Genomic DNA, 72,089 nt, shown 5'->3' with positions numbered 1-72,089 from the left:
TAGGGGAGTTAGAATGTCCTCTTCGAGTTTCTATCGCCAACGAACATGATATTTCTGCTTCTTTGGTTTATCAGGGTTGCGTTCTGGAGATCTTCGGGGTATCCTTCCCGATCGATTTGATTCCTATTCCCATGGGGGATGTCTGCGTGATAGTGGGTATGGATTGGCTGAGCCGTTTTGGTGCCATGATCGACTGCGAGGGTCAACGCATGGTAGTTCGAACCCCAAGTGGGAGAGAACCGATTATTTGTGGAGAGGGCACCATGATGGGTTCAGGGTTTTGTTCGGCAGCCAGGGCTCGACAGTATATTCAACACGAGTGTACAGGTTATTTGACTTATGTGGTGGAAACGCGGGTTGGGGATCAGGTGTCGGTTGCTGATGTTCAGGTTGTCAGGGAGTTCGCTGATGTATTCCCAGAGGAGTTACCCGGTATGCCTCCTGAGAGGCCAGTCGAGTTCAGGATTGACCTCGTGCCAGGTGCGGCCCTGATTGCTAGGGCGCCGTACCGTTTGGCGCCTCCTGAGATGCAGGAGTTGTCATCTCAGATGCAGGAGCTGCTAGATAAGCAGTTCATCCGTCCGAGCAGTTCTCCATGGGGAGCACCGATTTTATTTGTTAAGAAGAAGGATGGTTGACACCGGATGTGCACTGATTACCGGGAGTTGAACAAGTTAACTGTGAAGAACTGTTATCCCCTTCCGCAGATTGATGATCTCTTTGATCAGTTGTAGGGAGCATCTTGGTTCTCCAAAATAGATCTGAGGTCTGGGTATCATCAGGTCAGGGCGATGGAGGAGGACGTGGAGAAGACCGCATTCTGAACTCGTCATGGGCATTACGAGTTCGTGGTGATGCCATTCGGGCTCACCAATGCGCTTGCAGTATTCATGGATTTGCTGAATCGAGTATGCAGGCCGATGCTCGATCGCTCGATCATCGTGTTTATTGATGATATCTTGGTGTATTCCAAGACCAGAGAGTAACATGAGGAGAATCTTCGTGAGCTTCTGGAGGTTTTGAGGCGAAAATGACTTTATGCTAAGTTCTTGAAATGCGAGTTCTGGTTACGGGAGGTTCAGTTCCTTGGACACCTCGTTAACCAGGATGGGATTTTGGTCGATTCGGCCAAGATTGAGGCGGTGATGCAGTGGGAGGTTCTGAAATCTCCCTCGGATATCAGGAGTTTCTTGGGTTTGGCAGGGTACTACCGGAGATTCATTCAGGATTTATCCAAGATTGCAGTACCCCTCACTCGTCTGACGAGGAAGGGGGTGGATTTCCGGTGGGGCCCCGAGCAACAGTCAGCGTTTGAGACCCTTCGGTAGAGACTTTGCGAGGCCTCAGTTTTGACCCTCCCTGAGGGAATCGAGGATTTTTTGGTTTTCTGTGATGCGTCCATCACCGGGTTGGGGTCAGTTCTCATGCAGGGAGATGAGTGATAGCTTATGCTTCGCGGCAGCTGAATCCGCATGAGACGAGATATCCCATGCATGATCTTGATTTGGGGGCGGTGTACTATCTACAAGGATTTTTTGGTTTTCTGTGATGCGTCCATCACCGGGTTGGGGGCAGGATTTTTTGCCCTCAAGATTTGGAGACATTACCTTTATGGGGTCCGCTGTACTATCTACACGGATCACAAGAGTTTGAGGCACATTATGGATCATCCGAACCTGAACATGAGGCAGCGCAGGTGTCTGGACGTAGTCAATGATTATGACTGCGAGATCGTTTACCATTAGGGTAAAGCGAATGTGGTGGCGGATTCCTTGAGCCGCAAGTCAGCTGGGCCTTCAGATGGGGTGTCATGTATGAGGATATCGGTGGATTATCCTCTTGTGGGATTGATTAGGGAGGCTCAGACCGAGAGTGTTCGAGAGGAAAATTATAAGATTGATAGGATCACGGGCGAGATCACCAGGTTTGTTCCGGACAGTTGTGGTTTGTTGACCCGTTGCAGTCGGGTATGGGTTCCTATGTCTGGTGGGGGTCAGACAGGTTGTGTTGGAGGAGGCTCATAAGTCTCGTTTTTCTATCCATCTGGGGGCCACCAAGATGTATCGAGATCCGCGGTTGAGCTATTAGCGGCCTTGCATGAAGAGAGAGATCGCTTGGTACGTTTAGAGGTGCTTGACCTGCAGGATGGTCAAGGCCGAGCATCAGAGGCCGCATGGCAAGCTACAGCCTCTAGAGGTTCCCATGTGGAAATGGGAGCATAGATCGATGGATTTCATCACCAAGTTGCCGAAGACGACAAAAGGTTTTGATGCTATTTGGGTCATCGTGGATCGATTGACCAAGAGTGCCCATTTTTTGGGGATCAGGAGAGCTCGTCGGCCGAGAAGTTGGCCGATGTGTATATTCCCGAGATCGTTGCTCGCCATGGGGTTCCGGTCTCTATTGATTCAGACTGTGACGTTCGGTTCACTTCCCGTTTTTGGCAGAAGTTCCATGAGGAACTGGGGACGAGTCTACACTTCAGCACAACTTATCATCTGCAGACTGAAGACCAGAGTGAGCGGACCATTCAGAATCTCGAGGATATGTTGCGAGCATGCGTTATTGATTTTAGTGGGAGTTGGGACTCGTACCTACCTCTTGCATAGTTCTCCTACAACAACCGTTTTCATTCCAACATTGGTGATCCTCCTTTTAAGCTTTTGTATGGGCGAAGATGTCGCACCCCAGTCTATTAGGGCGAGGTTGGTCACAGGGTCATGGGTCAGATCGAGGTGGTTCTGCAGACTATATAGATGATTCAGCAGATCAGGCAGAGATTGCAGACTCAGAGTCGGCAGAAAAGCTATGCCAACCGGCGCCGATCTGAGTTGGAGTTTCAGGTCAGTGGCATGGTGTTGCTGAAGGTCTCACCTTGGAAATGTGTGATTCGTTTTAGGAAGAGGGGGGGATTGGGCCCTCGATATATCGGACCATTCCAGATTGTTCCCATTTCTTATAGATTGGATCTTCCGGAGGAGCTCAGTCAGATTCATATCACTTTCCACGTTTCGCAGTTGCGAAAGAGCGTATCGGACAAGGATGAAGTCGTATCATTGGATGATATTCAGGTTGATGAGCATCTGAATTATGTCGAGAGGCCGGTAGCTATTATGGAGAGGAAGGTGAAGATTTTGCGTAACAAGGAAATACCTTTGGTAAAGGTACGATGGCAGCACCGGAGGGGCTCTGAGTGGACTTGGGAGCCAGAGGTTGGGATGCAGGAGCATTATCCAGATTTTTTCTCCACAACAGGCTTCGAGGACGAAGCCTAGTCCAAGTGGGGGAGAGTTTTAACATCCCGATTTCCAGGTATAATATTTATTCTTTTAAAGCAAGCTTTTCTTTGGAACTCGGCGAGTTGATAGCCTCAACTCGACGTGTTGAAGGGCTTTTGGGCCGCACATTTTTATGGACCAACTCGACGAGTTGGTGAGGAGAACTCGACGTGTTCATGGCTGAGTGAGAAACCCTAAATTTTAGGGTTTTGCACCCTATGTAATCTCCTTAAGTCCTTAAGGGTGATGTTTTATCAACCTCCAAACCCCCATATCAGCCCTTGTAAACCCTAATCACCCTTCCCTCTCGTTTTGTGAGCTAGTATGATACTTTTGGAGCAAAATAAGAGGAAGTTGGAAGAAGGAAGCAAGGATCTAGAAAGCAAAGCTCTCATCTTCAGTTTAGCACTCTTCTGGACCTTTGTACGTGTCCAAGATCCGATTTTTATTCCTCTATGTAGCTAGATCTTGAGTTTTTTCCCTTTTTCTCCTTATTCTTGGATGTTTCTATGGATAGATTTCATAAAGGTTCCCACTTTATGAATCTCCATGTCAAGGTGACCTTATAGTGGGTTGGATCTAGTCTTTAGCCAAGTATTGATGCCATGCATGGAGTTTAGGTCATATTTTTCCCTTTTGTCCCATTTTGGGTTCAAGACATGCATTGTACATGCATGTATATAAAGCACCAAACTTTGGGACATTTTTGAAGCTAGAATCTCTTCTAGAAGTTGGGTTTCAGATCTTAAGGATTTTTGTGCTTAATGGTTAAGCCCTTGAGTTTTCAAGCCTTGTGGACGGGTTTTTGAGCACTTGGAGTAGCCCCAAAGGATAAAGTTGGAAACTTTATCCTTTTAGACAACATTTTAGTTTAGATCTGAGCCTTAGAATCCCTGGAATTGAAGAATCAACTGAATGTGTTAAGCTGGGGAAAACTCGGCGAGTTGTCCAGTCAACTCGGTGAGTTGGCTTGGGTTTTCCCGACCTTCTGAGTACTATAGAAACTCAACGAGTTCATTGGTGCACTCGATAAGTTGGGTCAACATGGACTGTTGACCTTGACCGTTGACTCTGACTTTGACCAAGCTTGACTTTTGAGGGCAATTTGGGTATTTTGATGGAATTGGTCACATGGTGGTTGTAGGCATTCGAATCGAGAGCTAAGAGTCGGAGTCAGACCTTATCAGTTCTGCACTACTTGTGAGGTAAGTTTTCCTCGCTATACTTTCGGGTTGAAGGCACCCAGGCCGGCCCATTGGTTTGATAACCTGATATTGTTGATATGTTGAGTATGGTATAGATATGCATGCTAGTTTTGATATGCTAGTCTGGTAGATCTGTAGGACTACCTGTGATACCATCTGTTTATTTGTATATGATATTATCTGTTATATTTCGACATATTGTATGGGTTGGGTTGAGGTCGTACTGCTCCGTACTGTAGCCAACAAACCTTGGAGTATGCCAGATATGAGCTGAGGGATAGGGAGGGCATGCCAGACTCGTACTGAGGACTCATGAGCATTCCAGATACGAGCTTGTTGAGAATAAATCCAAGATGACGAATGCGGAATGTCAAGAACAATCAAGAATCAATCACCAACACATGCAAGTAATCTGATAAAGGTTTTGTGTATATTGATTATGATATGAATGTACAAAGAAAACCCTAATCAGGAAAAAGCCTGTTATCAAAAGCTAACCTAATTATATATAGGGAACATAAAATATTTACCAAAAATATAAAACCAATCCCTTAGAAGAGCTCGATGAAGAACTTATACTGTAATGGCAAAGTAGGGAATCACAAAACGATTAACCCTAAAAACGATTCCCTAAATAACCAAACATGCCAAATCAATTTCAATATCTCAAATACTCAACAATCTCCCCCTAGATGTTGAAACTGATGAAGATCACGATTTTCAATCTTCTTGGCATTTCTCCCCCTAAATTGTGAGACTCATCAGCACATGGGGTTTTCTGTAACATCCGAGTCACCAGGTATTCCCTTTGATTTATTTAAGTGTTTTTTATATATTGCAATTGTGATAAAGGCCGTACGCTGGGCGTACATAGTGTACGCACGGTGTACACGATTAAGGCGTGAAGCGGGGGGTAGTCTTGTGTACGCTGGGTGTACCCAAGCATACGCTGGGCGTAACCTGTCCAGTTGCAAACCCTAAATTTTAGGGTTTGCACCATATATATATATATATATATATATATATATATATATATATATATATATATATATATATATATATATATATATATAGACATTAACTCTATCCCAAACCTCATTCCCTCAACCTCCACTGTCCCTAAAGAGTAGAAATCTTACCCTAAACCCTTGCATGCTTTGTGAGCTAATTTGGTGCACTTTTGGGTGATTTTTGGTGGTTTTGAAGAAGAGGAAGTTAGAAAAAGGAGCAAGAACGTGAGAGGGGATTGTAGATCCAGGAGTTTAGCATCTTTTCTGACTCATTTGAGGTATCAAGCTTCAAACTTGACCATTGCATGCTTAGTTGTAGTTTTGGGGTGTTTTATGTTACATTTTGACTCCATAGTTGAGATTTCTCGTGTTTTGGTAGTTCCAGCCCATAAGAGCTGTCCTTTTGAGCTCTTGGAAGCATTTAGAGACATAAAAAGCAGACCTTGATGGTTAAGCCACAACCATGCAAGTGTTAGATGGTCACAAAGTGTGTTTAAGGACTTAAATCATGTCTAAACCCCCATCCATGCATGCAAAGACATAAATTTTGTAAATTTATGGTTTAGGACGTCTTAAAGGACCTGGATCTATGTTTTGGACATTAGGACTTAATGGATTAAGTCACAAAGGAGTTCTGAGGAAACTGGCCAGTACGCTAGGCGTACCCCGGGTAGTGATGCAAATTTAACCCGTGGATTCGGGTACCCACGGGGACCCGACCCTAACGGGGCGGGGATTCCCCGGCTTGACGGGTAACTGATCGGGGATGGAGGTTAAATTTTATACCCGAAACGGGGACGGGGCGGGGACGGATATAGCATTATCCGCCCCATTTAATACCCGATTATATATATTCATGAAAAATAAATATAAAGGATTTTACTATGCTTCTAGATGATACATACGAATTTCCCTAAAATGTTTTGATAAGAAGCTGAGGGATAAATATGCGTAGATGATGTTAGGACTATATTTATAGAAGACATACTCTTCACGTTAGATTTTTTTGTAGCGATGTGGGACAAAACATTTAGAATATTGATTGCCTCATTTTCCTAAGAGGAATACAATATCAACATAAATATAAAACTGGATTATATGGTTTTATATTGGTGTTAATTAGTGGCTACATATAAATTATATGTCCATCATATTTCTTAAAAAAACGAGTAAGTAGTTTTAGTTAATAATTATATTTTACAAAGTTTGTCTAGAGTTGAATTGTTAGGTCATTTTGTTACTTATTGTTTATGTAATTAATTTATGTTAATGAGTTAAAAGCAATATGATCTGTTGAAATAGGGTTTATAGTTATGGCTATGTATATATTGAAAGGACTCGATTTAAATTATATGCTAACTACTATCCAGTGCCCACTAAAAAAAATATTGACAACGTACGTGTAATTTGGTTCTCAGGAATCAGTTAATTAAGAAATTAATTAATTACCTAATACTTACATCAATACGGTTGAATTAGTGTTATGTCTTTGGTTATAAGTTTTTTGATTCCCATCCCACATCGCCGGTAAAACAAAAATCATTTACACTTTTGCTATAATATAATGTAAAGGTGCCCACTTCTTTTTACGAAATGAGACAAAGTTAAATTACTTCTACTTTGTTTTTAACCTTTTGTTATTTTAACATTAAATATTAGATTTTGAAATAGATATTAGAATTAATGTATATTATTTTGTTTTTGGTATAAAGTTTTGAATTAAATGAGTATCCATCGGGTTTCCGATACCCGTCAGAGATTTTATCCCCCGAATCCATCGGGTTTTAGGCGGTCAGGGCCGGGGATGGGTGTGGTGTTCGGAGTTTGGGTACGGGGACGGGGATTGTAACCTTCGCTAATATCCGCCCCCATTTGTATCCCTAACCCCTGGTACGCTGCGCGTACTGGGTCAATCTCCTCGAAGTGGACAAGACCAGCGTACGCTGGGCGCACGTGCCAGGTACGCCGCACGTACGCATGCAGAGTGGTCAAATGGGTATTTGGGCGTTAGGATGTTAGGCCTGAAACTAGTTGGGCCTCATGACCCACTATGGAGTAAGGCTTCTGGGCCTAGACCTAGGATATATGGTATTGGGCCTTAATGGGCCTTGAAACTTAAATGGCTGGACTTGGGCCTTAATTTAATTAGGGGTTGGTCCTTGGGAGAAAGAGGCCCACTAGGCCAAGGGTTAGGAAACCTTGCCTTAGGACATGAATTAGATGTTTGGGCCATAAGGGAGTCCCATTTGGACCCAATGATTGACTAGGGAATTTAATATGCTTTAGGGAGAGCAGTTACGAGCCATCCAAGGAGTACGATTTCGGCATACATAGTGAGGTGAGTCTCCCTTCGTAGAAACCGTGGGTCGAAGGCACCAATGCCGACCCACTAGTATTGATATGACTTAGTAATTATCTTTGTGATAATTATTAAGGTGGTATGTATTGTTTGATGCTTATGTGTGATATACATGATTTATGTGGTAGTGGTAGGGGTGAAATAGACCTCGTAATCGGTTGGAATAAAACCGATGGGTAGGTCGGGCACCCAAGTATGCCTGACAAGGGTAGGTCGGACACCTCGGTATATCTGACATGGGTAGGTTGAGCACCCAGGTATGCTCATCAGGGTAGGTCGGGCACCCAGATATGCATGACAGTATGTTTATGATTTATATGTGGTATGGTGGGGGAAATTCACTAAGCTTTGTGCTTACGGTTTTCAGTTTTGGTTTCAGGTACTTCCAACTCGAAAGGGAAAGGGCCGACTTGATCGCATCGCATCACACCATGATTTTCCGCATTAGTGATTTTGGGATTATGACTCTCATGATGATTTATATGTATCGTTGGATTGCACAACTAAACTATTTTATGATTTCATGGTTTTGGGAAAAACAATATGGTTTATTTTGTGATTCATAAACTTAAAAATGATTTTTTTTTGGTTCTGAATTTTGGGGTGTTACATCTTCAAAGCGAGAGAAACAAATATTATCTTCCAAATACGAACTCCCCCTTGAATAATCATCACTCCCTCTTGAATCTTCAACAAATACCATGGAGAGAATCCGGAAAGTTAAAAAGAATCACCAACAATCTTCGCTATCTCATAGAGTAAGTCGTATAACCTACTCTGTCATAATGAGCGAGTTTGCGAAAATAGATCTTCAAAAACCCGTCAGATTTGATGAAATAAATCCCTTTTGAATATTCACGATTCTAAAAAAATATAAAACCGGAAAAATAACAAAAATTAATTTTGTATTTTTCGATTTTTAAATATTGGACAAAAAAAAAATAGAATAAGAGGCAATTTATTTAGAAGGGATTAAAAAGAATAAGACAAAAGAAAAGGATAAGAAGTGAAAATATTTTGGTAAAAAAGGGTTAAAATGGTAAAATCCATGAATTTATGAACAATTTGGAAAAATGGGTTGGAACTGCCAAGCTAATAGAACTCCAAGGACTGAAATTATAAACTGAAGCGTCTTCTTCATTTAATCGGATGTAATCTCGTTGTTTGACTTTAAAAGTCAAAATCGAAATACGTCTTCATTCAGGTTCCGATTTCCAATTAAATTACGAACGAGATTATAAGCTACAAACTCCTCCGATTTCGAATTTGATAATGAGATACAATACCGAAACCAACAGGAGATTTCTGAACATGTTAAGTCCGATTGCGATTTCTGATTTGCAACCTCCGAACACATAAACTCCGAAAGTGTTGTAGTGCGAAGCCGATTCCTTCCGAGCCTAGAACTCCGAATGACAGAACTCCGAACGACAGCATAACAGAACTCCAAACAACAGAACTCCGACTCCGATTCGTTCCTAGAACTCCGAACGCCTCCGAACCCTCGGAGCGATTCGGAGATGAACGGTAAATTCCGAACTTAAATACGAGTCCGATTGTGAATTGCGCGTTCCGATTGATTTCCGTTAGAAGATCCGAAGAGCAAGTGTCGATTACGAGTTTCAGTTTCTGCAAAACCATTTGTTCGTTCCTTACCCGATGCAAAATGATGATTTCCTTACAGTTACACTTTTGGCCACTAAAGAATCAGCGAAGAATCGAATTCAGCCCAATATATCGATCTAACTTCATTTTTTATTGTAATTCCGAATTTGACTCTTGATGTTTTAATGAATTCGCACTTTTTACCCAAATTCCGAAAGTGACAACATTTTGGGAATAATTCCGAATCTGACCCTCTGTTTGCAGTGCACTGACAGTTTCAGCCCACTTTTTGCTGTAATGTCAGATTGCAACCCTCCTTTTGCAGAAAATGTAAATTTTCACCCACTTTTTCAACTTTTGTCATTTCCAACCATTAAAAATCAACAAAAATTGATTTCTTCAACAAAGTTTCTCCTTTTTAACTCAATTTTCGTCACCTTTCACCAGATTTTGTCCCTTTTTTTATTTTTTATTTGTTATTTTTTTATTTTTTTATTATTTATTTATTTATTTATTTTAAGACAAAACTTTTATGAGACTTTTGGTACCCATTTAAGATTCAACATTGAGGTTGGTTTCTTGCATACCCATTTATTTGAAGAAAATCGATCATCTTCAGAAAATAATACCCGCTTTTTAGTTCGAAAACAAAAATTTCCATAAATTTCATTGACCTAGCTAAAAACCTTTTTCTCTTTCCTCAAACTTCTAACATATTCATCTGAAGAAAAATGAGAGTGAAATTTTCTTTGAACATGCTTAGCATCAACTTTTTGAACCTTTTCACATGCATCAGGTACTTGTACCTTGGGCATCCAAACCTTCTTCATTTTACTCTTGTTCTTCTTATTCTTCTTCTTTCTTTTCTGATATCTAGGCTTCAGAAACGAATTTCGGATCTGAACAACCTCTTCATCTTTCTGAATCTGAACATCAGAAACCTTTGGTACACAAACTTTTGGAGTTTGATAAATCGGAAAATCTTGAAGTATTATCTTTCTGTAAGGAATCATTCCTTCAAAAACATCATCAGAACATAAAAAGTCATCTGTTTGAGTTCCAATTGAACAAAATGTCTTTACTTTCATGATTTCAGAAGTTTTGCTTTGAGATTCATCTTCATAACAACCAGATGCAGATGGAGATACTTCTGAAAAACTTGAAACTTTTGACCCCCCCTCAACAAGAATATCTGGAGTCACCTTTTCTTCAGAAACATGAGGAACATTATGAACTTCACCAAGAAAACCAAGAACATCTTCCTTTTTTTCAACTATTTTCATCTCCAAAATCTGTTGGTTATTTTCTCGATCTAAATTTCCATAGATAATATGAAATTGTTGTAATATTCTCTCATCCTTTTGTAATTCACGTTCATTAACACGTGAGTATTCAAATATTTTCTTATCAACAAAAAAATTATATAACTCAGTAACATCCCTCAACGTATAATCACCAAGAACATGAAACAAAGTCACTTTTGTCGACACCGTAGTATGGTTTAGTAACCTTTAATCCAAGTTCTAAAATGGAGTTACAAAATAATAAATCCATTAGATCTTCAACAGGTGACATAACTTGAAGAGAGAGAAAGTAGATCTGATAAGAATTCTAGAGAGAGAAAACGGATCTGAGATGGTTTTTAGAGAGATAAAGTAGATTTGAACACAAAAACTTTGACAAAACATGAAATTCTTCTTCTTTTTCTTCCAAAACACGAATTAAGAACAAATCATATGATAGAATGGGTAGAAGATAACAGATCTGAATAAGATTTTGCAATAATACGAGGTATTTGACTTTTTCTTTTCAGAAAACTTACAAAACTTGAAAACAAGGTGAGATTCATGATAAAATATCGCCATAAAAAAGATCGATTCTTTCAATAATCGTTGAGATCTACAAGAACCCTTTCTGATACCACTTGTTGAGAATAAATCCAAGATGTCGAATGCGGAATATCAATAACAATCAAGAATCAATCACCAACACATGCAAGTAATCTGATAAAGGTTTTGTGTATATTGATTATGATATGAACGTACAAAGAAAACCCTAATTAGGAAAAAGCCTGGTATAAAAAGACAACCTAATGATTATATATAGGGAACATAAAATATTTACCAAAACTATAAAACCAATGCCTAAGAAGAGCTCGATGAAGAACTTCTATTGTAAAGGCAAAGTAGGGAATCACAAAACGATTAACCCTAAAAAGGCTTCCCTAAGTAACCAAACATGCCAAATCAATTTCAATATCTCAAATACTCAACAAAGCTGAGGGCCGGGAAGGTGTGACAACCCGAAATTTCTATATTGTAAATCCATTCAATTCAATCCTCAGTCAGACTTGTTCCTGCTATCTTTTAGCTTTGTTAAGGGTCTGTTTGACTGTTCTAAGCCTAGTACATTCAAGGATTGGGTGTTGGGAAGTATCTGCTAGAGTTCATTGTGTAGCATTCAAGCCGGAAAACTCCATCACATGGAGTTTACGGCCGTAAACTAGAGTTTACGACCGTAAACTCTTGTCTAGCCGTGAAGTATACTCCTTAAGTATGATTTTCCTTCATTTTTCTTCACTTCTCACATCTTCAAGTCAAGAATACTCATTTCTCTCTCAAGTATCATCAATAACACTTCCATTTCTCTTCACATTTGTAAGTGATTCTTTCATTATTAGTTGATATCCTTCTTGATCTAGTAAAACCCTATGATTTCATCCATGAATTCATCTCTTTTTGGGTTAGATCTTCAAATCATCAAGAACACCAAGAACACCAAGAACACACACTAGTTCTTTGGGCCGTGAACACCCCTTCAAGCTTCCAAATCGTAAGTATCCTTTCCATATACTAGTGATCCATTAGAAGCTCTTGTATTACAACCAAGAATCAACCATTTTAGCATGAACATCAAGAGTTTACGACTGTAAACTCTCCCTTGGCCGTAACCCTTCTCATGATCATCTTAGGCCGTAAACTGTTGGGTTTTGAGCATTCTAACACTTCCTAAGTGTACATGCAACCCTATTAAACCTTGGATCTATGTTTCTCTAAGATACATGCAAAATATTATTTTCCAAGGTTTATAACCTATCTAGCATGGCATGGGGTACTTTTAACCATAAAAGAACTAGATGAATTACATACCTTTTGTTGATTGTTGATTCCTTGGAGTTTGAGAGCCAAGCACCAATAATGTGAATGCCTCAAATGGAAATCACAAATCACCACAAACTTGGAAAATGTATGAGAGAGTATTCTAACTCTTGATTTTGGCCACCACACTTACACACACACTAGTGTCTTTTTCATGCAACATAAGCTTGTTTATATAGTGTACATGGTTAGGGTGAAACCCTAATAACCCATGTCTTTTCCTCTTCCAAGGATCCATGGGTAAAAGCTCCATTGATCATCCATGGACTTCCATATAAGCTTAGCCCATTCCCAAATGAGTGTTAGCCCACACTATATAAATATAATAGCCCATGATTTAATTAGTCTTCCTTTTAATCACTAAATTAATTCATAATTAATTCAAGATTAAAACTAATTAGGTAACATGACTTTATATTAATATATTATAACTTATAATATATTAATAAATCGTAAGTATACAACTCTCATAAAATTATCCATAACTAGTTCGGGTGAAGTGCAACCCAAATGGACCATGCCGGGTCGGGTCAAGTATATACCAAATAAGTTATGGACTTAGACACCTTATCCAACATAAACATCTTTGGCCGTAAACATCCTTGGCCGTGAACACATCTAGGTGGTAAACACCTTGGCCGTTAACACATCTAGGCCGTAAACACACCCTTGTGTGGCCGTAAACACCTTTAGTGCAATCATGTGTGATTGTAACACTTCATTACAAGTGTTTCCTAGTCCCTAAGGTTGTTCCCTAGCAATATTAGTTGTTATATACACTAATTATACCCATATATGTGTCATTATATTCTTAATAGGATCCGTTTGTGCTCGAGACTTCACTTGACACTTAGCATCCTATATCGATCTTTCATTCGAATCACTCACTACAGGTGAGTTCATACCCCTAACTTATCTTTTATATGATTTTAAATGCTTTTATGGGGGGGGATACAAGTTGAAAACAATATAGCTATAACATCAATCACATGTGATTTATAACTGTCAAACAAGAGGATTTCTTATACTTCGAAACTGTGTTATCAAACAAACTATTTAAAAACATTTTGTAAACTGACATCAAGTCATCTATAACCATTCAAATGGTTAAAAATCTTTTATATGCTAAACTCTTTATCAAACTATTTTAAACTTATATATTGTCAAAATCATGTCTATATGGATATAGTTATATAAATAAGGTTGAAAGGGCTTAAGACTGATAACTCGCTTTGTTTCCTGTTCCTTGTTTGGTTCTGGACTTAGGGTATCGGTTGTTTGTCCGAGTGTCTTTTAAATCTTAGTTATATATTATGTATATGTGTATAGATATAAAAGTTCTTCCATCAACTCAATACCTTTGGGTAGCAAAGGTGTACAAACATGATCAGTCATTCAAACAACAGTACTAGTAAACTATAATAGGTATAGTTTAGAGGATTACTACTTACTATTTCTAGAACAATGAAACTTACAAGAGTCAGCTCATACATGAGTCAGTTCAAACATACTATAACTAGAACAGAAAGAACATACTAAACACTAGACAGAAGGAACATACTATACACTAGCACAGAAGGAACATACTATACATTAGAACAGAAGGAACATACTAAACACTAGACAGAAGGAACATACTACACTAATACAAGAACAAGATAACATTAATGTGAGCCACTACTTCATGGCACAACAATATACTGTTGTGTCACATTTTGTAACCAGAGTCTCCTGGAGGGAGAGCGTGAGTTTGTGTATAGATCTATACGGGATTGACCATCCTACACCTTGCTGCTAGCTATAGTGGGACCTACAGGTCTACAGGTGATGAATGTCATACCATTTCGACGTCTTTGATCGTCATGATTACTAGTCAATCAAGTATGGTTATAATCTCATCACATTTTACCTTAATTAAACAAACTGGTTTAAGGTAGTTAGTACAGCTGTAGTTACTTATATACAATACTACTGTACATCTTTATTTTCCCATTACATTCATATTGTGATCTTCTCACATAAACTGTAATGTAAACTATTTTCTGGCAATGATAGTCATACTTGGGAAAAACACTCACTTTTACAAGAGGATAAAAATACAAAACAGTTAGGTCTTGGTAGAAGACTACTTTAGTAGAAAATATAGGATTTTCTAGGAAGTATACAAACATTTACATCAAACACTTACAAACATTTACATCAAACTTATACAAACAATGACACTAAAATACTTATGAACTCACCAACTTAAATGCTGATCTACGCTTTCAAAATAACTTGTATTCTCAGGTCACCAGTAGACAGGTACCGATGACCAGGTTTTGAGAAGACGGAGCATGTTCAAGACTCGTCTTTTATTTTTGATTCATATTTTGGTGTCTTTCAAACTATACATAGAACACACTTGTATTAAATTATATTATTAATGAAATGGATGATGTTGTTGCTTGTTTTACTATTATGCATTGTTATCATACTGTACATGACGTCCTCCGCCCCCGAACGTTTCCGTTGTTATGGTTTGGGGGTGTGACAGAAGGGCATACCAGACTCGTACTAAGGGCTTAGCGGTATTTAGTCCAAGGACAGCTTAGCGGTATACATAAGCTGTGGGCCAAGGGCAAGCCAGACTTATGCTATGGGCTTAGGGGTAATCCAGTCTGTTAAGCTGTGGACCCATTGCATGATGTTATTATGTTTGTACTGTTGCTATGTATTGGTATTTTGGGGGATCTTACTAAGCTTTGGGCTTACAGTTTTGGATTGTGTTTCAGGTACTTTAGGGGTGTAACATCTCGACTCACAAGTATGCATTTAAAGAATTTTTATACATCATTTAAGACCTACTCGACGAGTTGGAGGCCCCAACTCATCGTGTAGAAACTGATCAGTCCGCGTGGTTTATGGAACCTACTCGACGAGTTGGAGGACCCCAACTCGACAAGTTGAGGGTGCACATGAAAACCCTAATTTTTAGAGTTTGCACCCTATTTAAAGGACCTTAAGTCCCCTCTCTGGCCTCCCTTATCACTTTACAGTCTAGAGAAACCCTAATTGAGCTAACCTTCCATTTTGAGAGTGTGTAAGGCTAAAGAGTGTGTGTTTGGTGCATTTCTTGAAGAAGCTTGAAGTGGTGAGTGCATAACTGAAGGAAGGGGCTGTAAATCCGGCTTTTGCATTGTTGTAGCAGCCATCTTGAGGTATAAAGTTGCTACCTTGACCTTTCATTGCTTAGATCTCCTCTCATGAAAGAAAATGGTCCTTTTTGGTACATCTTAGAGTCATTCTCGGATTTGGGCTTGTCATGAGGACATGGCTTTAGATCTAAACCCCTTTAGGCCTCCTTAGGCCTAAAGAATCAAGCTTTGTCAATCTTTGTCCAACTTCCATGCCCTAAACCTCTTACTAAGCTTAGTTTTAGTGTTTTGATCCCTTTGAGGCCTTGCATGCACGTAAAGCTAGCAACTTTACGTGGTATCTTAGTCCTAAGAGGCTAGATCGGTAGTTTGGGGCTTTGGAGTCGACTGGAAAGGGCTGAACACGTTAAGACAGGAAAAATCGACGAGTTGGATAGGGTTTACCTACCTTTTGGATACTGAGTGAACTCGGCGAGTGCGTGAGATGACTCGGGGAGTTGATTAGGGTTTCCCCGGTCTTCTGAACACTGAAGAACTCGACGAGTTACTCGGGTAACTCGACGAGTTGTCTTGAGTTTTTCATGACCTTCTGAGATATGAAGGAACTCGACGAGTCAGTAGATGAACTCGACGATTTGGGTCAACATGGACTGTTGACCTTGACTGTTGACTTTGACTTTGACCACGGTTGACCAAGTTTGACTTCTGAGGATATTTTGGTAATTTGGGATTCTAATGGAATCAGTCATATGGTGGTTACAGGCAGTTGAGTTTGAAGCTGAGAGTTAGGGTTTGATCTTTTTGACTCAACACTACTTGAGAGGTGAGTTTTCCTCACTATACTAACAGGGTCGAAGGCACCAATGTCGGCCCTTTTGGATTGTTATCCTGGTTATCGCAGGATGATATATTTAGTGATCTGCTAGATCTGTATCCTGTTATATAAGATGATGATATTCTTAGTGACATGTTAGGTCTGTATCCTGGTATATAGGATTATGCTATGATTAGTGATCTGTTAGATCGGTCTGACTATTTGTATGCTAGCATTTGTTATCTATGTGTTGATTGTATGATTGGGGGTGGGTTGAGGCGGTCCTGCTTTGTGTTGTAGGACAACATAACTAGGGCGGCCCGGATAGACTAAAGGCCCAATGGGGCATACCAGTCAGGCCAAAGGCCCAAAGAACGGTCCAGACAGGTTGAAGGCCTGGTAGGGCGGACCAGACATGCTGCAGGTTCTGAGAGTGGGCCAGACAGACTGAAGGCCCAGTGAGGATGGTCCAGCCATACTGTAGACTCTATATGCATGCTGTTTGTTATTATATGGTTATGTTTTGTATGGCGTTGGTATTTTGGGGGAATTCACTAAGCTTCGGTCTTACAGTTTTGGATTTTGTTTCAGGTACTTCGGATGATCGCGGGAAGGCGAAGGCTTGATCGTGCACCTCCTCACATTTTATGATTTTGATTTCTTGGATACTCTAATATGAAACTATTTTGAAAACATTTTGTAATAAGTAATGGTTTTTGTATGCTTGAAAAAGTTTTAAATTTTTATGAATTTTATGGATGTTACAAGGGGATCGCGGCAAGGTGAAGGCGTGATCGTGCACCTCCTCATGTTTTTGTTTTACGATTTTGGGATTTCTCTGATATGGAACTTATTTTGAAAACAATTTGTAAACAATGTTGGTTTTGAGTTGTTTTAAAAAGTTTAAAATTTTCAATAATTTTAGGAATGTTACAGACAAGTCCAAGATTGAGGTTATCCTTAATTGGCCAACTCCGAAGACTTTGCATGACATTCAAAGCTTCCATGGTTTAGCATTGTTATATTGTTGCTTCATTCAAAAATTTTGTAGAATTTTTTCCCATATCACCGAGTGTGTTAAGGGTGGACGATTCGTGTGGAATCCCAAAGCTAAAAGGGCATTTTCAGTTTTAAAGATCACGGTAACCTAAGTTCCCGTTTTAGAATTACAAAATTTTACTAACATTTTTCAGGTTGAATGTGATGTATCTGGTTTTAGAATCGGTGGAGTTCTTAGTCAAAATCAATGACCAATAGTTTTCTTTAGCGTAAAATTGAACGATTCAAGGAGGAAGTATTCTATGTACGAAAAAGAGTTTTATGCTATCGTTCGAAGTTTGGATACTTGGCAACATTATTTACTACCAAACAAGTTTGTATTGTTTTCTGATCATGAAGTGTTGAAGTACATTAATGGGCAACATAAATTGAGCACTAGACATGCCCATTAAGAAGTTTGATTGGTGATAGTGCCAAACAGGAGGATCTTAATCTTCCACAAGCAAAATATGCTTATAATCAATCAATTAACCTTACTGCGGGAAAGAGTCCATTTGAGATTATGTACGGAAGAAATCCAATCACCCCGCTTGACTTGGATCCTCTAGCTATTATTGATCAGTTTAGTGTTGAAGGTAAATAGCAGTTGAGTTAGATTAAAGAGCTTCACCAACAGGTTCATATGCAGATTGAGAAGCATAATAGACATTACGTTGATCGAGACAATAAACATCGCAAGTGAGTTGTTTATCGTGAAGGCGATCTTGTGTGGATACATTTAAGGAAAGAGAGGTTTCCGAACAAGCGTTTTAGAAAACTCCAGCAAAGAGTTGATGGCCCTTTTCGTGTTTTGAAGAAAATCAATGATAATGCGTATAAGATTGAATTACCAGGTGATTACAATGTATCTGCTTCAATCGATGTTGCAGATTTGTCACCTTTCATTGGCGATGTTGACGATGAAGCAGACTTGAGGTCGAGTCATTTTCAAGATGGGAGGATGATGCAGGTGGTACAAGTGCTGACACAAGGCTTGATGATCTCAGCACTAATAGGAATGGAAGTATGATGACATAAACATCAAATCTACCGAAGTGATCCAACAACTCGAAATTGGACGAAATTAGTACCTGACATGTAAAATTGGCCGATTATGAAAACTCACAGCTTCTCCATGAGGTGTGGGGTTTTTCGGCCATTCAGGATCATTTAGGGCCTCAAAATGCTTTTTTGCTAATTTTTTATTTGTGGCAACTTTTTAATTTGAGTTCTGAAACCATAACTCGAACAAAATTTTGACCCTATAAACAGAATATCCAACTCTCCCCTACTTAGGTTTTGAACCACAACCAACTGACGTTGCAAATAGACCAAAACTCAAACCGGCTCACACAGATGCATAACATCCTTGACCCTTGGGATATATATATATATATATATATATATATATATATATATATATATATATATATATATATATATATATCACAATGCAAGATGATCTTCTAGATAAAGACCAAGCAAACTCAAAGAGATTCTGAATCTCAAATGGAGACCTCATAAACCCCCCAATTATAATTGCCTCTAACATCAAGAATACCATGCAGATGCACAAGCAATACTTCTGATAGTCCATTCATAACACTGATTCTCTATCTAGAAAAAAAAGAACTACCACACATCTCACTTGCAAATCCCAACCGTCAATTCATCGCAAGAACCATTCATAAATACAAGAGGCATCATTCTCATAGTCGGAATACATCAGAGACAACAAAATTGTCGCTCCCGATTCACTTCCCTTATCACCTGCAACCATCAGCTAGTACCTGACCTACCTATACCCCTAGAAAGTAGACCCTTGATCTCAACTCAAGGCAACCATACCACAAAAATCCTCTTGTGCATTTCCATACCGACATTCTGCTGCCAAAGACCGCAACCATCTAGCCCCATGATGGGTTTACATCTTGACTCCTAAAATAACATGTACGCCCTCTCTCTCTCTCCTCTGAACATGGAAATCTGGAAGAACATAGCCTATGCCGAAGATAGTGACATTCCAATCCATCTTCCAATCACTCAGTCTCCAGCTGCAATCCTTGAGCCGACCATAACAATCGCTTCTTTCTTGACACCCGTGACTCAACTGGCACTATCATTGAGCAAGGCCCTCAAGACCTCAAAATCAACTAACTCACCTAGGTCTGCACCATCAAATCCAAACTGACATGGCCACTAAAGCCTAAACAATCACCAGACTCATCCTCAACCTACACAACCATAACCAGAAGATCGACAGATACAGAAACACTGTCAGGAATCATGGTACCAACCATGCCATCTACCCTCAACCAGCTCCTTAGAATCCTCGTGACTTCCCTCGATTCGAGTATGGATTCTATGCTTCCAGTAGTACGGACCCAATACTACCTTCCACCCCTATCCCTACTTTCCTCAAGAATCATCCTGAATCCTATAAGTTACCTCCTCATAATGATACTACCAAAATCCTCTAAACAGCATAGCTCGCGCACTAAAGCACTTCCTAGGCTCTCATAGGATGCCAATCTCACCCCGCCATCAGCTGCTGAAAAACTCCTATTAATGTCAGCTAACTACTTCATGTATACAATTACATGAAACACAACTTAAATAATCTTTCGACTAAAAGACCCAACCTTACAATGGTTAGACTCAAATGAGAGCTGCGTAATAGGGACAAATCAGTTGTTCTAAAATTATTTAACCTTTGTAGCATGTAACTTAACACATTTAGTAGCTAACTCACATCAATATGGGTCCTACGAAGCACAAAGCAAGCAAAATTCGAGTAGTGAAACCGACTGGCAATAATACACAATAAAAAAATCAGGCAGATCCTTACACATAATTCCTGACCACTAGGCCCAAGTATCTAGGACATACATATATCCTGTATTCACTCATGAAACTTCCACCAACCCTACAGCTACTCGTGCATGCTAATCATACATAACGCTGGATCCCATAGAAAGTCAAATACTTGATTCCACCCTAAGCCCTTCATCAGAAAAGAACAGGAAATAAGACTAAATCAAACATTCTTAGGCTATAAAATCTTAGTTATGTACAACTATGATGCACACACTAAGCAACTACAGTAATGATGTCAATTTTATCTAGTATACAAGAGATTCTCCTAGATTATAAGGCATCACACATTAGGAAATTCTATCATGTAATTTCTGAGGATCCATAGCCTACAAAGTAGCATGCAATTCTATCATAATCATCATAAGCAAATAACAGTGTGGGTATCTTGAGGTACATTATCTTGCTCCGCCTGATCGTACACATCTCATCCTTGTTTGGTTACCTTTGAAAACAATTTTGAAAACTTTTACAGATCCATAGTTTGAGTTTGGATTTACACGAACGCTTATCCAATTCACTCAACCCAGGGCTCTGATACCAACTTGTAACATCCCAAAAATCAAGGTAAAATTTTTCATTTTTGAAACCAATCCAAAACCATAAGCGTTTACAAATCATAGTTTCCAAAAGTCATAAACATGAATCAGAGTATTCCAAAATCATAATCTCATAAAAATCCAGGACGATGTGCATGATCAAGCCTTCGTCTTTCCCCGATCATCTGAAGTACCTGAAACATAAAACTGAAACTGTAAGACAAAGCTTAGTGAGTACCCCAAAGTACCACTACACAACAGAACATGTACAAAATACATACTCGGTCCACAAACTCCTGGTTGAATTACCCTTGGCCCACAACCTTCCGGTTGGATTTCCCTGGCCCACAACCTTTTAGTTGGATTGCCTAATATATAATGGGCCCACAACCTCCTGGTTGGATTACCCCTGGCCCACAAACTTTCGGTTGGATTGCCCTGGCCAACAACCTTTTGGTTGGATTGCCCGGGTTTGTTGACTGACAACACAAAGCAGTACAGTCTCAACCCAACTATACTATGTCGACATATATAATAGATAAAATGCATAACAACAACCAGATAATCATGTAGATCTTAATAGTTCACCACAGTATAACAACAATTCAAACCAGAATACACCATCTACTGGGTCGACAATGGTGCCTTCGATCCCCAAGTACAGTGAGGAAAACTCACCTCACAGTATGAAAGATAGCAGAAATGAATGTTGCTCAAAATGCCAACTCTATAGGTCACATATACAACAAACAATGACCTAACCTCAAACTACTGCTCAAAATACCCAAAATGCCCCTAAGTCAAACTTGGTCAAATTCCTTGTCAAAGAGTCAAAAAGTCAAAGGAAGTCAACAAAGACTGAGTACACCCAACGTACTCAGTCACTATGCTCAACATAGTAGATCCCTTCCTAGTTATGGGGCTCCAACCTGGTATACTCAACGTACCATAAGGTACGCCCATCGTACTCGTCTAATTCTATTTCCCTTCATTAAGTGCTTATTCCATTAAGATCTCACATTCAAAGCTCAAATCTAGTCCCAAAAAATATTCTACGTCATAAAGTTTCCAACTTTATGACTTTCCATGGCTAGAAGGAGTCCATATACCAAAACCCTAACTTAATACACGAACCAAAGCATCATAACTCTTGCATGGATGGAAGAAAGGGACCAAGATCACATTTTTTTGGTTCCTCATAGCTCCATAATGGATAAAATTTCCAACTTTATCCATTAGGATGGTCCAAATAACCAAGATCTAGTATTTAAGTCTCAAGGGACTAAAAATGCATCTTTCTCAATTTAATCCATTAAGTCCAAGTCTCCAGCCTTTAGATCTGAATCACTATGATGTTTAGATGGATAAAGTTTCCAACTTTATCCATAAAAAGGTCAAAAATTTTCAAGATCTAAACTTTATGCACTAAAGTGACCAAAAAGTGACAAATATGAAAATTAGCAAGGTCTATGAAACTAAGGAGCAAGTTTGAAGCTTTTTACTCACAAAGGTCCCTAAATGATGTAATCTTGCTGGATTTATGCTTGAATCCTTCTTCTATACACTTTGCCACCACCTTGTTATTCAAGATCCCACATTATAATGGATAAATAAGCTCATAAATGATGCTAATGCTCAAAATAAGTGAGATAAGGCTAGAATTTTTAGTTAGAGACTCAAGAGGGTGGAGGCTCATGATATGAAGGACCACCAAGGGGTTAAAGACCTTAAATTGGGCTCAAAACCATGAAAATAAGGTTTTTACTCTGCGGTGGTATGCCCAGAGTACCTATAATTACGCCCAACGTAATTCCCTAAAAATGTGTTTCTTCAGCTTAGTACGCCCAACATACTAGCTAGTGTATGCCCAACGTAGTGCCATACTCCATTTTCCTAACTTCAAACAACCATAACTTCTTCGTTTCAACTCCGTTTTCAACGTTCTTTATATGCACGAAAAGGTATTGAATAGCCCCACAATCCTATCTAATTACTTTTAGCTTAAAACATACTAAACTAAAATCCGTATTCCAAGAAAGAAGTCTAAAACACCACTTTTCCCGTTTTACACCTTGACTCCAAAACAAAAACCAAGGGCTTGGATCGCATAACCAATATTATCAACATCCAATAGGGTCCTAACCCTATTCCCTTGAAGCCCATGGCCTTTACTTGATCCACTTATTGCCCACAATCCCGAAATAAGAAACTTCTCGAAACAAGATGTTACAAGAATAAATGGCCCAAGCCCAATACTGTAGCCTAATGCTATATATATGGGTGCCACACACAAAAATCCGAAATACGCGTTCCAGATTCTGAAGCTCCAAAGTTTGTTTTCCCCACATTTCGGTCCTACTTTCTAGTATGGATTCGTCAAGCCAAGTGAGTTCTACTCTTTAAGCTACTTGCATTTTTGTTTTCAAACATGTATACGTATTCTAGAATGTGTTGAACACTCCAAAATATGATGAACGAGTCCGAAATGTCCATTTTTTGTATGTTTTGTTTTGTTGTACATATAAAAGGTGCATTTAAGTATCTTAGACTGTGTTTAGAACCGTTTTTTAGTCCGAAACTATGTTTTCTAGAGAATCCAGAATACAAAGAACGAGTCAGGAATGTCCATTTTTTGTATATTTTTTTCTTGTACATATAAAAGGTGAATTTAAGTAGCTTAGAGCGCGTTTAGTGTGACATCCGCCTAAAATGGATTCGGGTCAACCCAACCCAATTAGAAATTTAATAAACCCTACTCAAGATTACTTGACGCTAATAGGATCAAAACCCATACAATACGATATAACTTGACGTTAATAGCAACATAGTATTGTACAATGTTATAACTATAATCAAAGTAAATTATGATACCATATTAAAATCAAATCAAAGTATAATGCTCTAATTAAATTAAAAGAATCAAACTTGAATTCTCTAATTAAACTTCAAATCAAAGTAGATTGTTATAATCAAATAATAACCTATCTTTTATAAAACTTCATTTTTATAAACTTTACATTAAATTTTATAAAACTCTATTTTTTATAAACTTTACTTTAAATTTTATAAAACTCTTATATTAATTATGTAAAAGATGCTTGTGTTAGTGGGAAATTATGAAGACCACCAAAAGCAAAAAGATTATTCCCATGGTCTCCCACTCACACCTCCCATCCACTTTCCTTTCCTTTTTCTCCCAACACATTATTCTCTTCACCACTTAAATCTTCTCTATTCTTTCTCTCACTCTCAATCTCGAAATTTCCTCCAAGAATACTCATATTCCATCCAAGAACAATCTATTATACTCAAATCTTCATCCCTCTTGAAGCATTCATCAAGGTATGTTGTTAAAAGTTTCAAATTCATACAAGAAACAAATTAAATCCACCAAAATATCTAAAACTCATTTTTTGCATAAACCTGATTTTTCTCAGAACACCATCAATAAAATAAGAAGTTCTGGAAATTTTCAGAAAATAACTTATTTTTATTGAATTATCATAATTATTGCAATAAAGTAGGGCAATAATTCACATAAAATACTTGTTGCATTCAATAAATTCTGAGAAAATTCTGGGATGGCCTGTATACTGATTAAACATGATATATGAAGTTTCATGCATTTATATTACTGTTTACTATTATTTATGATTTTATTGATTAATTAATAATGAAATATATAAAAAATACTTCCCATAGTCACAAATATCTGAAACTTATACACTGGGCTCTACATCATGTTATAAAACTATGGTTAATTTTACAGATTTTTTGAGAATCATTTACTCTTTTTCCCGAATTTTGTGTTGTTTAATCATTAAAATATTAAATAAATACTAAAACAGTTCAGAAAAATATACAAATTTTACAGTAATTCATATTGTATGAAATAATGATTTCCTAATAATTTCATAATTTTTCAATACTGTTTACTATTTAAAACTATTTTCCTAAGTATTTAAGCATATAAAAATGCATTTTAATGATTATTTCATATAAATAATTGTTAAAATCTGTAAATAATTATAATTGGGCAAGTTATTATTTTAATAAGAAATTATTAAAATCTGGCCTAAATTGAAAATATAAATTAATTATGCAAAGTAAGTAATTCAATTTAAAATTCATTTAACAAATAAATACCTTAATATTATAATCAAAATGAATTATTGTTAATTCATCAAATATAAGAATATGTGTCTAATTATTTATTAATACTCCATTCTCGTTTAGCAGTTCCTAAACCAAAACTATTAATTATATTAGGTTCTACGCCATTTTGACCCGAATCGTCTATCGTACGACACACGCATTTCGTTTTGGGACTAAAGTGAGTAATCTACCCCATATTTTATAATTTTCAATACTTTTGGGGTGTATCATGTGGTTCTAATATGTTCCAACTTCATTTTATTGTTTTATCACAATTGAGACATTGTTGGGACATTTATACGTGAGTCATTAATTGTATAACTATTGTTTGTTTACGCTACATGTACTTGTAGTGCATTACCATTTTTAGTCTAATCTCCATGACTATGCCCGTATTCTTGAGGTACGTTATGGACAATAATAGCGCTATTGGGTTGACCACCCCGCCTTGGGACGCTAAGGTGATTGATCACACGTGGTTGAGTGTGTATGATGATTAGATGCTCCATCCTATATATATTTATATATATACATATGTATATATATATAGGGTGAGGACTTATTGTTGTTGTTATCAATTGTTAATCAATTTTTGATTTATAAACCGTTATCTCAAGTACAATTGTTTGGCGACTTCAAAAGAAAACAGATTTCAAATTATAAATGTTTCAACTTCACAATTTTCTCTACTAAAATTTGATTACTCACCAACTCTCGTAGTTGACCTGTTTTTACCCATGATGCAGATTTGAAGAATGAAGAATGATGAAAAATAGGTTGTGCCTTAGAAATCCACAAGACAATTTAAATTTGATGTAATAAATGTGGTTTGCATTTGTATTTGTACTTGTATGTTGTGGATCTTGTTTGCATACTTAGTACTTAATTGAATCTAATCACATTATAACCTAGTTGTCATGAGACTTTGAACAATATATCACGCCTTGATCGATTCCGACAAGGATCGGGGTGTGACAGATTGGTATCAGAGCCCTTGACTATAGGGAATTAGGTTAATTGCCTTGACCTAGTCTATAGCCTCTAGGGTCCTCTCGTATGCTAGTTTATAAAATGCACACACAACTGTATGCAATTCGCACTTAGAAAATCCTAGGAATACCTTTGTGTGTTAATTGCTCCCTTATGTGCATACGTATTACTCCTGACACTTATATGTGTGCATACCCTTGTGAATATTCTCCACTTTCTCTGAAAATCACACACATACTCAAGTTGTTTAACAAAATGTATATACATATATGTATTCCTTAGAGCTCATAGGAAATTCAAAGTCATCCACTCTAGTTGGGTAGGATCATAGTAATGGACGCGTAGTAACTGGAAGGGGGAGGTGCCGGTAGCCCGAAAGTCCTGACTAGGTAAGCATTCGTATACATCCCAATCAACCGAGGGACCAGTTTGCTTATCTGGGGACCAAAGGCGAGAGTTCCCAAACCTATAGGCCAAAGCGCGTCATTCACATTACTTTTGAGCCATCAAAATACCCGACCTTATCAAACGTATCCGAAAGGATACACTCCAAAATGGCCAACTCATTGGACTGTTAAGTTCCCTAATGGGCCTAGAAGTGGGAAAGAAATGTGAAAACTTAGTTTTGTGGGGGCCCACGCAAGTGCTACATGTTTCACATTTAGTAACCATGGAAAGCCCAAAAGGTGCCCAACACTCCTAACCATGGCCCAACACGTCTTTTACAATTATTTTACCCAACAATGTCTAAAAACTTTATTTCCATAATCAATTTACAAATAACTCACAAGTCCATATGCGTGTTTCTCGTAGATGGCATTACGACCCCCATACGCTGCTCGCAACAACAGAAGGCTAGCTGCCCTGGTCGCCAAGGAGGTAGCAAACGTCATCCCAACAATTGCAACCCAACTTCATTCTCTTCAGCCACAAGCTCCAACAACAACTCCTCGTTGCTCGTTCAAGCACTTTCGTAACTACAATACGCCTTACTTCAAAGGCACCGATGGTGCCACCGCACTCCTCACATGGATTGAAGAAATGGAGAGTACTTTCATCCATAGCGAGTGTCCTGAGGACCTGATGGTCCGTCATGCTACAGGGTGCCTCCTAGGTCATGCTCTCACATGGTGGAACCTAGAAAAACGGGCAAAGGGAGAGGCTGTTGCCTTGGGAATGACCTGGTCAAAACTAAAAGAACGCATAATGGAGAAATTCTGCCCTGACAGCGAATTGCAAACTCTCGAGGATGAATTCTGGAATCTGAAACAGGAGGGAGGCGACAACGCGACCTACACCAATAGATTCCATGATCTCTCGAGACTCCTACCTCACATGGTTCAACCTATGAAAACTGCAATACGCCGCTACATCAAAGGGTTACCACGCCAGATCCGTGATTCGGTGACCAGCAGCAGGCCATCTACCCTAGAATCCGCCATTGAATTAGCAGGTCAACTCAACGAGGACAATGTGAACGATGGTGTCCTCCCACGCAAGGGTTCAAAGATGTCAACTGAAAAGTCGACCCCTGAGACCCCCCTAATTGTCAAGTCCGAGTCCTCCCACAGACATGACAAAAAGAAGCGGAAAAGTCATCACCACAACCATGCTGTTATTACCCCTGCTACTCCTATCACCCAAGTCACCCCACCAGCCCAACCAAATAAAAAGCCGTATACCGGACCTCACCCCCTCTGTAACCATTGTAACTATCACCATATGACCACCAGCCCGTGTCGCCTCTGTGCGAATTGTGGTCGCTATGGCCACTTGGCGGACACATGTTGTGCACCAAAAACTCAGCGACCACTCTATCTACCCTCAAATCAGCAAACACAAACCCGATATCCAACTGGAACATGCTTCAACTGTGGTGACCCCACCCATTTCAAAAATGTGTGTCCTAGGTTAGTCAATATCATCAACACCCAAGCCCAGGAAAATCCAACAATGCAGGTTCCAGCTCCCAAAGGCCGAGCCTTTGTCATTACCGCAACCTAAGCAAAGACCGATAACAAGGTCGTAAATGGTACGTTTCTCATAAATAACTGCTACGCGTCAGTACTTTTTGATTCAGGTGCCGATAAAAGTTTTGTGTCTTTGGAATTTGAGCCCATACTTCACACACCTCGCACGATTCTTAATGAGTACTTTACCGTAGAAGTCGCCGATGGAAAATACGTTTCACTCAATGCAGTCATCCAAGATTGCACTTTCGATTTTTCCGGTCATAAATTTTCTGTCAATTTAGTTCCTATGGAACTTGGTAGCTTCGACATCATCGTAGGAATGGATTGGCTATCCCAAAACCATGCTGAAATAGTATGTTACGATAAGTTCATTCGTATTCCTCTCGCCGACGGTCAAAGTCTTCATATTTATGGCGAGACTCATTCGAAAAAGCTTAGTCTTATGTCATGTACTCAAGCTCGATCATATCTACGAAAAGAATACATGGCTTTCTTAGCCCATGTGGTGGAAACAAATGTCAAAGAAAAGAAGATTGAAGATATTCCGATAGTACGAGACTTTCCCGACATCTTTCCCGATGACGTATCTGGACTCCCTCCAGTACGTGAGCTAGAGTTCCGCATCGATCTTGTTCCTGAGGCTACTCCCATAGCCAAGTCTCCATATCGGTTGGCTCCAACCGAGATGCAAGAATTGGCAAGTCAGCTCCAAGAACTAACCAATAAGGGATTTATCCGCCCTAGTACTTCACCCTGGGGAGCCCCGGTTCTCTTCATCAAAAAGAAAGATGGTTCGTTTCGTATGTGTATCGATTATCGGGAGTTAAATAAATTAACCATCAAGAACCGATATCCGTTACCTCGGATCGACGACCTTTTTGATCAGCTTCAAGGAGCTTCATGCTTCTCAAAAATTGACCTTCGCTCGGGTTATCACCAACTTCGAGTACGGGAAGAAGACATCCCCAAAACCGCTTTCCGAACCCGCTATGGTCATTACGAGTTCACCGTTATGCCTTTCGGCCTAACAAATGCCCCTGCCGTATTCATGGACTTGATGAATCGGGTATTGAAACCTTATCTCGACCGTTTTGTTATCGTCTTTATTGATGACATCCTCATTTACTCCAAGACAAGGGCAGAGCATGAAAGACACCTTCGCCTAACTCTCCAAACGTTGCAAGGAAATCGGCTCTACGCCAAATTTTCGAAATGCGAGTTTTGGTTAAATGAGGTACAATTCCTTGGTCATATTGTAAGTGACAAGGGTATTTTAGTCGATCCCGCAAAAGTTGAAGCAGTCCAGAATTGGAAAGCCCCCCGTACCCCCAAGGAAATTCGGTCCTTCCTTGGTTTAGCCGGCTATTACCGGCGTTTCATTTCAAATTTCTCAAAGATTGCTTTACCGCTTACTTCTCTCACTTGCAAGGGTACACCATTTGATTGGGGACCCAAGCAGGAATACGTTTTCCAAACCCTTAAACAAAGTTTGTGTGACGCTCCGATTCTTACACTCCCTGAAGGATCCGAAGATTTCGTGGTATTCTGCGATGCCTCCAATCTCGGTCTAGGTTGTGTTTTGATGCAAAGGGGAAAGGTTATAGCTTACGCATCACGACAACTCAAAATCCACGAAAGGAATTATACGACTCATGATTTGGAGCTCGGTGCCGTGATTTTCGCTCTTAAAATTTGGAGGCATTACCTTTACGGCACTAAATGCGTAATTTTCACCGACCACAAGAGCTTGCAACATATTCTTAATCAAAAGGAACTCAATATGAGGCAAAGACGATGGGTCGAGCTCCTAAATGATTACGAGTGTGAAATATGCTATCATCCGGGCAAGGCAAACGTCGTAGCCGACGCGTTAAGCCGAAAAGAACATGCCCATGCGTTTCATCTAATATGTTCTCCTATCTTGTCCAATCTCAGGGACCGAATTCGAGGAGCCCAACACTCGGCAATTACCGAAAATGACATGCCCATCGGAATTGATGGGGAGTTGGAAACCAAATCTGATGGTATTTTCTATTATCAAGATCGCATCTGGATCCCAGATCGTGACAATCTTCGCATATTCCTGATGGAAGAAATCCATAAAACCCGATATTCCATTCATCCGGGCACTGACAAGATGTATCATGGCCTGAGAACCAATTATTGGTTGTCGGGAATGAAAAAGGATATTGCTTTATTCGTGGCCAAATGTCTTACATGTTCCAGGGTCAAAGTAGAACATCAACGACCCTCTGGACTATTGGTCCAACCAGAAATCCCCAGGTGGAAATGGGAAGCGATCGCCATGGATTTCGTAACCAAACTTCCCCGTACCACAAAAGGACACGACAACATTTGGATAATCATTGACCGTTTGACCAAATCCGCTCATTTCCTTCCCATCCGGGAAAATTTCAAAGTCGAAAAACTTGCTCGGATTTACATCAACGAGATAGTTAGTCGGCATGGCATTCCTCTCAGCATCATTTCAGATCGTGATGGGAGATTTCTCTCTCGGTTTTGGCAATCACTTCAAACAGCCATGGGAACCCGCCTCGATCTCAGTACCGCCTATCATCCTCAGACCGATGGTCAATCTGAGAGGACAATTCAAACACTCGAAGATATGTTGAGGGCGTGTGTCTTGGATTTCGGAGGAAACTGGGACTCTCATTTACCGTTGGTGGAATTCTCCTATAATAACAGTTATCATTCTAGCATCAAGATGCCACCATTTGAGGCATTGTATGGCCGTAAATGCCGATCTCCTATTTGCTGGCATGAAATCGGTGAGTCCCACGTGATTCGCGCAACAGTGGATTCTCCAATCGTGGGTCCTGAGCTTATCCAGGAAACAACCGACAAAATCACTCAGATTCGCGATAACCTTCTCGCAGCTCGTAGCCGACAAAAGAGTTATGCCGACAAGCGACGCAAACCGCTTGAATTTACCGTAGGTGACATGGTCATGTTAAAAGTGTCCCCATGGAAATGTGTGGTTCGATTTGGACGCAAGGGTAAATTGGCACCACGCTACGTAGGCCCGTTTAAGATCATAAAAAGGATCGGACCAGTAGCCTACGAGTTGGATCTACCAACAGAGCTTAAGAAAGTTCACCCAGTATTTCATATAGCCAACCTCAAGAAGTGTTTAGCAAACGAGAACCTTCATGTTCCTCTCGAGGACATCCAAATCGACGAGACAATGCAATTTATCGAGAAACCCTTGGAAATTGCTGACCGAAAGGAAAAGCAACTCAAAAGAAGTCGCATTCCCCTGGTTAAGGTCAGGTGGCAGTCAGCACGTGGACCTGAGTATACATGGGAGCGTGAGGATCATATGCGTACCAAATACCCACAACTTTTCTCTTAAGGTACTCTCTTCTTAAATTTCGGGACGAAATTTCCTAAAGTAGGGGAGACTGTGACATCCGCCTAAAATGGATTCGGGTCAACCCAACCCAATTAGAAATTTAATAAACCCTACTCAAGATTACTTGACGCTAATAGGATCAAAACCCATACAATACGATATAACTTGACGTTAATAGCAACATAGTATTGTACAACGTTATAACTATAATCAAAGTAAATTATGATACCATATTAAAATCAAATCAAAGTATAATGCTCTAATTAAATTAAAAGAATCAAACTTGAATTCTCTAATTAAACTTCAAATCAAAGTAGATTGTTATAATCAAATAATAACCTATCTTTTATAAAACTTCATTTTTATAAACTTTACATTAAATTTTATAAAACTCTATTTTTTATAAACTTTACTTTAAATTTTATAAAACTCTTATATTAATTATGTAAAAGATGCTTGTGTTAGTGGGAAATTATGAAGACCACCAAAAGCAAAAAGATTATTCCCATGGTCTCCCACTCACACCTCCCATCCACTTTCCTTTCCTTTTTCTCCCAACACATTATTCTCTTCACCACTTAAATCTTCTCTATTCTTTCTCTCACTCTCAATCTCGAAATTTCCTCCAAGAATACTCATATTCCATCCAAGAACAATCTATTATACTCAAATCTTCATCCCTCTTGAAGCATTCATCAAGGTATGTTGTTAAAAGTTTCAAATTCATACAAGAAACAAATTAAATCCACCAAAATATCTAAAACTCATTTTTTGCATAAACCTGATTTTTCTCAGAACACCATCAATAAAATAAGAAGTTCTGGAAATTTTCAGAAAATAACTTATTTTTATTGAATTATCATAATTATTGCAATAAAGTAGGGCAATAATTCACATAAAATACTTGTTGCATTCAATAAATTCTGAGAAAATTCTGGGATGACCTGTATACTGATTAAACATGATATATGAAGTTTCATGCATTTATATTACTGTTTACTATTATTTATGATTTTATTGATTAATTAATAATGAAATATATAAAAAATACTTCCCATAGTCACAAATATCTGAAACTTATACACTGGGCTCTACATCATGTTATAAAACTATGGTTAATTTTACAGATTTTTTGAGAATCATTTACTCTTTTTCCCGAATTTTGTGTTGTTTAATCATTAAAATATTAAATAAATACTAAAACAGTTCAGAAAAATATACAAATTTTACAGTAATTCATATTGTATGAAATAATGATTTCCTAATAATTTCATAATTTTTCAATACTGTTTACTATTTAAAACTATTTTCCTAAGTATTTAAGCATATAAAAATGCATTTTAATGATTATTTCATATAAATAATTGTTAAAATCTGTAAATAATTATAATTGGGCAAGTTATTATTTTAATAAGAAATTATTAAAATCTGGCCTAAATTGAAAATATAAATTAATTATGCAAAGTAAGTAATTCAATTTAAAATTCATTTAACAAATAAATACCTTAATATTATAATCAAAATGAATTATTGTTAATTCATCAAATATAAGAATATGTGTCTAATTATTTATTAATACTCCATTCTCGTTTAGCAGTTCCTAAACCAAAACTATTAATTATATTAGGTTCTACGCCATTTTGACCCGAATCGTCTATCGTACGACACACGCATTTCGTTTTGGGACTAAAGTGAGTAATCTACCCCATATTTTATAATTTTCAATACTTTTGGGGTGTATCATGTGGTTCTAATATGTTCCAACTTCATTTTATTGTTTTATCACAATTGAGACATTGTTGGGACATTTATACGTGAGTCATTAATTGTATAACTATTGTTTGTTTACGCTACATGTACTTGTAGTGCATTACCATTTTTAGTCTAATCTCCATGACTATGCCCGTATTCTTGAGGTACGTTATGGACAATAATAGCGCTATTGGGTTGACCACCCCGCCTTGGGACGCTAAGGTGATTGATCACACGTGGTTGAGTGTGTATGATGATTAGATGCTCCATCCTATATATATTTATATATATACATATGTATATATATAGGGTGAGGACTTATTGTTGTTGTTATCAATTGTTAATCAATTTTTGATTTATAAACCGTTATCTCAAGTACAATTGTTTGGCGACTTCAAAAGAAAACAGATTTCAAATTATAAATGTTTCAACTTCACAATTTTCTCTACTAAAATTTGATTACTCACCAACTCTCGTAGTTGACCTGTTTTTACCCATGATGCAGATTTGAAGAATGAAGAATGATGAAAAATAGGTTGTGCCTTAGAAATCCACAAGACAATTTAAATTTGATGTAATAAATGTGGTTTGCATTTGTATTTGTACTTGTATGTTGTGGATCTTGTTTGCATACTTAGTACTTAATTGAATCTAATCACATTATAACCTAGTTGTCATGAGACTTTGAACAATATATCACGCCTTGATCGATTCCGACAAGGATCGGGGTGTGACAGATTGGTATCAGAGCCCTTGACTATAGGGAATTAGGTTAATTGCCTTGACCTAGTCTATAGCCTCTAGGGTCCTCTCGTATGCTAGTTTATAAAATGCACACACAACTGTATGCAATTCGCACTTAGAAAATCCTAGGAATACCTTTGTGTGTTAATTGCTCCCTTATGTGCATACGTATTACTCCTGACACTTATATGTGTGCATACCCTTGTGAATATTCTCCACTTTCTCTGAAAATCACACACATACTCAAGTTGTTTAACAAAATGTATATACATATATGTATTCCTTAGAGCTCATAGGAAATTCAAAGTCATCCACTCTAGTTGGGTAGGATCATAGTAATGGACGCGTAGTAACTGGAAGGGGGAGGTGCCGGTAGCCCGAAAGTCCTGACTAGGTAAGCATTCGTATACATCCCAATCAACCGAGGGACCAGTTTGCTTATCTGGGGACCAAAGGCGAGAGTTCCCAAACCTATAGGCCAAAGCGCGTCATTCACATTACTTTTGAGCCATCAAAATACCCGACCTTATCAAACGTATCCGAAAGGATACACTCCAAAATGGCCAACTCATTGGACTGTTAAGTTCCCTAATGGGCCTAGAAGTGGGAAAGAAATGTGAAAACTTAGTTTTGTGGGGGCCCACGCAAGTGCTACATGTTTCACATTTAGTAACCATGGAAAGCCCAAAAGGTGCCCAACACTCCTAACCATGGCCCAACACGTCTTTTACAATTATTTTACCCAACAATGTCTAAAAACTTTATTTCCATAATCAATTTACAAATAACTCACAAGTCCATATGCGTGTTTCTCGTAGATGGCATTACGACCCCCATACGCTGCTCGCAACAACAGAAGGCTAGCTGCCCTGGTCGCCAAGGAGGTAGCAAACGTCATCCCAACAATTGCAACCCAACTTCATTCTCTTCAGCCACAAGCTCCAACAACAACTCCTCGTTGCTCGTTCAAGCACTTTCGTAACTACAATACGCCTTACTTCAAAGGCACCGATGGTGCCACCGCACTCCTCACATGGATTGAAGAAATGGAGAGTACTTTCATCCATAGCGAGTGTCCTGAGGACCTGATGGTCCGTCATGCTACAGGGTGCCTCCTAGGTCATGCTCTCACATGGTGGAACCTAGAAAAACGGGCAAAGGGAGAGGCTGTTGCCTTGGGAATGACCTGGTCAAAACTAAAAGAACGCATAATGGAGAAATTCTGCCCTGACAGCGAATTGCAAACTCTCGAGGATGAATTCTGGAATCTGAAACAGGAGGGAGGCGACAACGCGACCTACACCAATAGATTCCATGATCTCTCGAGACTCCTACCTCACATGGTTCAACCTATGAAAACTGCAATACGCCGCTACATCAAAGGGTTACCACGCCAGATCCGTGATTCGGTGACCAGCAGCAGGCCATCTACCCTAGAATCCGCCATTGAATTAGCAGGTCAACTCAACGAGGACAATGTGAACGATGGTGTCCTCCCACGCAAGGGTTCAAAGATGTCAACTGAAAAGTCGACCCCTGAGACCCCCCTAATTGTCAAGTCCGAGTCCTCCCACAGACATGACAAAAAGAAGCGGAAAAGTCATCACCACAACCATGCTGTTATTACCCCTGCTACTCCTATCACCCAAGTCACCCCACCAGCCCAACCAAATAAAAAGCCGTATACCGGACCTCACCCCCTCTGTAACCATTGTAACTATCACCATATGACCACCAGCCCGTGTCGCCTCTGTGCGAATTGTGGTCGCTATGGCCACTTGGCGGACACATGTTGTGCACCAAAAACTCAGCGACCACTCTATCTACCCTCAAATCAGCAAACACAAACCCGATATCCAACTGGAACATGCTTCAACTGTGGTGACCCCACCCATTTCAAAAATGTGTGTCCTAGGTTAGTCAATATCATCAACACCCAAGCCCAGGAAAATCCAACAATGCAGGTTCCAGCTCCCAAAGGCCGAGCCTTTGTCATTACCGCAACCCAAGCAAAGACCGATAACAAGGTCGTAAATGGTACGTTTCTCATAAATAACTGCTACGCGTCAGTACTTTTTGATTCAGGTGCCGATAAAAGTTTTGTGTCTTTGGAATTTGAGCCCATACTTCACACACCTCGCACGATTCTTAATGAGTACTTTACCGTAGAAGTCGCCGATGGAAAATACGTTTCACTCAATGCAGTCATCCAAGATTGCACTTTCGATTTTTCCGGTCATAAATTTTCTGTCAATTTAGTTCCTATGGAACTTGGTAGCTTCGACATCATCGTAGGAATGGATTGGCTATCCCAAAACCATGCTGAAATAGTATGTTACGATAAGTTCATTCGTATTCCTCTCGCCGACGGTCAAAGTCTTCATATTTATGGCGAGACTCATTCGAAAAAGCTTAGTCTTATGTCATGTACTCAAGCTCGATCATATCTACGAAAAGAATACATGGCTTTCTTAGCCCATGTGGTGGAAACAAATGTCAAAGAAAAGAAGATTGAAGATATTCCGATAGTACGAGACTTTCCCGACATCTTTCCCGATGACGTATCTGGACTCCCTCCAGTACGTGAGCTAGAGTTCCGCATCGATCTTGTTCCTGAGGCTACTCCCATAGCCAAGTCTCCATATCGGTTGGCTCCAACCGAGATGCAAGAATTGGCAAGTCAGCTCCAAGAACTAACCAATAAGGGATTTATCCGCCCTAGTACTTCACCCTGGGGAGCCCCGGTTCTCTTCATCAAAAAGAAAGATGGTTCGTTTCGTATGTGTATCGATTATCGGGAGTTAAATAAATTAACCATCAAGAACCGATATCCGTTACCTCGGATCGACGACCTTTTTGATCAGCTTCAAGGAGCTTCATGCTTCTCAAAAATTGACCTTCGCTCGGGTTATCACCAACTTCGAGTACGGGAAGAAGACATCCCCAAAACTGCTTTCCGAACCCGCTATGGTCATTACGAGTTCACCGTTATGCCTTTCGGCCTAACAAATGCCCCTGCCGTATTCATGGACTTGATGAATCGGGTATTGAAACCTTATCTCGACCGTTTTGTTATCGTCTTTATTGATGACATCCTCATTTACTCCAAGACAAGGGCAGAGCATGAAAGACACCTTCGCCTAACTCTCCAAACGTTGCAAGGAAATCGGCTCTACGCCAAATTTTCGAAATGCGAGTTTTGGTTAAATGAGGTACAATTCCTTGGTCATATTGTAAGTGACAAGGGTATTTTAGTCGATCCCGCAAAAGTTGAAGCAGTCCAGAATTGGAAAGCCCCCCGTACCCCCAAGGAAATTCGGTCCTTCCTTGGTTTAGCCGGCTATTACCGGCGTTTCATTTCAAATTTCTCAAAGATTGCTTTACCGCTTACTTCTCTCACTTGCAAGGGTACACCATTTGATTGGGGACCCAAGCAGGAATACGTTTTCCAAACCCTTAAACAAAGTTTGTGTGACGCTCCGATTCTTACACTCCCTGAAGGATCCGAAGATTTCGTGGTATTCTGCGATGCCTCCAATCTCGGTCTAGGTTGTGTTTTGATGCAAAGGGGAAAGGTTATAGCTTACGCATCACGACAACTCAAAATCCACGAAAGGAATTATACGACTCATGATTTGGAGCTCGGTGCCGTGATTTTCGCTCTTAAAATTTGGAGGCATTACCTTTACGGCACTAAATGCGTAATTTTCACCGACCACAAGAGCTTGCAACATATTCTTAATCAAAAGGAACTCAATATGAGGCAAAGACGATGGGTCGAGCTCCTAAATGATTACGAGTGTGAAATATGCTATCATCCGGGCAAGGCAAACGTCGTAGCCGACGCGTTAAGCCGAAAAGAACATGCCCATGCGTTTCATCTAATATGTTCTCCTATCTTGTCCAATCTCAGGGACCGAATTCGAGGAGCCCAACACTCGGCAATTACCGAAAATGACATGCCCATCGGAATTGATGGGGAGTTGGAAACCAAATCTGATGGTATTTTCTATTATCAAGATCGCATCTGGATCCCAGATCGTGACAATCTTCGCATATTCCTGATGGAAGAAATCCATAAAACCCGATATTCCATTCATCCGGGCACTGACAAGATGTATCATGGCCTGAGAACCAATTATTGGTTGTCGGGAATGAAAAAGGATATTGCTTTATTCGTGGCCAAATGTCTTACATGTTCCAGGGTCAAAGTAGAACATCAACGACCCTCTGGACTATTGGTCCAACCAGAAATCCCCAGGTGGAAATGGGAAGCGATCGCCATGGATTTCGTAACCAAACTTCCCCGTACCACAAAAGGACACGACAACATTTGGATAATCATTGACCGTTTGACCAAATCCGCTCATTTCCTTCCCATCCGGGAAAATTTCAAAGTCGAAAAACTTGCTCGGATTTACATCAACGAGATAGTTAGTCGGCATGGCATTCCTCTCAGCATCATTTCAGATCGTGATGGGAGATTTCTCTCTCGGTTTTGGCAATCACTTCAAACAGCCATGGGAACCCGCCTCGATCTCAGTACCGCCTATCATCCTCAGACCGATGGTCAATCTGAGAGGACAATTCAAACACTCGAAGATATGTTGAGGGCGTGTGTCTTGGATTTCGGAGGAAACTGGGACTCTCATTTACCGTTGGTGGAATTCTCCTATAATAACAGTTATCATTCTAGCATCAAGATGCCACCATTTGAGGCATTGTATGGCCGTAAATGCCGATCTCCTATTTGCTGGCATGAAATCGGTGAGTCCCACGTGATTCGCGCAACAGTGGATTCTCCAATCGTGGGTCCTGAGCTTATCCAGGAAACAACCGACAAAATCACTCAGATTCGCGATAACCTTCTCGCAGCTCGTAGCCGACAAAAGAGTTATGCCGACAAGCGACGCAAACCGCTTGAATTTACCGTAGGTGACATGGTCATGTTAAAAGTGTCCCCATGGAAATGTGTGGTTCGATTTGGACGCAAGGGTAAATTGGCACCACGCTACGTAGGCCCGTTTAAGATCATAAAAAGGATCGGACCAGTAGCCTACGAGTTGGATCTACCAACAGAGCTTAAGAAAGTTCACCCGGTATTTCATATAGCCAACCTCAAGAAGTGTTTAGCAAACGAGAACCTTCATGTTCCTCTCGAGGACATCCAAATCGACGAGACAATGCAATTTATCGAGAAACCCTTGGAAATTGCTGACCGAAAGGAAAAGCAACTCAAAAGAAGTCGCATTCCCCTGGTTAAGGTCAGGTGGCAGTCAGCACGTGGACCTGAGTATACATGGGAGCGTGAGGATCATATGCGTACCAAATACCCACAACTTTTCTCTTAAGGTACTCTCTTCTTAAATTTCGGGACGAAATTTCCTAAAGTAGGGGAGACTGTGACATCCGCCTAAAATGGATTCGGGTCAACCCAACCCAATTAGAAATTTAATAAACCCTACTCAAGATTACTTGACGCTAATAGGATCAAAACCCATACAATACGATATAACTTGACGTTAATAGCAACATAGTATTGTACAACGTTATAACTATAATCAAAGTAAATTATGATACCATATTAAAATCAAATCAAAGTATAATGCTCTAATTAAATTAAAAGAATCAAACTTGAATTCTCTAATTAAACTTCAAATCAAAGTAGATTGTTATAATCAAATAATAACCTATCTTTTATAAAACTTCATTTTTATAAACTTTACATTAAATTTTATAAAACTCTATTTTTTATAAACTTTACTTTAAATTTTATAAAACTCTTATATTAATTATGTAAAAGATGCTTGTGTTAGTGGGAAATTATGAAGACCACCAAAAGCAAAAAGATTATTCCCATGGTCTCCCACTCACACCTCCCATCCACTTTCCTTTCCTTTTTCTCCCAACACATTATTCTCTTCACCACTTAAATCTTCTCTATTCTTTCTCTCACTCTCAATCTCGAAATTTCCTCCAAGAATACTCATATTCCATCCAAGAACAATCTATTATACTCAAATCTTCATCCCTCTTGAAGCATTCATCAAGGTATGTTGTTAAAAGTTTCAAATTCATACAAGAAACAAATTAAATCCACCAAAATATCTAAAACTCATTTTTTGCATAAACCTGATTTTTCTCAGAACACCATCAATAAAATAAGAAGTTCTGGAAATTTTCAGAAAATAACTTATTTTTATTGAATTATCATAATTATTGCAATAAAGTAGGGCAATAATTCACATAAAATACTTGTTGCATTCAATAAATTCTGAGAAAATTCTGGGATGACCTGTATACTGATTAAACATGATATATGAAGTTTCATGCATTTATATTACTGTTTACTATTATTTATGATTTTATTGATTAATTAATAATGAAATATATAAAAAATACTTCCCATAGTCACAAATATCTGAAACTTATACACTGGGCTCTACATCATGTTATAAAACTATGGTTAATTTTACAGATTTTTTGAGAATCATTTACTCTTTTTCCCGAATTTTGTGTTGTTTAATCATTAAAATATTAAATAAATACTAAAACAGTTCAGAAAAATATACAAATTTTACAGTAATTCATATTGTATGAAATAATGATTTCCTAATAATTTCATAATTTTTCAATACTGTTTACTATTTAAAACTATTTTCCTAAGTATTTAAGCATATAAAAATGCATTTTAATGATTATTTCATATAAATAATTGTTAAAATCTGTAAATAATTATAATTGGGCAAATTATTATTTTAATAAGAAATTATTAAAATCTGGCCTAAATTGAAAATATAAATTAATTATGCAAAGTAAGTAATTCAATTTAAAATTCATTTAACAAATAAATACCTTAATATTATAATCAAAATGAATTATTGTTAATTCATCAAATATAAGAATATGTGTCTAATTATTTATTAATACTCCATTCTCGTTTAGCAGTTCCTAAACCAAAACTATTAATTATATTAGGTTCTACGCCATTTTGACCCGAATCGTCTATCGTACGACACACGCATTTCGTTTTGGGACTAAAGTGAGTAATCTACCCCATATTTTATAATTTTCAATACTTTTGGGGTGTATCATGTGGTTCTAATATGTTCCAACTTCATTTTATTGTTTTATCACAATTGAGACATTGTTGGGACATTTATACGTGAGTCATTAATTGTATAACTATTGTTTGTTTACGCTACATGTACTTGTAGTGCATTACCATTTTTAGTCTAATCTCCATGACTATGCCCGTATTCTTGAGGTACGTTATGGACAATAATAGCGCTATTGGGTTGACCACCTCGCCTTGGGACGCTAAGGTGATTGATCACACGTGGTTGAGTGTGTATGATGATTAGATGCTCCATCCTATATATATTTATATATATACATATGTATATATATAGGGTGAGGACTTATTGTTGTTGTTATCAATTGTTAATCAATTTTTGATTTATAAACCGTTATCTCAAGTACAATTGTTTGGCGACTTCAAAAGAAAACAGATTTCAAATTATAAATGTTTCAACTTCACAATTTTCTCTACTAAAATTTGATTACTCACCAACTCTCGTAGTTGACCTGTTTTTACCCATGATGCAGATTTGAAGAATGAAGAATGATGAAAAATAGGTTGTGCCTTAGAAATCCACAAGACAATTTAAATTTGATGTAATAAATGTGGTTTGCATTTGTATTTGTACTTGTATGTTGTGGATCTTGTTTGCATACTTAGTACTTAATTGAATCTAATCACATTATAACCTAGTTGTCATGAGACTTTGAACAATATATCACGACTTGATCGATTCCGACAAGGATCGGGGTGTGACATTTAGGACAGTTTTTTAGTCTGGAACTATGTGTTCTAGAGAATCCAAAATGGTCATGTATGTCCGGAATACGAAGAACTTATTCCGGAATATGAATAACTTAATCTGGAACCCAAAGAACTTTATTAGGAATGATGTTCCGGGATGAAAATTGATTATTATTTTTTTGGTACATGACAACAACCCCTATTAATCCAAAGACGAATTTGCATGGATGTTGCTAAAAAAGTGGGCTTTACGGATGAAGAAGTTGTATTCCATTTACAAGAGCTTTCAAAATTGCCCCCGATAAAGGTAAAAGAGGTTAAAATTTATTTAAAAATGTTGGTTTTATGGTAATATATTAAAATGTTTTTGGAAATTTGTTTTTGCAGACAACAAACCAGGATTTAGAAATTAAAATAAAAAAATAAACCAGCACATACACTTATAAAATTAAGAAAGAAATCGGAATGGTGTTAAAGCTTAAATGGAAAGTAGATAGAACTACGAAAGATGAGACCGGAGCAAGTTCAGACAAACCTGTTATTATAGAGTAGTTGCAATGTCATTATATTTTTTTATAAATAGGTTTCAACAAGTTGGTTTTATTATTGGATACAATTATGCAAGTTGTTTTTAATGCGTATGTTAAGATGCTTTATTTTCAGTCTCCAACATCCAATGATTCGATCAATGAGGATGAGTTGGCAATAGAATATGATATACTAGGTCTGTAAGACGAGAAGCAAAGTCTTGTTGATATGACTGCATTAGAGTTGATTCGTGATTATCAACGTGTGAAACAACAAATGGTTATACTGGAAATTCATTACCGACTTCTACAGCCGAGGAGCGAGAAAACTAACATTGTATAATATTAAAATGCTTCTCATTACTATGCCTTAGGATATACGATAGTTTGTGAACACAAGAAGCCTCATCGAAGAAGCACGCATGACAACTCCAATAATAGAAGATCGAGTCTAATTGACTGATAATGGGTTCAGCCTAATTAAAACATACATGGAATTGTTTAAAAATCATGTAGACACCGATAGTTTGCACCGGATGCAAGTTCCCGATTATCCTGGAAATGTAATATAAATACTGTAATGTCTTTTGAAACTTAAACATGTAAAAGGAAAGGTGGGGTTATCTGAAATGACAATGTTTTTCATTAACATTAGTACAAAGATCGTTAAAAATCCTAATACATACTTAGGGATAATGTCACTATAGCACAATGAAGTTTTAGGTTTGGTCCGATTTGACCATTTATGTCTTTTTTGTGCAATAGGCCATCTAACTTTTACTGTGCATGTCAATTAAGCCATTTTCGTTAGTTTTTTACCATTACTCTGTTAACCTATTATTCTAAATTACACTAATGGTCCCTATGGTTTAATTTTTTTTTTGTAGTTGGTCCTTTAACCAATTATTCACCGACACCACCGCTCTTCTAACAACATAGCCCCATCTGAATACACCTTTAATCTTGTTTGTAGCTATCCAGAATCCCATTCTAAAGATCGCTCACACTTCTTTGTGTCTCGTTCTTTCCTTCTTCAAAATCGATCACACCCACCAAAAATCACAACATCAAACTAGAAATTGGACCCACACTTCTTCCTATTCTTGCTTCCATCGATAGGAGTTCAGACGATCCTCTAATAGATCACCAAAACCTTTCTTGCTCCCACCCACTATCGATTACATGTATACCCTCCCCTTCACCCTTCTTGATAAGATCACAAACTCTATCTCTCTCTTTCTCAAAATCGAGTGCAATTTTCCTTCTTCTCTAGATCGATTAATCACTAGGCGTGTTATTCAAAATCCAAAGGATCCCCTTACCTTTATATTTTTTGTTTTGCTTCAGATCGATACAGGGAAACAATGATGGTGGCGGGGCGATGGTGATCAACATGTGGTGTATAGTGGTTCGGGTAGAGATAAGGAGTCGATGGTGGTGGTTTGAAGGCTAAGTGGTGATTGAGATCGAACATTTCATCGTTAATAGGTACACCTCTGATGTGTACATTGTTGCTTGCTTAATTAATCTCGAAGCTAAATTTGGGTACACCGATGTTGCCAACAAAATGTTCGATATTATGCCTCAGAGAAATGTTGTTCCTGAGATTGCCATTATCGGGTGTTATGCTCAATTAGTGAAGGTAAATACCACGTTTCACATGTGTAAGAAAATGTAGTGTGAAGGAATTACGCCAAGTTCAGTCACCATATTAGCCATGCTTTCAGGCGTTTCAAAATATACCCACGTCCACTCTATTCATGCTTCTAGTCTCTTCATGCTTCTACAATCTAATATGGGTTTGTTGTGATTTACCTTTAGCTAATTGTTTCTTAAGTTTACGTAGTAAATATGGAAGTGTTGCTAATGCTAAGATGTTGCCTGAATTGGATAATAGAGATAGTCTCTTGGAATTTTTTTAGTTTCTGCTTATGCTTTTGATTGATGATGTTAAACAAATCTCACAAGTATGTCCTCTTGAATGATGATAAAAGAGAATTTGATTCGGGCAACCCAAAAGACGATTTAACGGGGAAGATGATAGGAAATTTACACTTTGGTCCCCAAAGTTTCATAAATGTGGCAGTTTTGGTCGTGTAATTTAAACCATAGATGGTAAGGGACCAACTACGAAAGACATTTAAATCGTAGGGGCCATTCATGTAATTTAGATTACTAGTTAACAAAAGAATTGTTAAAAACTAATGATAATGGCTTAGTTGATATGCACAGTAAAAGTTAGATGGCACATTGCGCAAAAAAAGACATAAATGGTCAAATCGGACCAAACCCAAAACTTCATTGTGCTACAGTGACATTATCCCTACATACTTATATTGGTTTCCACAAATTAGGAAATTGTAAGGGATACATATTTTGTTCACGGTCAATAAAATATCTTCTAATTCTGACAACATCTGTTAGACGAAACCCGTTCTGTACGAAGCTTATCAATCTCTACATTTGCATGTTGAATCCACTTTTCAGCTTCTTTGACTTCTTCATAGCTCCAACAACCCATTTTTATTTTTCATTTACTTGGTCTGCTAGATTGTCTTCACGTTGATTTAGTGTTCGACTTGTTTCAAAATCCCTTTCGTTTGCTTATTTAGCGGCCTTCATAGCTCGGAAAATGTCATCATACATTTTATCCAGGAGTGAGAAATCTCGGCATTCCGGAAACGGGTTAATATCTCAACAAACATAACAATATTCTTCTTCATAATGCAAAACAACAAACTCGGATAAACTCATTCTCAACTTATTTATATGTTTATGATGCATGATAGATACATATTAATAGTCTGAAATCCCATGTCTGGAATTAGTGTCCGAAATGTGACTTTTTGGAATTAGACGTTCAGAATGCATGTCCGGAGGATTCGTCCCTAACTCATATTCGTCAAGAATTTATGACATTTATGATTGATTTGACTTGACATGAATGATTGATGTAAATTCTGGAATGTCAGTCCAGAATGGAACTCCGGAATGACATTTAATCCAAAATGAACCACTATAAATAAGAGACTAGAATTGTAGAAACTTTTGAACTCTAGAATTGTAGAACCATTAGAAGTTTGGGTAATAATTGAGGATGATTTGGTTGTCCTCATGCTGCTACATCTAATGTATGGGTCGCGATGGTCACACTTGAAAAATATGTTTCACTTTGAGTTATCTGTTCCACAATATCGAACTGAAGAAGTGAATGCTAAGTTTCTAGACATACGATCAAAGATAAAGAATTTTATCAAAATTAATCACAAGACCGACAACCAATTAATGGATGAAGATGAACAAGTAATTTTGCAGCTGGAAAGGGTGAAATACAGACAAAAAAATAACGGGGTTGATTTTCCATACGAACATGCTTGAGATATTCTAAAAGATGTCCCGTATTTTGTTATTTTTATGTTTAATAAGGTTATGGTACTTCTAAATTATGTTTTTTTTTCTGTGTGTAATATGTAACAAATATTAGGGCAATAATGATATCTTTCATTTATCACTCCAAAAATTGATTACAAACATAAATAATTGCGATTCCCTTACATAGACAACAAAACGACCATCAATGAGTCTGGTATTTACCATTCAGATGGAGGGGGAAGAGTGTGCACATTTTGGGTCTGGTAGGTAGTTTGAAACACATCATCCCGGTAATATATCTGAACCATATCGACTAACTCAATGATGTTTGAATAATGTGCTGCTGCAATAGCAAGACCACACACTATACCCAAACCGTGCCATTACCTACATGAACATGTATGACAGTTCAGATCTACATCACAATAAATCAAAAACACATAAAATGTCAGACGGGAACGGAGACAGGATCTTGGGTGGGATCTTTGTTGCTTGCCACCGAACAAACTTTTGCATCCTCCACTGAAGCACTATCTCTGCATATGGGGTTAGTACGCTAGTCAACCTCCCTGAAAGTAAATATTATCATTTAAAGTTATTGTATAGAGAAAAATTCAATATTTTACCTCCCATAAACCTGTGTTAAGCAAAAATCCGTTGAATGTAGTCACGAATTTCCTCAGCAGGCGTTATTATTGGTACATTATGTTGATTAAACGATAATACCAACATAAATTGTGGAATATCAATGATGAGTACATTCCAACGGATGTTATGGAAATAAAATCTTGCCTATTTCGCATGACAGATGTTTACAAGCACCTCACGTGTCACACCCCTAAACCAAGGATGGCGGAAACGTCCGGGGGTGGAGGACTTCATGTATAGTATCATAACAACAATTGTAATAGTAATTGAAGCAAACACAACCAACATATATATAATTGAAAAAGTGACATCATTGTATGAATTACATGTTTACGAATCAATTACAATATGTTGACAAAATATGAAATAGTAGACGCCTTAGCGCCCCATCCTCAAAAGCACTTGGTTACCTGTTTAATGATTTCCTGAGAATACAAGTTGTTTGAAAAAGTGTCAACACAAAGGTTGGTGAGTTCATAAGCTTTTGTTTGGTATTATTAAAAGCCTTTCGTTTGTAAAAGTAGTATTTGTGTTAGAAAATCCAATATTTTCCTTAATGTGTAAATGTAGTCTTAAAACCCAAAGACCGAAATGTACAAGTAATTTGTCATATTTATAGTAAAACAATGCAAGTTTAAATCGACATAAACTAGTTAAATTTTAATGAAGTTCCCGTAAATTCCAATGTTTATTAATACTTTATGTGAGTTTATTATAACCATACTATGACCAAGGTTGCCTAAAACGACGTTCTTCAGGCGTCGGAAATGTTATGACATTTGTCACCCCAGACCTATCGGTCTAACTGTTGCATGCAGTTTAGGTGTGGGTTTGTCAAACCCAATATAGATCTATACACAACTATCACGCTCTCCCTCAAGGAGACTCTGGTTACAATACAGGACTTAATGGTAATTTAAAGTAAATGTCTCACAAAGTCATTAACGGAATTACGTGTTATGAAAACTTGGTAGCGTATGGCCGTACCTTGCTTAATGAAAATATCCTTTGTATAAATGTACCCTTTTTAAATGTATGTGTTATGTAATGTATCATAAACTATACCTATTATAGTTTATCAACCAAGGGTAGTACGTAGTAATGTATGCAAACTATATTCAAAATAGTTTATTAAATGTTTGAATGTATCAGTTGTACTTTGATTATAATCACTTGTTATTCTTTATATTTTATATGTCCAAATCCATTTGTAAACTGATGTGTGTCTAAATATTAAGATAAAATGTCATATATTGAAATAACATATAATCACATAAAGATATACACCTTGCTCAACATGTTACAAGGTGAAATGAAATTGACAGCAACTTTTCGTTGAATACAGTTTCTGTTACTGTTCTTAGAAAATTTATAGAAAAATCATCAAGGCTCTAAATCCAAATCCGCAAATTCTGAGAGTTTGGAATATGAGTCTAGTTTGTTCGTAAATTTTATCATGATTTTTAGTGATCTCTAACAGAGGTGAAAATATTCATAATCACAGACTGGTCCGGGTTTGCCTCTTAAATGACAGGCAGTTTTGTAAAAATCACCATAAATTGTAGAAAAATCATATGGAGATGTGCAAGTAGCCATTTTAAAGCTAAGAGTTTGAGCTACTTGCACCTGGAACAGTTTTGAAAACTAAAATATTTAAGTTGACCAAAACAGTCCGTGATCGAAGTTCATATTTTCTGATGTAATCTGATAGAAAAAAGTTTAATTGTGTTCTTGATGATTTTACTTGTATTCCCCCCTTAAAACTTAAGAAAAACATGTAAATGTAGGGGTATGAACTCACCTTATGTGGTTTCAGTAGATGAAAGTGAGAGAGAGGAAGTATTCAACCCAAGAACACTAAGAAGATGTCTTGATGATTCGAGAATCTAACACCGAATAAGATGGAATTTGTGTAAGATATCAATGAATTGAGTAGAATGGAGTGTAATAATTATATGAATGATGAAGATACTTACTAATTGAAGAAAGAAATCCCTGAAGAAAGCCTTGAAGTTCTTGAGGTTGAGAGAAAAGATGAGAGAATTTTGGAGAGTGTCCTTTGGTTGCTAAGTGTAGAATGAAAGAACTTTATGGAGAATGAGGAGAGAGGATCAATCCTCCAGCTCTTAGAACGTGGGAAGAGCTGGAGATTGGGTGTAAAGGTCCACTAAGGAGACAAGGGGTAGTGGGAAAGAGTGGCTGATCATAGAGTGAGGTGGTGGTGGTTTGCTTTTGCCATAAATTAAGGAAAAGCAAATATTCCCTCAATAATTAGTTCAACCACTAGTTCTTTTAATATATTTTTATAAAAACCCTGGAGATTTATATATTTTGGGGCCTTAGTTTATAAAATAAAGTTTTTGGGTGAAAATCCCACGTTAAAATAATGAAAAACGGAGTTAAAACGAAGTCGTAGTCGAAAAACCGGTAAAAAGGGGCCGTCTGCGAGACCTCTCGCATGGGCTGTCTGAGAGGCTTCTCATGCGAGGCTTCTGTCCTGAGAGGCTTCTAATGAGAGGCTTCGGTCCTGAGAGGCTTCGGTCCTGAGAGGCTTCTAATGAGAGGCTTCGGTCCTGAGAGGCTTCTCATGAAAGGCTTCGGTGCTGAGAGGCTTCGGTCCTGAGAGGCTTCTCATGAGAGTTTTCGCTTCTAATAGGAGGGTTTTGGTTCCTTAAGGTTATTTTACCCGTTTTTACCCCGTTTCAAGTGGTTTTTGACCCGGTTAAGGGTCGAGATGACCCAAATGATTACAAAAAGTTAAAGTAACTTTTGAGAGAGATTCGGGAGAGATTTTAATAGAGAGAGATTGAGTGAAAGAGATTGAGAGAGGTTTCGTTTGTGATCTTTTTGAGTGTCCGGCTTCGCAACGCAAGGTCCATAAACCCCGTTAAACCGTGTTTTAGTGTCGTACACACTCCCGATGAGTGTGCAATAATGTTTTATCGTTTTGGTTCAATGTTTACTTAGGAAATTCAACACACGAACTTTCCAAATGATGTTTCTCTCATTAAGATATTGCATTGTACAGTAATTACATAGTGTAAACCCTAATATACAAGGGTTAATTGAGTCGATTGGTTTTGACTTGTTGACTTTGTTTGACTTTGACTTGACTCAATTTTGACGGTTGTCACATCATCCCCCCGTTAGAAGGAATTTCGTCCCGAAATTTTCATTTGACTGCGACATCAAGAGTTTGGGAAAAGATGTGGATACTTTTGTTTCATCTGATCCTCGCGTTCCCAGGTGAATTCGGGTCCTCGTTTAGCGTTCCAACGGACCTTCACGATGGGAATACGACTTTGTTTCGTTCGTTTGATTTCCCGATCCATGATTTCGACTGGTTCCTCCACGAAGTGGAGATTTTCGTTAACTTCGATTTCGTCGAGTGGTATTACGAGTGTCTCATCAGACAAACACTTCTTTAGGTTCGACACGTGAAATGTGGGATGTACTTTGTCGAGTTCATGAGGTAATCGAAGTTTGTATGCTACTGGCCCAATCCTAGCAAGGATTTCGAATGGCCCGATGTACCTTGGATTTAGTTTCCCGCGTTTGCCGAATCGTATCATTCCTTTCCAAGGGGAAACTTTTAGTAGTACACGATCACCCACCTGGAATTCCAAGGGTTTGCGTCGTTTGTCTGCGTAACTCTTTTGCCGATCGCGAGACGCTTTCAGTCTTTCTCGAATTTGAACGATCTTTTCTGTGGTTTCCCTTATGATTTCAGGGCCAGTGAGGGTGCTATTAGAGACTTGCCCTCTAGCTAGCTGTGTATCCCCCACCTCAGCCCAACACAGGGGTGATCTGCATTTGCGACCGTAAAGAGCTTCGAATGGAGCGACTTTGATGCTAGTATGATAGCTGTTATTGTAGGAGAATTCGATAAGCGGTAGATGAGTATCCCATGCTTTACCGAAGTCTATCACACAAGCTCTTAACATGTCTTCCAACGTTTGAATGGTTCGTTCGCTCTGTCCGTCGGTTTGTGGGTGGTAGGCCGTACTCATGTCAAGCCTAGTTCCCAATGATTTTTGTAGAGACTGCCAAAACCGTGAGGTAAATCTATTATCTCTATCGGAGATAATGGATATCGGCACACCATGGAGTCGTACAATCTCTTTGATGTACGTTCTAGTCAGCTTCTCCATCTTGTCGGTTTCTTTTATCGGTAGGAAGTGTGCTGATTTGGTCAATCTGTCTACGATTACCCATATGGTGTCAAGCCCGTCCGATGTCTTAGGCAGCTTGGTTATGAAGTCCATGGTTATTCGTTCCCACTTCCACTCAGGTATATCCGGCTGTTGTAATAGCCCGGATGGTTTCTGGTATTCGATTTTGACCTTGGCGCAAGTCAGACACTTGCTCACATAGGTAGCAATCTCAGCTTTCATGTTCGGCCACCAGTATAATTTCTTGAGGTCCAGATACATCTTATCTGACCCGGGATGGATGGAATATCGAGTCTTGTGTGCTTCATTCATGATGACGTCTCGGAGTCCACCGAACTTCGGTGTCCAGATTCGATTCATGAGATAACGTACTCCATCATCCTTGACTTCTAAGTTTTTATCCATTCCCCTTAATGTCTCTCCTGCCACCTTTTCTGGTTTCAAAGCTTCTAGTTGAGCTTCCTTGATTTGTATGGTCGTGTGGGAATGGATCGTCATTGTTAAGGATTTTACTCGGCGGCCCGAGTACTCCTTCCTGCTTAGAGCATCAGCCACTACATTGGCCTTGCCCGGATGATAACGAATTTCGCACTCGTAGTCATTCAGCAACTCTACCCATCTCCTCTGTCGCATGTTGAGCTCTTTCTGATTGAGGATATGCTGAAGACTTTTGTGATCAGTGAAGATAGTGCATTTCGTGCCGTAGAGGTAGTGTCTACAGATCTTCAAAGCGAATACCACTGCTCCTAATTCCAGGTCGTGCGTAGTATAATTAACCTCGTGCGTCTTAAGCTGTCTTGATGCATACGCGATAACCTTCCCTCTCTGCATGAGCACACATCCGAGGCCTTGATTCGAAGCATCACAGTACACTACGAAGTCCTCGGTTCCCTCTGGGAGAGACAAGATCGGTGCGCTGCATAGGGCTTGTTTTAATGTTTGGAAAGCAGTTTCTTGTTTATTTTCCCACTTGAATATCACACCTTTCTGCGGCAAGGTGGTGAGTGGTTTCGCAATCTTGGAGAAGTTTTGTATAAATCTTCGGTAGTAGCCAGCAAGCCCAAGGAATTGTCGAATTTCATTTGGCGTCTTGGGTGCTGACCAATTCTCGATTGCCTTGATCTTGGAGGGATCCACATGTATGCCTTTCTCACTTACCACATGGCCAAGGAAATCCACTTCTCTAATCCAGAATTCACACTTAGAGAACTTAGCATAAAGCTTCTCCGCTCTTAGTGTCTCTAGCCCTTGGCGTAGATGTAGGCGATGTTCTTCTTTGCTTCGCGAGTAGATCAATATATCGTCGATGAATATGATTACAAACTTGTCTAGGTAGGGTCGACACACTCTATTCATTAGGTCCATGAATACCGCAGGTGCGTTTGTTAAACCGAAGGACATCACCACAAACTCGTAGTGCCCATAGCGAGTTCTGAATGCAGTTTTGGGAATATCTTCTTCTTGAACTCGTAGCTGATGGTAACCTGACCTTAGGTCGATCTTTGAGAAGAAATTTGCTCCTTGGAGTTGGTCGAAAAGGTCGTCGATTCGGGGTAGAGGATATCGGTTCTTGATGGTGAGTTTGTTTAGTTCCCGATAGTCGATGCACATGCGAAAGGATCCGTCCTTCTTCTTTACAAAAAGGACTGGTGCTCCCCAAGGTGAGAAGCTTGGTCTGATGAACCCTTTGCTCAAAAGCTCGTTCAACTGACTGGACAACTCTTGCATTTCTGTTGGTGCGAGGCGGTATGGAGCTCTGGCTACGGGGGTAGCTCCGGGTATTAAGTCAATTCTGAAATCGACTTGTCGTGCGAGTGGTACACCAGGAAGATCTTCTGGGAACACATCCGGGAAGTTACACACTTCGGGGATGTCTTTGATGTCTTTCACGTCTTGTTTCTTGTCTACTACGTGGGCCAAGAAGGCGTGGTACTCCTTCCGGAGATACTTTTGGGCTTTGATGCATGAGATGATTTGTAAATTCGCACTAGGTTTGTCACCATAGATGAGAAGGGTTTCGTCATTTGGTAGATTGAGGCGAACGGCCCTTTCGTAACATAGAATGTCGGCACGGTAAGGAACTAACCAATCCATCCCGATGATTACGTCGAAGCTTTTTATGGTGACCGGCATCAGGTCAATTTTAAATGTATGGTTGTCTAGAGTGAGAGTACACTCTGAGTATATATCGCTAGTGCGTTCTACTTTCCCATTTGCCATTTCTACTACATAAGTATCCTTTAGTGATTGGGGATTTTGTTCAAGTAATTGTTTATATTGGTGGCTCACGAAACTCCTCTCTGCTCCACTATCGAATAGTACGCATGCATAAGAGTTATTGAGGAGAAACGTACCGGTAACCACCGTGGGATCCTCGACTGTTTCCCCATGTCCTATTGCCAGGACTCTTCCTACTCCACCAGCATTAGGGGCTTGTGCTTTGGGGCAGTTTCTTTTGAAGTGACCTGCGTCTCCACAGTTGTAGCAGGTTCGGGTTGCCCCCGTACTGGCGACTTGGTTGATTGGTCGAGCCGGCGCTTTACAGAAACGATCAGTGTGCCCCTTCCTGTCGTAGTTGTTACAGTGCATCTCCCTACAAGCACCATTGTGGTGAAAGTTGCACTTGTTGCACTTGGGTAGGGTTCCAGCATATGGCATCGGTGGTGCAGTAGTGGCAGCATTAGTGGCAGCATGGACAGCAACAGTTTGTTGCTTCTTAGCGGGGTCCTGTGCTGGTTGGCTCTTCTTTTGGTTCTAGAACTTCCTTTTGTTGTTTCCCCCTTTTGATTGATCAGTGGTGGTGGTTGTAGTATTATGACCGGCTCGGTGGTCAACAAGTTGTTGTGCCAGCTCCCTGGCACTGTCAAAAGTAGTTGGCCTTGAAGCCAGGACACTACTTTGCACTTGGGGAGACAGTCCCCAAAGGTATCGCTCCACCTTTTTCTCCTCCGGAGTAACCATTGTTGGGCAGAGGAGAGCCAATTCATTGAATCGGGTGGTGTAGGTTTCAAGGTCGGAGCCCGTCATCCTGAGGTTCCAAAGTTCTTGTTCCAGCTTTTGAATCTCACCTCTCGGGCAGTACTCCTTCATCATCAACGTTTTTAGTTCTGCCCAGGTTATGGAGCTAGCCACTTCGAGAGTAAGTGAACTAATCCGGCAGTTCCACCAAGTAAGGGCCCGACCGGTGAAAGTGAAGGCTGCGAACTTAACTTTGCTCGCTTCGGGGCAAGAGCACACCTGAAAGACTACTTCGGTCTTTTCAAACCATTGCATTAAAGTGATGACTCCCCCGCTCCCATTGAAGTTGTCGGGTTTGCCATTGGCGAAGTCTTTGTAGGAACACTCTCTTGCACGCCACGTACTGTCTCCGTGGTTAGAGTTTGTAGCACCCGATCCAGAACCACCAGCTCCGTTTGTCCCTATCTGCGATATTGCGGCCGCTACGGCTGCTGTTACTGCAGCCTGGAACATCGTAGGATCAAACTGTGGAGGCAGCGGCGGAGGAGGTGTTGCTGTGTTGCCGGAAGGTCTTAGTCTTCTCCTTGGCGGCATGGTTCTGTCATAAGTCGTAAACCAATGTACTTTTAGTAAAAATATATTTATAGGAAGAGAAATCTTTTATACATAAAGTATATTATTACGTTGTTTTCCGGTATGTTTACGATACATACGATTTTATACTTTTAATTGACCCAATACATTGGGTTATGAGGTAAAATGAAAGTATAAAATATTTTATTTGAGTTTCCTTGTTTCCAAGTATATGACTGTTTGTAAAAGTTTCACATATACTAATTTAGTCGGGACATAATTAATATATTATATTTTAAAATGATCTTTATCGGTTATTTAATTAGTTGCAAAGTGCATACCAGTCATATGTGATTAAGATATAATAATCCTTCGAATAGATGACCCTAACTCCAAGACCACAACCAAACAAGGACAGGAAGTGAAACAAAGATACATAAATTCTAAGTCTATAGCATCTTAGTTACATATGACCTTAGCGCATCCACTTAGCAGCTATTGATCTATAAATAAAGACCTATTTAATTCTCAGATAATTTATTATAGTAACACAAAATACTCCTATAGTATTTGTAAATGTTTAGTTTTGAGTTCTTAAAGTATCCTTTGTAGTGTGTTATTAGGTTTGTTAGATTTGTTGCCCATCCTGACCATCCCCCGGTATATGCAAGTCAATTCCCGGACAGATATAGTTGATCAGGCTATATCCTTCCCAGATTTAATCCACATATACTAAGGCATACTCAAAATGTTCAACTCTTCTTCTTTTGCTTTATGTTTTCGCTAGTTATGATACCATGCGAGCATGTAATGTATGTATGTATACTTTAATCAAGAAAATCATTTATTTTCTAAGAGTATATTTATTTGAAAAATGCACAAATCAGAGACTATTAGTCCCAATTATGTTTATAGTTTGTATATCTTATGTGGTTTGATATACTTAATTCACTATAAACTGTGCTCTGATACCAATCTGTCACACCCCCAAACCAAGGATGGCGGAAACGTCCGGGGGTGGAGGACTTCATGTATAGTATCATAACAACAATTGTAATAGTAATTGAAGCAAACACAACCAACATATATATAATTGAAAAAGTGACATCATTGTATGAATTGCATGTTTACGAATCAATTACAATATGTTGACAAAATATGAAATAGTAGACGCCTTAGCGCCCCATCCTCAAAAGCACTTGGTTACCTGTTTAATGATTTCCTGAGAATACAAGTTGTTTGAAAAAGTGTCAACACAAAGGTTGGTGAGTTCATAAGCTTTTGTTTGGTATTATTAAAAGTCTTTCGTTTGTAAAAGTAGTATTTGTGTTAGAAAATCCAATATTTTCCTTAATGTGTAAATGTAGTCTTAAAACCCAAAGACCGAAATGTACAAGTAATTTGTCATATTTATAGTAAAACAATGCAAGTTTAAATCGACATAAACTCGTTAAATTTTAATGAAGTTCCCATAAATTCCAATGTTTATTAATACTTTATGTGAGTTTATTATAACCATACTATGACCAAGGTTGCCTAAAACGACGTTCTTCAGGCGTCGGAAATGTTATGACATTTGTCACCCCAGACCTATCGGTCTAACTGTTGAATGCAATTTAGGTGTGGGTTTGTCAAACCCAATATAGATCTATACACAACTATCACGCTCTCCCTCAAGGAGACTCTGGTTACAATACAGGACTTAATGGTAATTTGAAGTAAATGTCTCACAAAGTCATTAACGGAATTACGTGTTATGAAAACTTGGTACCGTATGGCCGTACCTTGCTTAATGAAAATATCCTTTGTATAAATGTACCCTTTTTAAATGTATGTGTTATGTAATGTATCATAAACTATACCTATTATAGTTTATCAACCAAGGGTAGTACGTAGTAATGTATGCAAACTATATTCAAAATAGTTTATTAAATGTTTGAATGTATCGGTTGTACTTTGATTATAATCACTTGTTATTCTTTATATTTTATATGTCCAAATCCATTTGTAAACTGATGTGTGTCTAAATATTAAGATAAAATGTCATATATTGCAATAACATATAATCACATAAAGATATACACCTTGCTCAACATGTTACAAGGTGAAATGAAATTGACAGCAACTTTTCGTTGAATACAGTTTCTGTTACTGTTCTTAGAAAATTTATAGAAAAATCATCAAGGCTCTAAATCCAAATCCGCAAATTCTGAGAGTTTGGAATATGAGTCTAGTTTGTTCGTAAATTTTATCATGATTTTTAGTGATCTCTAACAGAGGTGAAAATATTCATAATCACAGACTGGTCCGGGTTTGCCTCTTAAATGACAGACAGTTTTGTAAAAATCACCATAAATTGTAGAAAAATCATATGGAGATGTGCAAGTAGCCATTTTAAAGCTAAGAGTTTGAGCTACTTGTACCTGGAACAGTTTTGAAAACTAAAATATTTAAGTTGACCAAAACAGTCCGTGATCGAAGTTCATATTTTCTGATGTAATCTGATAGAAAAAAGTTTAATTGTGTTCTTGATGATTTTACTTGTATTCCCCCCTTAAAACTTAAGAAAAACATGTAAATGTAGGGGTATGAGCTCACCTTATGTGGTTTCAGTAGATGAAAGTGAGAGAGAGGAAGTATTCAACCCAAGAACACTAAGAGGATGTCTTGATGATTCGAGAATCTAACACCGAATAAGATGGAATTTGTGTAAGATATCAATGAATTGAGTAGAATGGAGTGTAATAATTATATGAATGATGAAGATACTTACTAATTGAAGAAAGAAATTCCTGAAGAAAGCCTTGAAGTTCTTGAAGTTGAGAGAAAAGATGAGAGAATTTTGGAGAGTGTCCTTTGGTTGCTAAGTGTAGAATGAAAGAACTTTATGGAGAATGAGGAGAGAGGATCAATCCTCCAGCTCTTAGAACGTGGGAAGAGCTGGAGATTGGGTGTAAAGGTCCACTAAGGAGACAAGGGGTAGTGGGAAAGAGTGGCTGATCATAGAGTGAGGTGGTGGTGGTTTGTTTTTGCCATAAATTAAGGAAAAGCAAATATTCCCTCAATAATTAGTTCAACCACTAGTTCTTTTAATATATTTTTATAAAAACCCTGGAGATTTATATATTTTGGGGCCTTAGTTTATAAAATAAAGTTTTTGGGTGAAAATCCCACGTTAAAATAATGAAAAACGGAGGTAAAACGAAGTCGTAGTCGAAAAACCGGTAAAAAGGGGCTGTCTGCGAGACCTCTCGCATGGGCTGTCTGAGAGGCTTCTCATGCGAGGCTTCTGTCCTGAGAGGCTTCTAATGAGAGGCTTCGGTCCTGAGAGGCTTCGGTCCTGAGAGGCTTCTAATGAGAGGCTTCGGTCCTGAGAGGCTTCTCATGAGAGGCTTCTCATGAGAGGCTTCGGTGCTGAGAGGCTTCGGTCCTGAGAGGCTTCTCATGAGAGTTTTCGCTTCTAATAGGAGGGTTTTGGTTCCTTAAGGTTATTTTACCCGTTTTTACCCCGTTTCAAGTGGTTTTTGACCCGGTTAAGGGTCGAGATGACCCAAATGATTACAAAAAGTTAAAGTAACTTTTGAGAGAGATTCGGGAGAGATTTGGGAGAGATTTTAATAGAGAGAGATTGAGTGAAAGAGATTGAGAGAGGTTTCGTTTGTGATCTTTTTGAGTGTCCGGCTTCGCAACGCAAGGTCCATAAACCCCGTTAAACCGTGTTTTAGTGTCGTACACACTCCCGATGAGTGTGCAATAATGTTTTATCGTTTTGGTTCAATGTTTACTTAGGAAATTCAACACACGAACTTTTCCAAATGATGTTTCTCTCATTAAGATATTGCATTGTACAGTAATTACATAGTGTAAACCCTAATATACAAGGGTTAATTGAGTCGATTGGTTTTGACTTGTTGACTTTGTTTGACTTTGACTTGACTCAATTTTGACGGTTGTCACATCATCCCCCCGTTAGAAGGAATTTCGTCCCGAAATTTTCATTTGACTGCGACATCAAGAGTTTGGGAAAAGATGTGGATACTTTTGTTTCATCTGATCCTCGCGTTCCCAGGTGAATTCGGGTCCTCGTTTAGCGTTCCAACGGACCTTCACGATGGGAATACGACTTTGTTTCGTTCGTTTGATTTCCCGATCCATGATTTCGACTGGTTCCTCCACGAAGTGGAGATTTTCGTTAACTTCGATTTCGTCGAGTGGTATTACGAGTGTCTCATCAGACAAACACTTCTTTAGGTTCGACACGTGAAATGTGGGATGTACTTTGTCGAGTTCCTGAGGTAATCGAAGTTTGTATGCTACTGGCCCAATCCTAGCAAGGATTTCGAATGGCCCGATGTACCTTGGATTTAGTTTCCCGCGTTTGCCGAATCGTATCATTCCTTTACAAGGGGAAACTTTTAGTAGTACACGATCACCCACTTGGAATTCCAAGGGTTTGCGTCGTTTGTCTGCGTAACTCTTTTGCCGATCGCGAGACGCTTTCAGTCTTTCTCGAATTTGAACGATCTTTTCTGTGGTTTCCCTTATGATTTCAGGGCCAGTGAGGGTGCTATTAGAGACTTGCCCTCTAGCTAGCTGTGTATCCCCCACCTCAGCCCAACACAGGGGTGATCTGCATTTGCGACCGTAAAGAGCTTCGAATGGAGCGACTTTGATGCTAGTATGATAGCTGTTATTGTAGGAGAATTCGATAAGCGGTAGATGAGTATCCCATGCTTTACCGAAGTCTATCACACAAGCTCTTAACATGTCTTCCAACGTTTGAATGGTTCGTTCGCTCTGTCCGTCGGTTTGTGGGTGGTAGGCCGTACTCATGTCAAGCCTAGTTCCCAATGATTTTTGTAGAGACTGCCAAAACCGTGAGGTAAATCTATTATCTCTATCGGAGATAATGGATATCGGCACACCATGGAGTCGTACAATCTCTTTGATGTACGTTCTAGTCAGCTTCTCCATCTTGTCGGTTTCTTTTATCGGTAGGAAGTGTGCTGATTTGGTCAATCTGTCTACGATTACCCATATGGTGTCAAGCCCGCCCGATGTCTTAGGCAGCTTGGTTATGAAGTCCATGGTTATTCGTTCCCACTTCCACTCAGGTATATCCGGCTGTTGTAATAGCCCGGATGGTTTCTGGTATTCGATTTTGACCTTGGCGCAAGTCAGACACTTGCTCACATAGGTAGCAATCTCAGCTTTCATGTTCGGCCACCAGTATAATTTCTTGAGGTCCAGATACATCTTATCTGACCCGAGATGGATGGAATATCGAGTCTTGTGTGCTTCATTCATGATGACGTCTCGGAGTCCACCGAACTTCGGTGTCCAGATTCGATTCATGAGATAACGTACTCCATCATCCTTGACTTCTAAGTTTTTATCCATTCCCCTTAATGTCTCTCCTGCCACCTTTTCTGGTTTCAAAGCTTCTAGTTGAGCTTCCTTGATTTGTATGGTCGTGTGGGAATGGATCGTCATTGTTAAGGATTTTACTCGGCGGCCCGAGTACTCCTTCCTGCTTAGAGCATCAGCCACTACATTGGCCTTGCCCGGATGATAACGAATTTCGCACTCGTAGTCATTCAGCAACTCTACCCATCTCCTCTGTCGCATGTTGAGCTCTTTCTGATTGAGGATATGCTGAAGACTTTTGTGATCAGTGAAGATAGTGCATTTCGTGCCGTAGAGGTAGTGTCTACAGATCTTCAAAGCGAATACCACTGCTCCTAATTCCAGGTCGTGCGTAGTATAATTAACCTCGTGCGTCTTAAGCTGTCTTGATGCATACGCGATAACCTTCCCTCTCTGCATGAGCACACATCCGAGGCCTTGATTCGAAGCATCACAGTACACTACGAAGTCCTCGGTTCCCTCTGGGAGAGACAAGATCGGTGCGCTGCATAGGGCTTGTTTTAACGTTTGGAAAGCAGTTTCTTGTTTATTTTCCCACTTGAATATCACACCTTTCTGCGGCAAGGTGGTGAGTGGTTTCGCAATCTTGGAGAAGTTTTGTATAAATCTTCGGTAGTAGCCAGCAAGCCCAAGGAATTGTCGAATTTCGTTTGGCGTCTTGGGTGCTGACCAATTCTCGATTGCCTTGATCTTGGAGGGATCCACATGTATGCCTTTCTCACTTACCACATGGCCAAGGAAATCCACTTCTCTAATCCAGAATTCACACTTAGAGAACTTAGCATAAAGCTTCTCCGCTCTTAGTGTCTCTAGCCCTTGGCGTAGATGTAGGCGATGTTCTTCTTCGCTTCGCGAGTAGATCAATATATCGTCGATGAATATGATTACAAACTTGTCTAGGTAGGGTCGACACACTCTATTCATTAGGTCCATGAATACCGCAGGTGCGTTTGTTAAACCGAAGGACATCACCACAAACTCGTAGTGCCCATAGCGAGTTCTGAATGCAGTTTTGGGAATATATTCTTCTTGAACTCGTAGCTGATGGTAACCTGACCTTAGGTCGATCTTTGAGAAGAAATTTGCTCCTTGGAGTTGGTCGAAAAGGTCGTCGATTCGGGGTAGAGGATATCGGTTCTTGATGGTGAGTTTGTTTAGTTCCCGATTGTCGATGCACATGCGAAAGGATCCGTCCTTCTTCTTTACAAAAAGGACTGGTGCTCCCCAAGGTGAGAAGCTTGGTCTGATGAACCCTTTGCTCAAAAGCTCGTTCAACTGACTGGACAACTCTTGCATTTCTGTTGGTGCGAGGCGGTATGGAGCTCTGGCTACGGGGGTAGCTCCGGGTATTAAGTCAATTCTGAAATCGACTTGTCGTGCGAGTGGTACACCAGGAAGATCTTCTGGGAACACATCCGGTAATTACATAGTGCGAGCGGTATGGAGTTTTGGTTCAATGTTTACTTAGGAAATTCAACACACGAACTTTCCAAATGATGTTTCTCTCATTAAGATATTGCATTGTACAGTAATTACATAGTGTAAACCCTAATATACAAGGGTTAATTGAGTCGATTGGTTTTGACTTGTTGACTTTGTTTGACTTTGACTTGACTCAATTTTGACGGTTGTCACATCACGTGCATCATGGGTTAGCCGACAAAAATTTTGCTCAAAATCAGACATAATATATGAGTTGGATGTCATCCAAAACAAAGGTTCCAATGTTCTGTTTCGACTAAATCTTCTGTGCATATACATGAACACACTTTTAGAAGTATACCCATGATAAGTATCAAGGAATACCTGACCTATGCAAGAACTAACTACATCGTCCATATTGCTTGTGAACGATACTTCCCTACCCTCTCTGAGAGACCCCTTTAACTTCATAACGAACCAGATACAACAGTCGATATTATTTTTCACGGCCAGACCAAATGCTATAGGGAGGGTCTGGTTGTTCCCGTCGATAGCAACCGCTACGAACATTGTGTTTAGGTAGTCCCCTCTTAGACGGACACTATCTATGAAGACGACAGACAACAAGCAGCCTATGAATGCATGGAGGTGTGTTTTTTTTGGGAACACAAAACAATTAGTTTAGATGTAGAAACATTATCAATTTTAAAGAAACAATAGAAATGTGGAAAAAAAATATACCATACATCCAATAGCCACAAAACAAGCTTGAAAAAGATCCATCACATCAAGTTTGATGTGAGTGTAATTATGCGGGTTGGTTTGTCTAAGATTGTGTAGGTAAACAATCTGGTTGTTAAAACTTTCTTCGTACTCACTCTCTGAGAAACTCATTTTCAAGCAATTATACGAGATAATTACGGATGATTGGAAGTAAGCGTCTAAATACATGTAGACACATATATATGTAGGGGACGAAAATTGAGTTTTTTAGTCCAAAATAACTGTCCGGAACGGGTCTCCGGTCGATGCATCTGTGACACCGTGTTGTCACTTCAAAGTACGAGCTTGGAAGTCGTACATAGATTCCTGTTTCGGACATTGGTACTCCGGAATGTAAGTATGAAATGTACGAAGATTCTTATGTTGGACCAGAGCTCCGGAATGAAACCTTGACTCTGGAATGCCCTATTCTAGAAAAAGTGTGGTCAGTAGCGCTCCTGTAACACCCGGTTTCAGATTTTCCTTATTGATTGGGGCTGCGGCTCAATCATTAGTTGTCATGGGGATTAGAGCTTTGGGGAAGGGAGGATTTAGCCCATTTCGGATGTAGTTGCTATGATTCAAGTGACCCATATATTCAATTGTGTCTTCGGGAGCCAAGGGTATGACTGTAAATTGACATCTCGGCCTGTTATGCATTTTTGGCTTTATTCGGAAGGTTTAAAGGCTCGGATGTGATGCTAGGAGCGTAGGGCTTCTCGCCACCTTTTCGTGGATATAAGGTTCGTTGGAAACGGACTTCGGACGAGTGAGTTATGACACTTTGAAGGTTTTGGCAAAATTAGCCCCTAATGGAAATACTTGGCAGATCAGCCCCATGCATGCAAGGAGGCTTGCACGTGTTCAGCTGGGTACGCCCGGTGTATGAAGGAGGTTGGTCGCGGGTGGTCATTGAGTACGCCGGGCATACAAAGGGGTACGCGGGGCGTACTCTCTTCAGACCAAAACCCTAATATCTCGACTTGTGCCCTATATAAGCCACATTATATCCTTCCCTAGGTCATTTCAGATCAGCCTCCACCCCTTTTCACGACCATGAAACCCTAAATGACCTTGGATGAAGCTTGGGGCTTAAAAGAAGACTTTTAGTGTGTGTGTGTGCTGATGGGTTATGAGCACTACATCAATCCTATGGTGTACATGCAAACCCTAAAGCTTTGGATCTAGTTTGTCTAATGAACATGCAATAATCATCCAAATCTCATAAACCCTAGATCTAGTATACAATAATCGAATTAACATATGAATTAGGGTTTAGATCTTACCTTGATTGTTATGTTGCAATAACAATCTGAATCCTTCTTGTAATTGACTTCTGAAAGCCTAGTGCCTTACTTCACCACGTTTTTGGGGCCTTAGGGGTTCCTTATATAGGTAGGCTATTAGGGTTATCAACCAGGAAACTCTAATCTGACTACTTAGGCCCTAAGCAACCCATAGACCCCCTCCTTAGAAGCCTTGGACAAATTCTAATGGGTTGCCCCATAGATTTCATCCACTCCAACTTCTATGGAGTCCATTAGCCCATTTATGTAACTATCTTATAATTACAACATCAGTCCCCCAAGTTTAATTAATCTCTTTTAGCCACAAAATTAATTCTTATTAATTCTTGACTAATATTAATTAAACAATATGATTTCTCTTTTAATATATTATTCATATAATATATTAATAAATCATAATTAATCCTTTTTCTCCTTAATTCATCCTATGAGTTGCTATGGTGAAGGCAACCCAAAAGGACCATGCTTACAATCGGGTCAAGTACATACCAAAATAGCTATGGGCTTAGACACCTAATCCAACAGTCTCCCACTTGTATAAGTCTAATAACTATATTGCGTATGACTTTGGAACCTGATCAGCAATCGTAACTTTCAAAAGCCGCTGTCAACTCTGATCTTATCAGAAGCGTGTCCTTTAGATAAGGGATCATATATTCCTCCATTCTAGATATCGTATGAACTGAGACATGGAATTTAATCATACTCTCTATTCATGTGTTGTTTCCCGATTTCCGATTTATGACGAATGACAACAGACTACAATTAAACACATCAAGTTAGTCACGGCTTGGCCAAGCGCTTAGGGGTGTCATCACTAAATCATCGAGGGGCCCACACATATCGCTTTTATCCCACTTTGGGTAAAAGGAACATATAAACTTTGACTCAATGCTCTCTTGTACCTACTCATCAAATCACACACAACAACATGTTTTATAACACCAAGTTACTGGTGCGTTTACATATTATCAATGTGCAAACGACTTGCAGAATGCAGCTCACACGTCTCGGTTACAAGAATATAAGATATTATCGTCTCACCAATCACTCATGATAAAATCCATGAACCGATCCAAGTGAGCATGGGTTTAATCCAATGCTCAAAGCATATTCATAAGCACTCATGAACGTTGCATCAAACCTTTGCTATGTATAATACACTTTAGACAATCTACAAACCAATTCATGACAATCTTCTTTCATACCTAGTCCCAAAGTATGAGCGACCGTGGAACGTTCGAATAATCTTATTATTCAGGAAGTCAAAACATGCAAAGTGAAACACAATAATAATTGAATCCAATATGGCCTCAAACTTTTGAGTATAAATAAGACACCTTTATTTAATCACCATATTGATTACTCATTATTCGTTGTTTCGGGTAATCAACTTATTACTTGAATTATAGCAGCAGTTGTCCCATGCTCCAAGCATGCACACTATGTTTACCTATGGTCCATACTTTGTGAAATAGATCATTTGAACAAATTTCCAATGATACTCATTTCACAACTCCTAATCCTTATCATTAGTGTAAGAATACAAGATTCTTGTCACTATTAGAATATGTTAGATTCTAACATTTTATATACTGATCCTTTTGTAATATTTTAGCACCAAAGTCACCAAGACTTTGCCAATGAAATTACAAAGTTCTCTATTGGCGATTGTTACAAGACAATTCCATAGATGTGAAGTCTCACATTCAAAGTACATTCCTTTGAACATCCTTCTTGCATAAAAGTTTCTAATCTAGACATGGATTCTTAATATCCAATTCCCAATATGGAAACATTTCCATATTTGCCATATGACAACTCATTATTAATAGAATCATATCTAATCATAATAATGTCATTATGGTCCATTCATTACTATACTTCCAACTGCTCACAAGCGATCAATCCTTAGCGAACCTTAGATTGTCCTTGACAGCTGTTTAATTATTTTAGTCAAATCCGGTTCTAGTCCTTTTTCCCTCTTAATGTCCTAGGCATTTGGAAAATTTTGAACGGTCGAATATTATAGCATATGCAATCGATCCTATACCCGAAGCATATGGGACACGATTCATAATGAAAAAACGTGATACTTTACCAGTTCCTTGCTATAATATTGCCATATATAGAATCCTTTTAAGTTGACCTTTGACTAAATTTGATTAAAATTTCTCGATCCAAGCTTTTAGATTTTGAAACGAAGTATAATATTCTGTCTCTTAATTATAGCAAAACAACTTTTCAACCCCTGCAACTTTGCAAAGTGAACCTTTTGTTTTCTATAATTAACATTGCTAACTTGCAACACTTAAAATAATAATCATGCTCCCACTAACATGATGATTATATCCATACCAGCATAACATTTATGCTCCCACTAGCTTTGACACGTATTCAGAAAACCATTATACTTCTAGAAGGCAATACTTATTGACTTCCAAAGTTCACATTTCTAATACGATATGCTTCGATAAGCCTTTATCTAAGCTTCTCATACACCTTTCCTTAGATAACTTACATGTGTGTCTAAACAGTTCTAGAACTTACAGCAAAAAGTCTCGAATGTTCAAACTAATTGCCAAATCTTACAATTCGAACTATGAAGAGGGATGCCGTAATCATAATCGAATTTGAGAATGCAATTTGCATAATCGCTATCTCCTTAAAATCTCTCTTAGTGAAAGCGTTTCCTCACAATCATTTTCATGAAGGAGAGAAACCTTATGACACTTAGATTTTATGGTGTATGTGTTCCTATCCATGTGAATTTGTCATAACCATAATCATAAGATAATGTTTGTGACAAATCCAAACTCTTATGGACATAACTTTTTCATTCTTAATTTCTTGCCATCATGGGTCCTTCCATTGCTTCCAAGATATTTAGCAGCTCACCCTACCTATCAATGTACTTTCCATTGATCAGGGTGCTTGCCCTTATTCAGTCAATTGAGAACTCGTACAACTCATATGCATAAGTAACTTTACTGGAATGGCACAGAAACAAGAATATGTCAACACGATAGGTTACAAACCTCAAGTCGTGTGCTAGTGTTTAATAAGTTTACTCTCGATTAGTTCTTGAACCTTTTCAAGATCATTTAGACTCCCACTGACCTCTTGACATATAAGATTCTCTTGTCAAGAAACATTTCTTAACAAACAAATACTTAAGAGTTAGTGCGGATTCTTATCAAGACAAACCACTACACACAATTGGTCTTAGTTGGTCTTTGTCTTATTGAATACATCACAACTTACCAATTTCAAACGTGCAAGAGTAAGAAAAACATTTTTCTAATCTACATTCGATGAGTGTGTTAAAACTTCTTAAGATATGTTACTCAAGTCACAATCTTGGAGTATGACTCTAAGACTTGATTTTGGAACGAAGTATGACTCATCCTTTTTTATTTAACCACTTCAACAATTCCTGATTCCTCTTCTTAGCCATACCTGTGCACCAAGATTTACTTAGAGGATCAATTGTGATATGGTTTCATAATCAATGAGACGATCATAAAACATGAAACTAAAGTACTCTCCCATCTTTTCAGACTGGAGAAACTTTTATCTTTCTGCCTATTTGATTCTTCTTATTCGTTCTGTCATTCATTGAAACTTTTCAATGATTCAGAATTATACTTAATCTTGTAAGCATAACCACATTTACTAGACTTTTAGTAAATCATGACGAATAATCTTATTGTTATTTGTGGTGGACTTGACCAGTGCACAACATTGTGTACCAGCTCTCCTAGTCCTTCACTTGACCTTTTGTCAAGGAATTAGTCTTAATTTTCCAAATATGAAGGTTCTCATTCATCATACAATACAAGTTGTATGATTCCAAGTTTCTGTCCAACTGAAACTTGGGCGACAAGAATCTTTCCTTATTTGGTAAATTCTCGACATTACCACAAATAACATAACTAAGAATCACAACCATTTTAACATTGCAAAAATTAGAAATACACAAACATCAATTTTCATTCATGCCATTGCAAGGAAATATAAATAAGACAAACACTAAAATTTATTTTATTTATAAAAAGTGCGGAAAAACTTGTCCTTACAATGCAATTCAAATGAAAACTATGTTATTACATATTCCTAAGCAACCTATCATAACTCTAAATGTAGCAGCTCCAAAATTCCGATCATCGAATCATGCGACCGAAATCCATTTCTTCGCGATCAGATTCAGCTCACTTCTTCCTTTAAGCTTCCTTTCTTTTCTTCGATCCTACAAAACACCAACTGTAATCTTATCACATCATGTATTAAGAATCTAAAAAGGAACTTAATAGAGTTAGATAGTGGATTTAACCTGAAGTAGAGTCATACATCTTGACTCTCCCATCTCTTAGATCTCTCAGGTAGTCAGGGCAGCTTCACAACCAATGCCCCTTCTCTTGGCAGTAGAAACAAACTTATCCTTTCTCTTGCGTAGAGAAAACTTTTCTGGACTTCCAATGTTGCCATTGTCCATAGAAAGTTGGGACATTGATTTACCCGAAAAATTTTGTGACAACCGTCAATTTCAAGTCAAAGTCAAAGTCAACAAGTCAAACCGGTCAAACTTAACTAATACTTCTATGTTAAAAGATATTCTATGTATAAAAATGTGCATTTGTATGTCAAGAATTCAAGTGTCTCAGAGAATTTATGTGTTTAACAATTTAAAACCCTAAGAAGGGAGTTAAACGCATCAAAACATGACTATGGACCCTTTTGGGGACTTAAAATAATCGTAAACGAAGCATAACGGGGTTCACAAACCTTACATTGCGAGACTATGCGATAATATTGGCTAAAAATCAATCTCTCCCAATTCTCTCCCAAATCTCTCTCAACTTTTTATAGTCATCCGGGTCATCCCGACCCTTAACTTGGCCAAAAACCGCTTGAATCGGGGAGTTATATTGAAAAATAGCTAAATAGGCCCGAAACCCCTAGGAACCGAACCCTAGGGAACCGAACTAGGAGGACCGAAGCTTCTTATGACCGAACCCTCTCAGGACCGAAGGTCCTCTTTCAGAACCGAACATAGCCTCCTCGGACCGAACCTCCCTGAGGACCGAAGTCAGCAGGACCAAAACTCAATACAATCGAAATGAACCGAGCCTTCGGTCCATTTCACTTCCCTCCTACCTTCGGGCCCGAGACCCACCTTCCCTCCTTTGGTTCCTTCTTCTCACTCTCGGTCCTCAACTCCAAGAACCGAACCCTCGTATGTTCGCTCCTCTTGTCCGGTTTTCGACTACTTTCGCCTGTTAAGCCTGTTTTTGACGTTTTTGACGGGGATTTTTCACCAAATTCATATTTTTATCATTTTAAACTCCCTAAACTCATATTTTATTCATATCTTAAGGATTTATTAATTATAAATCATTATTTTACAATAAGAGAAATATCTAAGGATGTTTTACACCACAAGTGGGTCAAGTGTGCCCACTTGCCTCCATGTGTCACCTCCTCATTAGCCAACCCTATCCACATCACACAAACCAAGGAAAACATCCTATAAATCTTCCAAATTGCTTCAACAACCTCCTATATAAAGAAATCCCTGGAGGATTTCTTGGTTTGCCTTGATCATTTTCTTCATTATCAAACACTTACACTCTTCCTAACCATCAAGAGAGCCTCTTTTTCTCTCTACTTCCAACCACCTTGTGAAGGTGTTCTTGAGCTATTACTTCCCTTGTTGGTAAGTATTTCACCTAAACTCAAGTGTATTCCATGTTTTCATAACATCCTTGAATCATCTACCCACATTTTAACACCAAAAATCGTTCTTAGGATCATCCAAGCTTTCACGTGTTCATCAAGTGTTCTTGACTTGATACTCTTCGTCTTCGACCTTACACTCTTCAAGAAATCACTCAAGGTGAGTTCATACCCCTACATTTTCCAGTTTTATTTAGTTTTAAGGGGGGGGGGGAATACAAGTTAAAACACCAAAAATATTTAAAACTTAACTTGACAGCTTACAACAGAAAAGTTGTGACCTGTTCACGAACTGTTTTACCCAACTTAAACTTAATATTTTTCAAAACTGCTTAATATGAAAATATTTCAGGTTTATACCTTTAAAATGACTACTTGCACATCTCCATACGATTTTTCTACAATTTATAGCGATTTTTACAAAACTGCCTATCACTGAAGCAACAAAATCGGACCAAGTTGTGAAGACGAACGTTTTCGCACTGGTTTGAGACCAAAAAAAATTATAAGAAAATTTATGAATACAGTAGACGCTTTTTCCAAACTCTCTGAGTTTACGGATTCAGTTTTCGACTTACGATGATTTTTCTATAAATATTCTAAAACAGTGACAGTTAAGGGTAAAACTGTCAAAACAAGTTTAAGAGTTATTCACACCTTGTAACATGCTAAGCAAGGTGTGTAAGATTTACACTTAGTAATTTCAATGTCATTTTTATTGAAATACAAAGTCATGCATAACAAGGTTTCATTAAATCATAAAACATTTTCGATAAACTATAATAGGTATAGTCTGAACATCTCGTTTAATAAGGAAACGGTAAAACAATCGATTTACAAAACGGGTATTTCATTACAAACTACGTGAACTTGTTAATGAATAATTTTGTGAGACATTCACCTTCGGGGTACTCTTAAGTACCACAGAAAAGTCATGTAGTTATAATCAGAATCTCTTGGAGGGAGAGCATGATAGTTGTGTATAGATCTATATTGGGTCTGACAAACCGGCACCTAAGCTGCTTGCAACAGCTAGACCGGCACATCTGGGGTGACAAATATCATAACATTCCGATGCCTGAAGAACGTCGAGTACGAGGCCTTCGAGTTTTAGCATGGTTATAACAACTCACATGGGGTATTAACAAATCACACAGTTCACGGGGATTTAAGAATTCCACAAAAAGGAGTTTTATTTAAATATAAAACCACACATAAGTATGCCGATTTACTTACATATACTAAGTATTGGTTTAGTTAAGACTACAACAAACCTTTTAGAAAATATTGGATTTTCTGGAAACAACCTTGTAACAAACTATAAGGAACAACATCCATTTTTCATTCATAAATTGCTTATGAACTCACCAGCTTTAATGCTGATACTCTTTCAAAAACAACTTGTATTCTCAGGTAATCAGTAATACAGGTAACCACAAGATTTTTGAAGGCCAGACGTTAAGGCGCAAATTTTTGCAATATTTTGACATCACATGTAATTTATTTGGAAACCTGTATTATTGCAACGATGTAACCTTTTAAATTATATTTATGATGGTTGTGTTTACTTTCTTCACTATGGTTATGATACTGAGCATGACGTCCTCCGCCCCCGAACGTTTCCGCCGTTCCGGTTTGGGGGTGTGACAAATTTGCTTGACCAGTTCGACAAATTATTTTTGATTCAGCAGCAATAAGAAAATAATTCAAATCGATGAGGGTCATGTCGTGGTCCATCATATAGTACTCTCTAATGAACTCACTATATGAGTGAGGAAGTGATTGAAGAACCAAGTCAACAACCAGCTTCCTAAGGACTTCGACACCCAACATTCCCAATCTGTCAATATGCAACTTCATATCCAAGACATGAGCACATACAGAATTTCCATCTTCATGTTTGTTTGCCAATAGGGCTTGAGTAACCTTGAACTTTTCAAGTCTTCGAACATGTGGGTCAGAGAGAATTATTGGAGGAGGTGGAGGAAGTAAGCTTGATTTCCATTTCCACAATCCAATCGTGGAACATCATCTTCAAGCGGAAAACTTTTTCCAACGGATTCAAGAAGACCATAGTTATTAGACTTTGACATTTACAAAATGGGAGAAATTCAAGTTAGTTGATTGGAATCTTTGATATAACACCCAAATGAAATATCAAGGATAGGATCCAACACAATATCCTACAATATGGAAGAGGGATGCCGTAATCCAAATTGCAGAACATTTGAAGGTAGGTAAATGACGATTTACCAATTTCCACCATGAAAAACGAAAATTGAAAATTAAGTTTTAGATGAATTGAAACTCCTAGATCTTTTGAGATTCATTGAACTTTTCAATGGCATGTTTAAATCTCGAGTGTGCCCTTCGTTTGTGACTGGGATGCTAAGGATCACAAACAAGTTGTGGATAACCATGCAAATATACATGGTGCCCCCAATGTTACAGTCACCTAATCGACGTGCCGGTTAACCACACATGCTCCATCGATCTATGAAAAACATCGAGTCACCCTTTGCCACCTTTGTTTAGAGCCCAATTAGTGTGCCGGTTAACCACACACACTCCACTAACGTCTTAGCAATGGTACAAAGTGTAATTTCATGGAATAACACCAACTCCACATTTTTCCTAAAGTAACTAAGATTTGGGAATTTATAAAAGTGTTTAGTTACTTCGTACTTCATTATACTTATAATGGAAGGTTGTCTTCTATCCTACCCGTTCGGCTAACGACCCTCCACTAGTCAAGAGTGCGGTGGGTAAGAATGGATACCCAATGACGGTCATTTTACATGCCGCTTCCTTAAACACCCCTTAGAGACCAGCTTCGTGAATGAGGCCTACTAACGGTAAGACTGACATTTACTTATACATATATAATATTAGACTTTTTAATCTTATATATAGTATAAGGGTGTATTTTACACTTTTAAAATACTAAGTGGTCTAATTTAATAAATTATACTTTTAATTTAATTAAATATAAACCATATTATTATGGATTTATTAACTATCTTTTAATTATACATTTAATTAACTTAATAAAACCATAAGGGTGTAATTTGAACTTTTCAAAAACTAGGGTTTTAGAATTTAATATTTCAAAATTAAACTTTTAATCAAAATTTTAAATTCCAAAACTTGAGGACAAGTTTTGAAACTTTTCAAAACCTTAGTGTTTAGAATTTAAACATTTCAAAATTAAACTTTTTAATCAAAAATTTAAATTCCAAAGCTTGAGGGCAAGTTTTGAAACTTTTCAAAACTATCTAGATCAAATTACAAATAATCTAACTAATCAAATAATTGGTAAATCTAAATTTGACCTAATTTAATTACTTGCAAGATAA

The sequence above is a fragment of the Lactuca virosa genome, chromosome 9 (assembly GCF_052849685.1).
Source record: "Lactuca virosa cultivar CGN04683 chromosome 9, Lactuca_virosa_CGN04683_v6, whole genome shotgun sequence".
NCBI lineage: Eukaryota > Viridiplantae > Streptophyta > Magnoliopsida > Asterales > Asteraceae > Lactuca > Lactuca virosa.
This window is presented reverse-complemented; position numbering follows the sequence as displayed.